This window comes from Xiphophorus couchianus, chromosome 6 (genome assembly GCF_001444195.1).
Source record: "Xiphophorus couchianus chromosome 6, X_couchianus-1.0, whole genome shotgun sequence".
Taxonomy (NCBI): Eukaryota; Metazoa; Chordata; class Actinopteri; order Cyprinodontiformes; family Poeciliidae; genus Xiphophorus; species Xiphophorus couchianus.
In genome coordinates this window covers 985,468-1,046,415 of record NC_040233.1, presented here as the reverse complement: position 1 = coordinate 1,046,415, position 60,948 = coordinate 985,468, and the positions used below count along the sequence as shown (strand labels likewise).

At 39.2% G+C, this 60,948-nt stretch overlaps 3 protein-coding genes across 5 annotated transcripts; 1 reads left to right on the top strand and 2 right to left on the bottom strand.

Annotated features, from left to right (window-relative positions):
• Positions 1–502: 502 nt before the first annotated feature.
• LOC114146109 (uncharacterized) lies at positions 503–41,698 on the bottom strand. 3 transcript variants are annotated; one of them, XM_028019889.1, is made up of 10 exons: positions 41,441–41,698; positions 37,347–37,508; positions 36,406–36,603; positions 25,903–26,061; positions 19,917–19,994; positions 19,498–19,654; positions 13,597–13,641; positions 12,953–13,393; positions 3,162–4,681; positions 503–2,334 (listed from the first exon to the last, which is right to left on the bottom strand). In XM_028019889.1, exons 1-10 carry the CDS (start codon positions 41,663–41,665, stop codon positions 2,293–2,295), a joined length of 3,027 nt encoding a protein of 1,008 aa, XP_027875690.1. In that variant the 5' UTR covers positions 41,666–41,698; the 3' UTR covers positions 503–2,292. The 3 variants fall into 3 exon arrangements, with proteins under 3 accessions (XP_027875690.1, XP_027875691.1, XP_027875692.1); XM_028019890.1 differs by having other exon boundaries at positions 41,465–41,698; XM_028019891.1 differs by lacking the exon at positions 503–2,334 and having other exon boundaries at positions 2,341–4,681.
• LOC114146110 (piggyBac transposable element-derived protein 4-like) lies at positions 6,163–8,094 on the top strand. Its single transcript, XM_028019892.1, has 2 exons — positions 6,163–6,415; positions 6,508–8,094. Exons 1-2 carry the CDS (start codon positions 6,253–6,255, stop codon positions 8,028–8,030), a joined length of 1,686 nt encoding a protein of 561 aa, XP_027875693.1. The 5' UTR covers positions 6,163–6,252; the 3' UTR covers positions 8,031–8,094.
• Positions 41,699–42,275: 577 nt separating the features above from the next.
• Positions 42,276–45,333, bottom strand: LOC114146226 (zinc finger BED domain-containing protein 1-like). Its single transcript, XM_028020108.1, has 4 exons — positions 44,720–45,333; positions 44,455–44,605; positions 43,784–44,233; positions 42,276–42,290 (listed from the first exon to the last, which is right to left on the bottom strand). Exons 1-4 carry the CDS (start codon positions 45,022–45,024, stop codon positions 42,276–42,278), a joined length of 921 nt encoding a protein of 306 aa, XP_027875909.1. The 5' UTR covers positions 45,025–45,333.
• Positions 45,334–60,948: the final 15,615 nt, after the last annotated feature.

The following is a 60,948-nucleotide window of genomic DNA, read 5'->3' as shown; positions in this document are numbered from 1 at the left end:
TTTCACAGCTCAGTTTCACAATGTAGGTATTTAACTATGCTATAAAGATTCTGTGAGTCAGAACCCAACATGCTGAAAATATCTTTTTTCTGAATTTGAAGGAATCAGATATGTACTTTCTATTACACTTTTGGATAATTTCTCTTTTATTATTGGCTTTAGCCTGTGTACCAGGACGCCTGAGAAATCATTGGACGTCTCCCAGTTTGACCAGCAGACTGAACTCCTGCCTGTGGGCAGTGTTCCCAGTATAATATGAATAAATAAATGTGTGTTTTATTGCACACTTTTATTCTTTCACTTTGAATATTTTTAATAGAAATATCTCAATCTGAAGTCTTAGTGTATTAAACAGCTTATGTAATGAAATAAAAAATTTTTTTTATTAGATTTTTTTTCCACTCTTTGTTTATGCTGTCCATAGCAGAGGTGACATATCATACTTTAATAAATATATTTTTTCTGAAAAAAAGTAAGAAAAATATGTAGCTAATGTTTGATAATGACTGCTTTATCAAGGTTTATTGTCTTTACAATAAAATATCAAAAAGATAAAAGGAAATTACATGTCTTTCTTCATATCTTGAAACGTTAAATGTACATTAAATTATGGAATCATTTAAATATGTTCTTGAATAAAACACTGTAAACGTATGTGTCTGTTCATCAATGTCAATATAAAAACTATCAAATAATTCCTATCAAATAAAAGCATTGTGCTCTTTATTAAGAAATCCCCCAAAACAATTAAATAACCACATCAAAAGCTAGAAACGCTGTCTTTAGTGGTTCATTTGATTACCAAATAAATTAGTGTGTGTGAGAGAATGTGAAAATGACAGGTATTAACTTAATATACTTTGTAGAACAGCACTTTGTGAAATTCAGTCCATTTACTTGTATTAGCTTACCAGCAGATAGGCCACATTCAATATGGCGGAAGCTGTGACGTATTGCAGCAACGGGCCAACCAGCTCGATGAGGTGTCTGTGTATTCATGTCCATGTATAGATATATATGTATCTATAGATTATATATAGAGAGATAGATATATCTAGATGTAGATATATCTATGTATCTAGATTTATCTATCTACATAGATAGATATCACTATATATGATTATATCTATTTATCTATACAGACAGACAGACAGATATCATGTCATGACTGTGCTGTCTTTGGCTGGGTGAACAAAGTCCTGGCTAAAATCAGTAGATGTTAGCGATCAGTAGCACACTGCTAGCAGATGTTTAGTGTACTACGGAGCAGAAAGCTGACGCCATTGTTTCTTCCTACATCCAGTGGGTGGCGCAGGTTGGTACAATCCATAGTAGTCACACAGGCACACCCACTAGAAGGAAACAAACACACCCAGTATAACACTTTTGTTCTATTGGGTGAGAGGTTGCCAGGTGACTGTGCCAAAAGGCAGTTACAGGTTCTTAAGTGAGCAGAGAGTCCGAGCAGAGACTAAGTGTGGAGGAGAAATTTTGAGTACAATCATTACAAGTTTTGAGAAGAATGACTTTAAGTCCCACTTTCAAAATAAAAATGTATTTTGTTTTGAGACCAAAAAACATGAAATCCTACTTTCAGACTGAAAATGTCTGCTCTTGGATTATGGCAGAAAAATTTCCCCATAAAAAAAAACACTTAAACTTAAGCTCTGGAGCAACATGTATAGGGATATTGAGGTGTGTTTTAACAGCTGTGCGGTCCAGGATTTAATAGAGTAAATTTTCATGCAAAGCAATGACTGAGGCTGAATCAGGGTGAGGATCACATTTAAAACTACACAATATGGAGTGACTGGTCAATGGAGGCTCCTCCATGCTCTGACCACATTCTATGACTCTTTTAGCCTAATCTACAATTATTCTCCAAGTCACAATTTCAGAGTTAATTAATTCATCTAGTAATGTGTATATATATATATATATATATATATATATATATATATATATATATATATATATATATATATATATATATACATCTCTGGTGTCTCTCTGGAATGGTATACATTTCCCACAAATAATGTATTCACAGTCAACTGGTCCAGTACTTTTACGTATTTTCCACCTGAATAACTCCGATTTCTGGATGACAAGTGGCATGGAGACATGTAACTCCACAATAATGTATTTTTACTTTCTATATAATGCTACATTTTTTTCATTAATATTTTCTGTTTGGCAACCTATTTTTAATTTAATCTCCATTCTGTTTTCTTTTACAGGAAAACAGAAATTTATTGCCTTTGTCAGAAGACAGTGCAGACATAGCAGAGCTCACTTCAAGTCAATACCCTGGGATGTGGCCTTCTCCTTGTTCTGAAAAAACAACAACAAAAAAAAACATTTGTCATTAGAATAAGCATTTTTCAAGCTCAATTTAACCCAACTTCCCCACACCAAGGTTAGGCTGAAAACACCTGCATGGTCATTTAGCTAGATCATAAAACATAAATTAATCTCTAAATATTACTTTTTCATGATTGCTGAGTGAGGATAAAATTTTTGAATAAATGTGGGATGAGTGGAGAACAGAAAAGCATGATTAAAATCCCCAGAGATAAGAAAACGGGCCTTGTGATGATGTGTTGGGAGTTTGCTGGTAGCAAATAGTTCAATGAGAACTATTGAAATGTGGAGGAGGAGTTAGTTGTGAACGATTACGTTTGAGAATAATTGTCTGGCAGTAGTTGTAGTTTGGAAATGGCAGCGAAGGAAGTGAACTAAGTTATTCAGTCCCTGTTGACCACAAATATTGAGCAATTAAAATCGGAGCAAGAGTTTTAAACAATAAAATGCTTAGGGCATTTTATTGCTGGCAAAGATGTTCTTACGCTCTGCACTTCTCTCTTTGCAGTGATGAATGCTTATTTACTGCACAGGCAATCTACAGAAAGCTTCATAGTGTGGCTTCCTTCATGATGGAGCTGGTGCATTACATACGTAATGGCCAAATGTTAGTGACAGGGTAAAATCAGATCCAGACATTTCAATCTTCACCAGTCCACTCCTCCAGCACGCAGTCATTTCTCAATAGCATGAGCTCCCGATTTCAAGATAACAACTGAATATTATGAATCTCAGGGAACAGTTTCTGTTAAAAAAAAGGTTAGTCGCCTTAAATGTCTTCAAGATTTCAAACTTACCTTGAGAGATGGTCTTGGAGGCCTTACAGGTCTTTGAGAGCGTACTGGATCTGGAGCTGATTTTGGTTTGTCTTGGCTTCTTTTCAGTGGTTCCAAATCATCAGCTACATCAGGACAACCAATATATCCTCCAGCACCAAATACTGATCCCAGATCAGCTCCAAAAAAATTTTGACTGTTTGGGGAATCGGAAATAGTTGAGTCATGTTTGGCTGAAATTCTGCTGATGGTCTTGTTAAGTGTGTCAGTTGTAGCAATATTGGCGGTGTTGGTAGAAGAGACATCTGTGCGGCCAAGTTCCAATCTTTGAATGTTGTTTGATTCTAGATCACTGTCTGAGCTGTTACTGGAAAAACTGAGATTGAGTTCTGGTTCAACAATGCCTTGATCTCCTTTTACGTTGGCTACTTTTTCATGACTGTACATGTCGGGTATCTCTTGGTTGTCATGGCTATGTAAATCTAGTAATTCCCGATTTTCAGTAATTGTGAGATTCTGGGGTTCCTTGTTATGATGGCAATCTGAGACAAGTACTGCCTGATTTTCTGGGTCATAAAAAGTCAGAAGCTCTTGATTTTCGTGACTATCTAAATCCAAAACTTCCTGGTTTTCAGGATATGAAAATTCTTGTAGTTCCTGATTGCCACTGATGTCTCTTTCCAGCACCTCTTGATTATTGTAATTAAAAGGCTCAGGTAAATTGTCCTTGTTGATATTTGGACAGGTCTCCACCACCTCCTGATTTTCATGAGAACTGGTATCCACAAGTTCCCTTTTTTCATGGGTAACCAGCTGCTTGTTGAATGAACTAGGTGGCTCTAACACTTCCTGGTTTCCAGTGCTTCTATAATTTATGACTTTCTGAAAATTGTAGTCACACTCTTCAAGGACCTCTCGATTTTCATATGTCTGAGCATTCAGTACTTCCTGGTTGGCATAGTTGAAGTTCTCCAATTCTTCATTGTTTTCATAAGTTACTTCCAGGTCATCATTGCCACAGAGGTCTAAAACCACCTGGTTCTCTTCATCAGGACTGAGTTTAAAGCCATAAGGGTCAGAGTCACACACAACTTGACAGGCAGAGATGTCAAACCCATAGGGATCAAAATTTTGCCCATAAGGTGAAGACGACGAGGGATCACCATCAAAGATAATATTTGCTGCATGTTCTGGGCTAAGCTCAGCTTCATCAGGATCTACTAGAGTGCGACTAGAGTTCTCTGGACTGAGTTTAAACCCATAAGGGTCGAAACAAGATGGACTGGCTGAATTATAGCTTAAATCTAAATCGGTTTGATGAGAGTCAGATTTAATAACATCTTGTTTCTGAGAGTCCATTGGATTGTGGGGGTATTCTGCCTTTCTGGGTTTCTCTGTAGTGTTTTCTACCCCTTCTGTTACCTCACTGGAAGGTAAATCTTGAGGATCAGTTTGCTTTATGTCACTTATCCATTTGGATTCGAACATCAATTTGCCACTGTGACGATGACAGACAGCCTGAGTTGAAACACAACTGGGACCTAGCAGAAAAAAAAGGCAAGATTACAATGAAGTGTAGAATCTTTGTTGGTAAATCAGATTGAAATGTGTATACAACCTAGAAGAAAAGCGTGCTCCTTGTGTTATAGAAAGGCAGAAAATTATAAAGTTTTTGATTTAAGTTAAATGCAAGTCACGGACTATAAAAAAGCTTATTTTTGCTCTCCATCATTGCCCCTTCATGGTAGTTTTGTCTCACCATAAATTTAAACCGTTTTAGAAGTCTCAGCAATAGTTTCTGCATATATTGCAGTTTGTATGCAAGTAGTGTACTTGAGACACAATGGCTACAGCTTGTAACTCGTGCATCACCCCCCTGAACCAATTCTGCTAAACCACAAGAACAATTCCTGAATTACACTGAAATTGCAGCTCTGATCATATACTCAAATTTGGTTGAGTGTATATACTCAACCAAATTTGAGCAGGTATGTTGTACCATCCATCATCTGGACTTTCCAAAGTGAGAATGGGTAAGACATCTACTCTCTAGAAAACTGCAGTACCGCATATCAAAGCTGTACTCAACTAGTATAGTGCAGCATTGCCTGTGGACTGTTCTGTATGAAACATTACTAACATGTAAGCTGGAATGTCTTCAGTCTCCTTAACAGGAAAATGAAATCATGAATATGATCCTAGAAAATAATGTCACAACATTATGGCAAATGCAAAGGAAAATAATAGAAATTTCAAAATATTGATACACTCTAAAACATTTGAATGTGATTTAACTTGGAAATACAATTTAAGTCAACAAGAACATTGTATTGGTTTTACCTCAGAAAATAAAGTTGGTAAAGTTGATTTAACAAGAGACAAGTTGTCTATTTTTTTTTTAGCTCTGGTACTTCATTAATCTTGAATTGTGAGTTTTAACTTAATGCTTCAATTTAAACCAATTAAATTTCCCTCACCGAGTTAAAAAGCACACATTTCTCTATTAGTTTTACTCACAAAAATTAAAGTAAAATGAAATTAAAAATTAAGTAGTTAAAATTACTACTTCTTTTTCTTTAGAATAATTTATATTCTTGCTTCAAGTTACATGAACAAAATTTCTGATCTGATAAATAAATTTTATTAAACATCACAATGAATTCTGTTCCAAAACATTTAGTGTGAATTCTCAAGCTTTACCACTAGGACTACCAGGATTTTGAGAAATTCCTATCTCTACCAAGAGGGGCCAAATTGGGTATCTTCCTAGAAATACCGAGAGAGGGCCAAACTGGGTTATTAGCATCCAAATGTGGCCAAACTGACGACTCTGAATGGTCTGATTAGCATCCCTGTAGATGTGACCATAGCCTGAGGGACCAGCAGGGGGGAGGAGAGCCAAACTCACTACATCAACTTTCACACTGATTGTCCTTGGAACAGGATAGAAATTTTGAAAATAACTACTTCTGGTGGTTCCTGAGTGTGGGGAGGGGTGAGAGGCGGGCCAGATCTGGGAAACTTTGCACATGCAAATTTGCATGCTGCCTTTTGTGCTGTGGAGTATAAATATCTGGACATTCACTCAGCTTTTTAGTTTGCAAGAATCAAGATGGCGAAGAGGACACAGAAGCTGATGAATGCTGAAGAGGCTTTGGAATTACTTATGCAGAATTCCAAGCCTTGGGATTCAGAAGGAGAAGATATAGATGAAGAAGTCATAGACAAAGAAGACCTAGACGCTCAACCGGATTCGGACTCTGAGCTCTCTTCAGGTTAGTTTTCTCAACCTGCCTATTTTATTTTCCTGACTATTTTGTTATTTAGAAAGAAACAAAAAGTTGATTTGAAATTGTTTTTCTTGCAGATGAGGAGACTCTCCCGCTACCAAAAAAGAGAGCTCGTTCGGGGAGTGAGCCGACAGAGACCACGAAGGATGGTACAGTGTGGCGGCAGGAACAAGTGGGGACACATCTCCATTTCACTCCAATAGAGCCATACGCCAAAGATGGAGAGCCAAGCGCTAAGGCCAGTCGAAGCATCCGGAGTCGCCTTCAGAGCTTCCTCTGTTTTATTACTCTGGAGATGCTTCGTACCATTCAACAGTGGACCACCCAACATGCAAGTCAGGAGCAGCAGGATTGGTTCATGGATCTCCCGGAACTAATGGCATTTATTTCAGTCATTATCTTGCGGGGGGTGACCAAGGTTCCATCACTATGTGACAGCTGGTCAGCAAACCTGGGAAACCCAAGGATCATTTCAACTATGGCCCGAAACCGCTTCCAAAACATCATGCGACACCTACGCTTTGATGACATGTTTACACGCCGTGAGCGAGCGGAGACCAACAGATTCGCTGCAATCTCTGATCTTTGGGAATCGTTTGCCGCTAACTGCATCTCATCCTACAGCCCTGGTCGACACATCACTGTTGATGAACAGCTTTTCCCCACAAAAACCCGCTGCTGTTTCCTTCAATACATGGCAACAAAACCGGACAAGTTTGGCATCAAGTTTTGGGTGGCTTGCGACTTGAAATCACAGTACATCTGTAATGTCTTCCCATATCTTGGCAAGGACCCCAGTCGTCCCAGCGGGGAGAGACTATCCGAGACTGTAGTGATGAGGCTGATGGAACCGTTCATGGACAAGGGCAGAACTGTAACCACGGACAATTTCTTCACATCACTGTCACTTGCGCAACAACTGCGTAGCCGGAAAACCACCATCCTCGGCACAGTCAACAAGAGAAGCCGGGAAATTCCTCAATCCGCTAGACAGATGGATCGCACTGAATTCACCACTCAGGTGTTTTCAACCTCTGGTGCCACTCTGACTGTGTATGTGCCCAAAAGGAAGAAGGTCGTTTACATTCTCAGCAGCATGCACAGCGTGGTTGAGACTGAGGATACCACCAGAAGAAAGCCAAACACCATCAAACAATATAACAAAGCAAAGTGCGGTGTGGATGTGATGGACCAAATGGTGCGGGAGTACAGCGTGCGTGCAGGAACACGGAGGTGGCCAGTTGCCGTGTTCTACAACATGATTGACATGGCAGCACTGACTGCGCATGTGCTGTATCAGGCATGCACTGGGGTGCAGGAGAGACGGGTGGACTTCCTGGTGGAGCTCGCAAAAGAGTTGGCTAACTCTCATGTGAGTGAGAAGAAGGCGTGCAAGGAGCAACTGCTTTGCCAACAACCTGCCACACCCAGCCCAGGCAAAAGGGCGAAGTGCCAAATCAACCGTCGATGCATTAAAAATAGTACAAATAGGAGATGCGTTGACTGCTTCAAATACGCATGTGGCAAATGCAGCAAGCCCATGAACTGGCAGTGCCAGATGTGTGCCGACAGTGCAGACAGTGCACAGAATGAGGGCTGAAATGCCACTCACACACACACACACGCAGCCCCCTGCTGTCCCACTGTGCCTATTGCAAATAATTGCGGAATTGTTTTATTTCTTGTATTTTTTTATTGTTATTAATGACAAAAATAAAAAGCATTCAAACAAATAACAGTTGTTCTTTTGTATATTTTTTTTGTATATCTTCTGTATCCTCTTCTCCATCCTGCTTCTTGCAAACTAAAAAGCCTCTTGACCTCTTGACTTAGACACAAATACATCTGGTACCTGTCTGTAAAATTTCTAATTCTCCATTTAAAATATTAAAAATAATTCATTGTGCTTTTTTGCTAAAATAAAACTAAGCTAAATATAACATATATATAATCTTTATATTATATAAGCAGGGAAATTACTTCGCTTTTGCAGCATAGAGAATAGAGACTATCTACAACTTGAAGTTGTAGATAAAATAAAATAAAGAAATAACATGAAATTTAAATTGATTAGCACTAGGAGAGGGCCAGGTTTTCGATTTCTCCCCAGACTGGCTGAAACAGGGCCACAAGACCCTGTCCAAACTGACGACTCTGATGGCTCAAATTAGCCTCCATTCATCCATTCTTCTATTCTTCTATTGTTCTATTGTACATGTGGTCGTTGACCGTCAGGCCAGAAGGTAGGGATGTGAATAGTCCATGTTGGGGGTGGGTATCTATGATACCTACAACTCGTCAGTTTAGTTTTGAAGCATACATGAAGTGTTTTTGGAGAGATGTGACTTTTTGCAGCTGATCCATGATGTTGTGCTGCATTATCCAGGTCATTTTGCCAAATGTACATAGAGTTTGCAAAACATACAATCTGTTTCAAAAAGTATGCAAAGGTTTTTCTAAAAGAAATGAGTAATGTTTATCTTTGAAATAAAGCTAAGTGGGTTTAAAATGACAGTTTAGAAATAAACTAACCAAATTAATTGTGTTGATCCACCTAAAAAAATCATGCAAAAAGTGTAAGCAAAAGAGATCTGGGAGACTTAGCACATGCAAATTTGCATGCAGCCTTTTGTGCTGTGGAGGATAAATAGGTGACTGCTTCACCTATTTAGTTCACAAGAACTAAATGGCATTTATTTCAGTCATAATCTTGCGGGGGGTGACCAAGGTTCCATCACTATGTGACAGCTGGTCAGCAAACCTGGCAAACATGATTGACATGGCAGCACTGAATGCACATGTGCTTTATCAGGCATGCATTGGGGTGCAGGAGAGACGGGTGGACTTCTATTTTACTGTCAGTCCTGCACTTTATATTTTATATTTAGATTTATATTCATATTTTATACTGTATTTTATTTTACTCACAACATTGGAACCTCAAACATTGTCCTGAGCCTGAAGTGTTCAATGACCCTTCTTTTGGAATGCAGAGTTCAGCTTTGCCCCCCTCTTGTGGTGCGTCAGTAATGGCCTTATTTACATAACAAAGGCGCCTCTTCACACCCTCTCTCGGAGGGCCAAACTGGCCCCTCTCTGGTAGCTCTAGGGACAGGGCCAAACTGGCCCCTCTCTGGTACCTGGACGAAGATTCCCATTTTGGGAATCTTTGGTAGTTCTAGTGTTACAATCTCTTAGTAGCAATAAAACCAACATTTGCTTTAATGACACACAAGAGTTAGATCAATGTAACACACTTCCATCTCATTCACGGTGCCACACAGGAGACAAAAACACGCTGCTAAGCACACTGGGAAATATTTCCCATTTCTGTCTTTTTCTTCTTTCAGTTTTTTTAAGTACTAACCTAAAAACTCTAGTTTATCCAACTCTTGAAGGTTTAACAAAATTAATAAAAAGTTAACACAGACTTCCGGTTATGGCAGCCACGTGAGAAGACGTACCGAACTTCGCCCTGCTGCTTGTTGCTTTAATAAGGGGAAAATAACCGCTGTTCACAAAATATTTATGCAAAAAAAGGACAAACTGATGTATAATGCCTAGCTCGATTAAACAACACAAAGGGAAAAGCGAAGCATCCATGCAAACGAAGCTGTTCGACCATAACCTCCGTGGAGAAGCTCGCAAAGCTAACAAAAAGGGAAGGGACAAGCGAGTCTGAAAATAGTAAGTCAGATCAAATCCTAGCGGCATTGGAGTCATTAAGAAGCGAGTTTTCCACGAAACTTGATGGAGTGATGGTGACACTACAAGATGTAAAACAAGAAATGAAAGATTACAATGAACGTATGTCGCGAGTAGAGGACCGGATTTCCACCGCGGAAGACGAAGTGGCTAAGCTACAAGCTAACGTGAACACCTTGCAGGCTAAAACTAAATCGATGGAGGACAAACTCATGGACTTGGAAACAGTCTGTCTCTCTTTTTATACACTGGTTCTGTAATTTTTGTAGGTTTTGTTCATAGTTTTTTATATTAAACATTCATCCTCAACTCTCGGCTTCTGGCACTCTTGCATTTGGATGCTACTTTAAAACCACACCGCATGACAAGGAAGAATCAAAGAATCGTGGTAAAACTATGTGCAAGTAAGTCCTATATAATCCCACAATTGATTAGAATTCAAAAATACTTTATTAATGCCAAAGGAAAATTACATTTTCTTGTAATTCATATTAATTACTTATTTACTTATTTATCTTATTTACTTATATTCTTATATTCTATATTCTTATTCCTTGTTTCTTGCATAATTTAAGGTTTTTCTTGCATAATTTAAGGTTTTGGTTACTCACATTTGGTGTGTACCTTAGTATTTAATTTGTATTTTGTATTCTTTTGCACTTTTGCTTACTGTGTGTTATCTTTGTTTTTTGCCTGGGAGCTGCTGGTAACTTCAATTTCCTGAGGGAGTCTTCCCAAGGGATCAATAAAGTACAAGTCTAAGTCTAAGTCTAATTCAAATTCTTCAGTTATTGTAGATAGTGATGGCAGTTGACAGAAATAAAATCTCTTGTAGCGGATGCTGAGAAGTTGATACAGGTACAGTATTGTAACGACAGTTACAGTGTTCAGAGGAATCCTCTCAACAGTGTATATATTGTATGTATTTCAGAAATGCAATCATAATTCACAACAGTGACCATTCCATGTCTATTTCTGATAGTCCTGTGTTTCAGAGTGTCCTTGAGCTAGAGTTGGTGGAGCTCTGTGGAGCACCAGTTCATCTTCATTGATGAGATTGTATTCAACTTCACAAAAAAACGGAAGTTACCCACCACCACGCTGCCCCTGGCCCGGGGCCCCTACAACGCTACCCATCTGATTACATTCCTGAACACCCTACACAACACACTCATTTCACCAGATCAGTCAGATGGCCCTGAGCAGCTCAAGTACGTACAATGTCATTTGGGACAACGCAAGTTTCCACCGGGCTGCTCTGGCTCATAACTGGTTTACTGTCCACCCACACTTTTCAGTTGTTTATTTCCCTCCATATTCTCCATTCCTCAATCCAGTAGAATATTTTTCTTCTACCTAGAGTTGGCAAATGTATGATCTAAATTCACAAATGCCTATACCCCTGCTGTAAGCTATGAAAGATGAATGTGGAGATATTGAAGCTGATGACATTCTTGGCTGGACTGGCCATGTTGGATTCTTCTGCTGTCTGTGATGTGGATGAAGTGGTGTGGCCAGTCCGAACAGGGAATGCAGCACTTTTTTAAAAACTCTATACAGCAATTTCTTTGTATGAAATTGAAATTCAATGTCTGTAGAACTTTGTGTTGGTTGGGATGTACAGTGTGTACATGGCTTTTTTGTGGAAAAATTCTAACATATTTGTTAGTGTCTGTGTTCTGAGTACAAAAACAATATTCTAAAATGTATTGCAACACTGTATTTACTGTGTGTAGTAAGTGTAACACTGAACAAAAGGCCTAAGTCATTATGATGGAGAGGTGTTTTCCATTCATCAGTTTTACATTGAGCCCATCAGTGTTCAACTGGTTTTTATGTCTCATCATATGAAGGGTGTGTCTTCTGAATACAAAACACAATTTTAAGAGAATGTTGTTTTGAATGTGAAGTTCCACTTTGATGATTTGTGTGTAGATTTCTGAAAGTTTGAGGCATGCTTTCAGAAACTGCGTAAACAATAAAATTGTTATTGTAACATCAGTTCAGTTTTCACTAAGAGTTTTGAGGTGAAATCCATGCCAATTTCTGTACCAGAACAGTTCAGTGTTCCAATGTAAAATCTGGAATTAATCAACAGATTTTCTAAACCTATTTCATCTTGTGACATGAATTTTAAAACAAGAGATTTTGTTGTTTTTTTCAAACTATAATCAAAAATAAGTTTCAGTTTCTGCACCATACTGTTAGGTAAATTGTATATATTATTATCAAATATTTGTTGTTTCATGTGCCTTTCTAATGTTCTTGTCTTATATGCCTTTATTTGTTTCATCTTAGCATAAAGAAAGTTTCTGTGTTGTTCAATTACTTTGATTCCTTTCTCAGAAGGCCTCTCTGAGGAAGAGCAGAGACAACTGTTTTCAACAGGTTATCGCTCAGCAGAAACCTCTGCATCCTTGACCTGCTAGATAGCTATAAAACCATCGCTGTGAAGATGTACAACTTGCTCTGTGTTATCCTGTGTCTGGAACAGAATAATCTAGTGTGTAGATACCATGTGTTTTGTTAGTGACTAGCATTTGCATTGCAATTATGTGATTGAAGTGTTTTCCCCGCCCCTTTGAGACGCTCTCTGTAACAGGGATCCTAACAGCAATAAAAAGGGAGAACGGACACATATGTTTTCAGAACAGAAGATGTGTGACTGAAAACATATCTCTGGCTGTTCTCCTCGCGAGTACAAAAGAATCTAACTCTCTTGTCTTTCTTGTGTTTGTTAAATCTGTCTCAATAAGTGTTTAAACCTGACACATACAAAGACCAAAAATTTACTTTACCAGATTAAAGTTTTCTTACCTTGTGGTCCTTCCGTGTCCTCAGTGGTAGCCTCCTCAGCTAGAAATTCATTGTGGTACTCTATTTTAGAGGGTGAAGAGACAGGACAGAGATCCAGCTCATACCCACTCGGGTCTGATTCTATGGAATGCTGACCTGGACACTTCCTCTCCAGGGTTGGTTCTGGCATGAACTCTTCTGATGAGCTCTGAATGGGTTTAAATCCACTGGAATCATCTACAACAGCAATGACATCCAAGTCTTCTCTGCTGTAGCTGATTTCTATGTCACTATCTTCATCTGGGAATTCAGATTCAAAGCACTGAGTTCCTGTTGAAGCTTTGTTTTCCGCACATGACAAACTGGTGTCTGCCTCATTTTCCAACTCGTCATTAGCACTGGGAAAGAAAATATCTTTTGCAAAAGGATCACTGCCTTTGAAAGGGTCGGAGGCAAAACCATCTGAAAAATAAGTAGAAAATATGAATAAATAACTGGTTTATTTAACAAATAATCATTTAAACTCATGACAGGTTAAAAACATCAGAAAAAAAGTCTTATATATGTAAAAGTATTTTCTGCAAACTGATTCAGATCAAAAATGCTGTTTAATTTAGTCCCAATGAGAAAGGTTATTTCGATTTTTAAGAAGGATGGTTCCTTACCAGATGAGTCTGTTTTAGAAAACAGGTCCTCATTGAAGAGATCATCTACAAGGCAAGAAAGAAATAGGAAAACATTTTTTTGCAAATGCAGTGCTTGTTATAAGCATTTGACTCCCTATTGAGTACGGTCTTTATGCATCTAGCATCTGAACCAAGGCAACTACGTTGCAAAGCAGCCTCAATATTTGATGCTACTACCGTAGAGCTCTACAGTAGGGAAACTGTGCTGATTGCTTTACTTTGGTCAAATGACACTTGTTTGTCCAGCTTCCCGAGCCGTTTGAATACCTCAGCTGCTCTTAAGCATCTTTTTCAATTTTCTTCTATGCCAGTTTGTCGACATGCTGGCAGGACACAGGAACACCTTCAGCTTGAGACTCATTTTGCCAAAGTGTACCACAGAGCCCCAAAGAAAATCATTTCTGCCTCTAGAATTAGGCTTTACAATGCCCACGTCTAAGCTAATGAATTATCATTTTCTTTGCACTCATTTATAGATTATTTATTGATCAATATATTTGCACGTGCATGCGTGTCATTTATTTATTTATATTTAGTCATATTGAACTATCTCATCACTCTTAGTTATATATATGTATATATCAGTGACGTGCGATCAGGGGAGGCATGTGAGACACCTGTCATCATGGAAAAATAATATGTAATGATAAAATCCTTTATATTGTTATTTTCACCCTGTGGTTTGAACTAAAAAGAACCTATTTTTCATTTAGCCAATTCTGATCATTTTTTCTTCAAAATTGCTGGATTTTCGCATTTTCCCATTCAAATGCTCAGAAGCGTTTGAATGGGAAAATTCAAACGCCTCAGTGTTTGAATTTCACTGCCTCACTGCTGACTCAGTGAGCTGAGCTTCCCCTGGGATTGATCAACCTCTGGCTAACTTCTCTGGCTGCCATTCTGTGAGAGCATGTTCCTCCTGTCTGTACGTTGACAATAAAAAGGCTAAAAAACATTTAATGTATGAATTGATTTTCCATAATTTAGCTTATATAATACAATGTACAGTGTTTTTTGTTACCAACTGTGTGTGTAACGTGATTCATGTGCTGAGGAGCGATCAGAAACGGCAGAGAACAGATTCGAGGTGAGGCAGGCAGTTCTCTTGCCTCATTGTGGCTCCACAACTGCAGAGTAAGAGACAGCAACAGCGAGTTAGCCATACAGTACAGTCAAGTGCAGCGATATATTTATAGTTTTCTCCTCTTACCACAACAATCACTTATTAATAATCGCATTATTATACCGAAGCAGCGCAGCTATGGATGGCATGTAAAATAATAGTCTTTTTGCCCTCCAGCTTTGTCCGCATGCGCGAAATTTCTTTATGTAAACAATAACATGCAGGGGGTCTATATTTGTAAATCTGATTATGATGAAGTCAGTGCCTCACCAGCTATGAACCGCACCGCACGTCACTGATATATACTGTATGTATATTTTATGAAGTTTGTCTCACATGGTTATATTTGTATAATTGATATTTAATACCTCAGATGAAGTAGCTTGTCAAAGAATAAGCAATTTCCCCTTGGGGATCAATAAAGTATATTCTATTCTATTCTCTTTGAGGACCTTGGTAGTTAAGTTACTGACACTTTCCCATGTACTGGAGGGTGAAGGAAGTGCTGTCAATGAAATCTCTTTTAAGGATCTCATTCATACACATTCATGTTCATACACTGTGTGCATAATTATTAGGCAAGTTTTTGTTTTGACCATATCATCCTTTTTAGATATGTTTTCCAACTCCAACCTGTATAAATTTGGATGCTTATTGAAAATAAACATATCAGCTCATTTGTATTTGCTTAATGGGGGAGGGTGGGTCCTAAGGAGATCAACACTCTATATTAAGGTGTGCATAATTATTAGGCACCTTCTTTTCCTCAGGCAAAATTGGTCAAAAAAGAGATTTAGGTGACTCTGAAAAGTACAAAATTGTAAAAAGTCTTTCAGAGGGAGGCAGCATTCTTGAAATTGCTAAGATAATGGGGCGTGATCACAGAACCATCAAATCATTTTGCTACTAATAGTCAGCAGGGTCGCAAGAAACATGATCGTGCAGCCTTAAAATTTTGAACCAAAGACAATGATTTTGAGACAAAACAGCTGGTGCCCTAGGTTTCAAAAATGTCATTTTAGCATAACCTCTGACTTCTATTGTGGCTTTTGTTGTTCTGTGGTGGCTTTTGAATTTTTGTTGACCCTTCTGGGCCACACCCAAATAGCAAGAGATGTTAATTCAACATCGAATTATGGTCAAGAAGGTTGAATTTTGGTTATGGTCAACAATTGATTGTGGATCAATCATCAAACAATTTACTAATGTTGAAAAAATGTCATTGAATCAATGTTGTTTTACGGTCGATTTCTAATGATTGAAATGCCAACATCTAATCCAGTATTTTTCAACACTAGTCCTCAACGCACACTTCCTTTCTAGTTTTAGGTATTTCCCTGCTTCAGCACACATGATTTTAATTGATGGCTGATTAACAGGACTTTGCTGAATTGCAATCATCTGAATGGGATATGTTGTAGCAGGGGAACAGCTAAAACATTCGGGGTAGTTTGCCTAGAGGACCAGGCTTAGGAAAAATGTTAATGTTGAATCAATGTATGCTGTTTGTTGCACTAAGCCCTTGTCCTCCTCCTCTTTGAGCTCTTGGTGGGAGAATTCTATTACTGGGTGGGGGTTTATCATGTTTTAAATTAAGCACTATATGCTGAGGACAGCATATAGTCCTCATTCCTTTCTGTACATTTTCTTACTTGTCTGTAAATATTATTACTGACTGTGCATAATGTGTTGACACAAAATAATCTAGAAAGTCATTTCAAGCAGTGGAGCGGTCCGCCTCCCCCTTTTTACACTGGTGGCAAGTTCCAACCACACAGCCACTTTGCTGCTGGCTTGTTTGCAACCGACTTCTGAATTGAATTCTACTCTGAGCCCTTTTGCAGTAAGTTTGGCGATATTACTTTTATCTTAACTGTGTTTATTGAAAAATAACTGCAAGGTTTTGTGCTTATGATGCAGCTTATCCCCCACACCATTGCACCACCACCACCAGACTGAACCGTTGATACAAGGCAGGATGGATCCATGGCTTCATGATGTTGACACCAAATTCTGACCCTACCATCCGAATGTCGCAGCAGAAATTGAGACTCATCAGACCAAACAACGTTGTAGCTGCCGTCAAGGCAACTGCAACTGGTATATTGTTTTTTGTTGTTGTTTGGTTTAAGGTGGCAGTAGTTACATTTTATTTAATATAAAACATTAGGTTATAAATGTGTAACAGTTTTTAGTAGATTTGTGTTGATGCTCATTGGTTTTAGTTAAGGGTGCATTCGAATGTGGGGGTGGGGAGACTTTTGTTTCGTTCCATGGACCATGTGTTGCCCCGAGAAAAGATTGGCTGGCACACTTAGAGCCACATGAGGCATTCTATCTGAAAATGCTGTTAGAAAAATGATCTAAGTTCATTTACTTATGAGTTTATTTGAAAGGCTATGTTTTCATATTATTATTCTGTTGTTTACTTGGCTCCTTTCTTTTGTGATACACTATTAACTGTTTTTAGGATGTTTGCCTGGAGGCTAGAAACATTTACACATTCCTGTGTCATCAGCTGCTTTTGTCATTAGCTGCTTGTGTTATCAGCTGCCTGTGAAACTGATTTGTAACGGTCAGTTTTGTGCCCTTGTAAGGGGCTCTGGGCTACAGCAGAGGTGTTTTTTAAAAACACTTGAGGCAGTGTGTTTTCAATAAACACACTGCCTCAAGGTTCAAACTCAACAAGGTTCGACGTGTTGTGTGTTCAGAGATGCTTTGGTTGTAACAAGTGGTTATTTGAGTTACTGTTGCCGTTCTATCAGCTCAAACCAGTTTGGTCATTCTCCTCTGACCTCTGGCATCAACAAGGCATTTACGCCCACAGTACTGCTGCTCACTGGATATTTTCTCTTTTTTTAACCAGTCTCTGTAAACCCTAGAGATAGTTGTGCGTGAAAATCCCAGTAGATCAGCGGTTTCTGAAATACTCAGACCAACCCATCTGGCATCAACAACCATGCCACATTCAAAGTCACTTAAATCAAATTTCTTCCACATTCTGCATGAGCTGCTGCCATATGATTGGCTAATGCAACATTTGTGTTAATGAGCAATTGGAGAGGTATATCTAATAAAGTGGCTGGTGAGTGTAATTGTATATGTATATCTGCACAGTGTTTAGACTTTTGTATCAACTAAGTTGTCAGACGGCACTAAATTGTCAAGTGACAGTGGTGAACCAACAAAGACCCAGGCTATCTACTTTGTATTACAAGAAAGATAAAACTGCTTTAGAAATACTGAGTCTTCCCATTTCTATCACCTAAGGCCAAGTTGTGAAACTACAATCTTTGTTGGCCAGTGGCCTGCAGCTTCGAGATGTGTCCCTCATCCAACAGACCTGAATGAAATGGCTGAATTAGCTTTACAGTGAGTCCTGCTAATGACCTATTTGATTCAAGTGTGCTGAAGCAGAGATGCATCTAAAAGTTGCAGGACAACAACCCTTTGGGATTGGAGTTTGACACATGTGCCCTAAAGAATTTCGACCTGGCTACAACTGAGAGGGAAGGGATTTATCTGACTTGGATCGCAAATGTTTCTCTAGCTAAAAATGAAACATGCCTTTACAAATGTTGCAGGTCATTCTTGCCTTTTTGATCCAAGTCACAGATACAACTACTTTCTAGCCTAAAACCTGTCTGTCTTAATTTTTATATATTCAGAACGTAATCCACTCAGGATTTCTTAACACTCCTGCAGTCTTAGGAGTCAGGGTCATTTAGACCTCATTTACTAGGTCACACTGACCTAGTAAAAATCCTTGTGCGTATTTACAAGTATTTTCGTCTGGTTTTGGAAACTGATGGTACGACAGGACAACACCCTTGCTTTCCTGCTGTCCAACTGTGACATCTGCCACACTCCTCCTGAGCGTTGCGCAAAGATAACAGGAGGATTAAATGATGTACCTGCATATACAATGGCTGACTCGCTTCTCTAGGCTTGAAGCCTCTTATCTTCATTAACTACTGTCTCTTCAGTCACCACACCTTAAACTATGTTTTTCAAGATTACTAAAATGCCTCAAATAAAAATTTTTCACCTTTAACTTCCCAAAGGCTGCACCTGCCAAATTTTCAAGGGTCTGGAGTTAAATCAAGAATATCAGTCTAGTTTAAAAAAGAGAAACACATTGACATAGAAACATTTAGCCAGTTTCAGTTCCATAGTTGACCATTTACAGGTCATGTTATGTTTGTTTGTTGGGTAGCCTTTCATTTTAGAAATGCCAATTGTAATACCAAAAGTCATCTCTCTGGAGGCTGTTGTGCAATAAAACCTGCATCCAAGCCAATTTAGGAGTTACTCTCCAGACCATAACATCTTGAAGAGATTCAGGACTGCTAGCCAGCTAGGCAACATCATGAGGGTTAGACTTGTCTCTCTGTCAGCATTCCTGTATTTTTTAGTTGCCTATTTTCACCTGTGCTACACCAGTTTGAGTTGTGTGTAAGATTGTTTCATACCAGAACATGTGAAAAATGTCTGTCAGCTTAGATTTCATGGTAACCCTGTCAAATTATTAATTCCCCTTTATCTTACCTTTATTAAATGCATTTAATTTCCTTTTGTGATAAATAAAGTATTTAGAATTTAATTTGTATTTGAAATGAAACTGAGGCATTTTAGTAAATTCCATTAATGACCTTGCGCTTGTTGCTTTTGTGTCATATTCTTGTAGACTCAAGAAAAATAGCATCCAGGAGAAGAAATCCTGGAAGCTTTCTTTGAGCTATGTGTTGGATACGTACTGTCTGTCTGACAGTAAGTAAACAGGTTGACTTGGTAGAAGTCCAGCTGATTTAGCGGGGTTGGGTTAAGAGTAGGAGCTTCTTCCATCTCATTATTCCTTTCATTGTGGCTCTTGTCATTGTCTGGATCTTCTTCCATGTCTGATCTATCCATTTCCTGTTGACATGTCACAACACTTCATCAAAATTTTAAACCAAACAAGACATTGAGTAAGAATGGTCATCATAGATGATACTGTGTGGCTGCTTTACATTAATGTAACACTGTGACATTACTGAAATTACAGTATATGCTACAGTATGGATTACTAGAATATGTTTATGATTTGAAATGTAAAAACTTATTTAAGTGTATAGCAAGTAATAATTGTTTTGCTAAACTTTGTGCAATTAGCACTCCAAGGTAATAAGCATCCCACCTTTGTAGAGCTGCTCCCACTTTCATCATCCTCTCTGGTACCTGCTAGATTATTACAGAAAGATAAATCGCCAGCCCCCTGGTAGAGTCAATCAGATACAGAAAACAGAAAGCAATTAGGAAATGTAAGACACAAGCAAGCAAATGTACATAAAATGGAAAAGTTACATTTATAGTTTTTTGTTTCAGAGGTTTGTTTTTTATGACTACTACATTGTTGTTCATGTCAGCCTGTAAAACTAACATGAACTACCTGTAGAATCCTATGGCTTACTCTGAAGTTTTTTCTGCACTGTGTAGTATACTGCAAAACTTTAATATTGCCTAAAAACTAAATTAAATGTATTAAATATGTAACATATACCAAAAACAACTATTTACAGTGTATTGATAGAGTGGTTTCTTTCTTCAGATGTTAGAAGATCAAGCAGCACCTATCGCATCTCTCTTTGGGTTTCACCTCTGAAATTGACCACAGCTTTAGAAAGAAAGCTTTATAGCAGACTCAGGGCCTCTGGATGAAAGCACAGCTAGTATGTGACTGCCTAATGGACTAAATAAAGGGTTGCAACAAATTAGCTTGTGTATTGCGCTTTTGCAGTCAAATCAGCCAGAGCACAGTAGCTCATCCTACTGTATTGAGTTGCTGCTCAGTTAACCAGTATTTGGTGTAGCTCCAGCATTTAGTGATTCTCTTGTCAGTGCATGTTCTCGTAGCTCACCAGGACGAATCTGATTTCAGACCTCAATGGTCTGAGTCCTTATTGATGACAGAACATAGTTGACGCAGATGTCTCATCTCCCAACTCATTCCAAAAACTCATGTCATTTTGAAGAAACCAGTTTGACAAGATTTGAGATGCGACATGGCACATCATCCAGATGGAAATAGCCATCAGAAAATCAGTACAGTGTGGTCATAAAACGTTGGACATGGTGACCAAAAATGTTCAGGTTGGCGGTGATGTCACAGTCATGAGGACACTGGTGTTTCATGCAATGTCACACAGGATGAGCCCATGTGACATTGTAACCAATATAAGGAACCAGGCTCTGTGCCAACTCTGTGGCCAAGATCCTATTGAAAAAGATGATTATATTTTCCCACAGATTCATAATATTGCCACCCCATCCAATTAAAAGTCAATGATATTACTTTTTGAAAATAGTCATGTTGTTTTCTTAATGCAAAATAGAAGTGTTAAATATCCTGTTCAGGTGTCTTGGGTTTAGTTGCTAGCAGTGGCGATTCTAGTGATTCTAGACGTGAAGAGGAAGACTCACAGTCCAGGCTGAAAAATGTCAGGGAGGATGGATACTGTGTCGATGGACAAAAATATATTGGTCGTGGCGCCGTGTGCTGCTGTATGACAGACAGAATGGATCAGGAGAGGAACTGCAGACCCATTAGAACCTAAAGAACCAGATATCAGCATCTCTTCATTCCCCCAATCATCTCCTAAGGCTGATATGGTACAGAACATTTGGCTACGATTGATTCAGTTTCTTATTGTAATTTTAGTAGACTATTTTGGTTTGATTATTTGCTTAGAACATTGAGTTTGGATGATACTTTATTTAATATGTAATAGTATGAGCCAAAATGAGTGGCCATTTAAAGAACAAATTATGCTAATAAATTAACAGTACATAAATATTTCCTAGATTAAAAACATTTGTTAGGACTTTCTGTGTGTTTTATTCAGAAATGTTGATATATTTTAAGAATTCGGGGTTCATTGGTCATTTAATGTATTATTTCACTATTATTTTATTAATGTGGTTTACCAGTTTGGATAATCTGACTTCCTATCAATGAAGAAAAAAAACATACTAATCAAAAATGAACCAGATACAGACCTGCAGCCTAGGGGCGGTTCTAGACGGAGGCTACTGAGGAAATTATACTAAATAAATGTCTTTTTTAAATATTCAGTGGTGAATTTTTTTAACCTTCACAATTTTACTTTAACAATGAATTAAAAATTATAGTGCTGCATTTTTAGCTGCCGTATTGAGATAGGATCATACTTTCTATCTGCTAGATGAGGATCTGCAACCTAAATCTCTGGAGACACAAGTGACTCTTTGGCTCACTTAATATATCAAATGATGAAATATATTGCTCTGCTTTTTGTTTCATTTTGTTTTCATTCTTTTTTTGTTTCATTGTTTTTTAAGTGTCCCCATAAAAAACACTCTCTGCACTGGCCCAGTGGTAAATTTGGTCTAGAACCAGCCTCCAAAGAAAACAGTAAAGATCATAGATAGATAGATAGATAGATAGATAGATAGATAGATAGATAGATAGATAGACATACTGTATATATAGCTATATAGATTTTTTTTTACCAACTATAAGGGGCAAGACTTGCATCATCTTTATTCAGAAAATAATTTGCAATGCAAAATATGTTTAGTGATTTTATGCAATGAGCAATTTTAAATGATAATGCAGTAATTAGTAAATGTATAATTAGTTTTTGTGATATTTATTAATGGAAATTGTGTACAGTATTGGCTTTATTTATTTGAAGAGTATTTTGTAGTTGTTCAGTACAAAATGTTGTATGTGTGCAAAATATTTGGATAAATAATGGGTTAGCCTGATCCTGGTTCTTAGCCTTGTTAATTACTCTTGTTGGTCTTTTTTGAAGTTTGATTAGTGACTGTTTTGTTGTTTTGTAATTAATTTCTCAAATCTTTCTGGAGTCACTTAAATAAGGTCAAACTAAAGAACAGTACAGAATCTTAGGCTGTTTCTGTGTCTGTGAACAGAAAGATGTTTGATACTGAAACTATGATAGACCCACTTCATGATCTGTGAACTGAAATAGTAAAACCCTGATTCACAATGTTTACTTTTCCAAAGATGGACAATCATTGTTGTTTAAAGAAAAAAGGCCAACAGCCGCATAACGTTCAGATAAAAATAAGGGTAATACAATTTCTAAGTATGATTTTCAAATAAAGTTCAGGTTAATGACTCCTTTTCTCTAGTCATTATCCTCACCTTCTACCTGGATAATAAACTGGTTTTAGGTTTATTAATCCTATGAATTTAGTAAAATGCTCTTCAAATGACTGAAAATGCATAGTTTTGAGTAGATTTTATTTTGATTTCTGGGGGAACAGACCCCACTAGGACTGTGTCACTCTACAGCTGCTTGTGTCTCATTAATATTAGTAGATGTTGGCAGGTATGATGTAGTCTTGAGATTCTGTTTCACATACAGGTCCTTCTCAAAATATTAGCATATTGTGATAAAGTTCATTATTTTTCATAATGTAATGATAAAAATTGAACATTCATATATTTTAGATTCATTGCACACTAACTGAAATATTTCAGGTCTTTTATTGTCTTAATACGGATGATTTTGGCATACAGCTCATGAAAACCCAAAATTCCTATCTCACAAAATTAGCATATCATGAAAAGGGTCTCTAAACAAGCTTGAACCTAATCATCTGAAGCAACGAATGAACTCTAAACACCTGCAAAAGATTCCTGAGGCCTTTAAAACTCCCAGCCTGGTTCATCGCTCAAACCCCAATCATGGGTAAGACTGCCAACCTGACTGCTGTCCAGAAGGCCATCATTGACACCCTCAAGCAAGAGGGTATGACAAAGAAAGATATTTCTGAACGAATAGGCTGTTCCCAGAGTGCTGTATCAAGGCACCTCAGTGGGAAGTCTGTGGGAAGGAAAAAGTGTGGCAGAAAACTCTGCACAACGAGAAGAGGTGACCGGACCCTGAGGAAGATTGTGGAGAAGGACCGATTCCAGACCTTGGGGGACCTGCGGAAGCAGTGGACTGAGTCTGGAGTAGAAACATCCAGAGCCACCGTGCACAGGCGTGTGCAGGAAATGGGCTACTGGTGCCGCATTCCCCAGGTCAAGCCACTTTTAAACCAGAAACAGCGGCAGAGGCGCCTGACCTGGGCTACAGAGAAGCAGCACTGGAATGTTGCTCAGTGGTCCAAAGTACTTTTTTCGGATGAAAGCAAATTTTGCATGTCATTCGGAAATCAAGGTGCCAGAGTCTGGAGGAAGACTGGGGAGAAGGAAATGCTAGAAGTCCAGTGTCAAGTACCCACAGTCAGTGATGGTCTGGGCTGCCATGTCAGCTGCTGGTGTTGGTCCACTGTGTTTTATTAAGGGCAGGGTCAATGCAGCTGGCTATCTGGAGATTTAGCAGCATTTCATGCTTCCATCTGCTGAAAAGCTTTATGGAGATGATTTCATTTTTCAGCATGACCTGGCACCTGCTCACAGTGCTAAAACCACTGGTAAATGGCTTACTGACCATGGTATCACTGTGCTCAATTGGCCTGCCAACTCTCCTGATCTGAACCCCATAGAGAATCTGTGGGATATTGTGAAGAGAAAGTTGAGAGACCCAAGACCCAACACTCTGGATGAGCTAAAGGCCGCTATCGAAGCATCCTGGACCTCCATAACACCTCAGCAGTGCCACAGGCTGATTGCCTCCATGCCACGCCCCATTGAAGCAGTCATTTCTGCAAAAGGATTCCCGACCAAGTATTGAGTGCATAACTGTACATAATTATTTGAAGGTTAACTTTTTTTGTATTAAAAACACTTTTCTTTTATTGGTCGGATGAAATATGCTAATTTTGTGAGATAGGAATTTTGGGTTTTCATGAGCTGTATGCCAAAATCATCCGTATTAAGACAATAATATCCTGATAATGTGAATGTTCAATTTTTATCATTACATTATGGAAAATAATGAACTTTATCACAATATGCTAATATTTTGAGAAGGACCTGTATTTACAGCTCTGGAAAAAATGATCAGTCCTCTGATTGTACTCTTTATAGGCATATGTTTGAGTAAAATGAACATTGTTGAACTACTGACAACATGTCTCTGAAATTCCGAGCAAAAACTTAGTAGTTCAGAAAATGAGAATTGGTCAAAATAACAAAACTGATGCAGTGCTTTCAGACCTCAAACAATGCAAAGAAAACAAGTTTATATTCATTTAGAAACCATAAAACTAATGTTTTAACTCAGGAAGAGTTCAGAAATCAATATTTGGTGGAATAACCAGGAGGTTTCCAATAGGGTTCAGTGCAGTGGTCTCTTAATTTTTTCCAGAGCTATATGTAGTTGTTAACAGTTTTAGTTAGACAAAACTATTTAATTTCGTATGTGAATGTATGTAGATAAGCAGTGACGTTTAGAAAAATGCACCAACAAATATCTTCTCTTGGACCTTAGCCCTGCTGGGGGCTAAGCACCCCTAAAGGTCAGATCCTAGAATCGCCCCTGATTCCTACCCTTTGTTTTCCCCTCGTCTCACTCTGCCCATTTCTTGTCTGAAACTCTGGAAATGTTTGACAACTAAATGTCCAATAATCCAATAATCAAATGGATTGATTATTTTGTCAAATTAACATAATCAACTTGATTATTGGTAGATTAGCCGACTTCTGGCTAAAGTTAAACCCATTCTTGTTCATTTCCTAAATGATATATTTATTTGTTGTATTGCTCAGAAAGCAAACCTCGTCATACACAGTCTATACTAGCCTTTAAATTTGGAGTTCCAGCTTCTCTCCTCTGGGCAGAGGACCCTCTGACCACCACCAGCAGCCAAGGAGAGTGAAGTGTCTTACCCAAGGAGACAGAATCCACAATGACAGAGGTGGGCAGAGAGGGGATCAAACTGGCAATCCACCTTGACCCCCATCCCCATTTCAGTTCAGAGTTAGATTAAAATCGTATACTTGCTTTTAGCACACAGTGGTACTTTGACACTTCTATGTTTCTGTCAATGTTGTTAAAATCCTTTGTCTTTATAATCTGCATTTTTATTCTTATACTCATGAATAGCACATTGGCTTAGTAGTGGCTGTTTGATTTGATCAATTGTTTGCACTGTCTCACTCTACAGAATATTTCTAACCACCTTTTTTAAATTACAGTTGAACCTGTGAAGTTATTGTGCTTTACCATTATTAGGTCAGCATAAGCAGGCAGTGATTGGCTTCTTCCCCACGGCTTCATAGGAAGAGGATCATCTTCAGTTGTGTCTGCAGGGGATGCAGATTCCTCAAGCTGGCTGTCAGGTGTCACTCCACCTCCTGACAAAGAACACAGAGTGTGCTCTTCCTACAACAAGACAAAAGTGAACAAGCTCCAGTAAATGACCACAGTTTGGGTATATCTGTACATTCATCAAACACATAGGGGGACTGTGGCTGTATGGTAGAGATCTTGCGATCGGAAAGTTGTAGGTTCGATTCCAGCTTCCTCCTGCCATATGTTGATGTGCCTCTGGGCAAAGCACTTAACCCCAAATTGCCTACCGATCTGGGTATCGGTGTATAAATGTGTGTGTGTTTGTGAGTGCGAATGGGTGAATGTGACTCTAGTGTAAAGTGCTTTGAGTGGTCAAAATAACTGGAAAAGCGCTATATAAGTTCAGTCCATTTACCATTTTACCATAAACAAATATGTATGATGAAATAAAGTTCAATAGGTTTGAGATGAGCAATAAATATCTTAACCAAACAATCAGGTTTATTTGTATTGCACAGTTCAGCAAAAAGGCAGTTGCTGATGAAATGTGCAGTAATTGCCAAAAAGTTTTTGTGATTTTCTGCCTTACATCAGAAAAACACAAAAATCAACAACTGAAACATTATATTCTGCCAAGTGCCATCATTACACATGAAAATGTTGGTTAGTGTTTCATTTATTATAAGATAGATAAGATAAGATAAGATAAGATAAGATAAGATCATTCCCAGGCCAGACATTATGGTAGAAAGCAACTCTAAAGAGGTGGGTCTTATGGGAGATCACTTTCTTTGAGGTTGTTATTTTCAAAAGAAAACTTTCAATTGTCCAATCAGCCTCATAGGAAGAATATTCTAATTTATTGACATGACTGTATGTGTATAGGTATTAATTTTAGAGCTACATGTTGCTTTTGCTTGGATGAAAAGCAGGTGGTGATACAGCACCACCTGCTCCTAATGACCAGTCGGCTCCTTCTCCAATCCTTGTTAAGTTCTAGACCTGCTCGAGTGGACAAGCAGGTCCATTAGATTTGCAAAATTACATTAAATAACAAACATTACTTTTGGAAGGATTTTGGAATGTCATTTGGAGCCTAAAGATAAAGGTTTGGTTATAATGCATGACATCATATTTGGAGAAACTAAAACACAGCAAACCAGCACAAAGTGATGGAGCGTTCATGATGTGGAATGTTGTTGCCATGTTTGCAGGTAGTTTATTGTTCATTTTGGAACATAGTTGCAGCTTATGTAAGTGTAATTTATAAACCTGACTGCAAAACTACTGCTGCTCCTCCTTCTTCACCATTGCGTTGTCAGAAGAATGTAAACACAGAGGAAGTTTACTCAACAATACTAAGTATATCTTCTAATGTCTGTCATTTTTTCAGTGTTGACATATGCAAAAGGATCACAGTGGCTTGTGGCTTGGCTTTGTACTTGTGTAGCGCTTCACACTACAGTCATTCATTCATTCACACACACACACACACACACACACACACACACACACACTGATTGTGGCAAGCTACTGCAAGGTGTTTCTGTGTAAAGTTTGTATTATGTCTTTACATGCATAGATTTTCTCCAGGAATTCCAGGTTTTCACCACAGCTCAAAAACATTCATGTTTGTTTATATTACCATTCTAAATTAACTTGACCTTTTTTTTTAGTTTTACTCCGCCTATTATTGAATGTTTTTTGGGGGTTTTTCTAACAAACATATCAACACCCTGTCAGAGCCAAGGTCCATCAGTACTGGAGTTCGCTAAGGCTGTGTTACTTCTTCTGTCTTCTTCACTATTTACACAAACAATTGCATCAGCAGCAACAACTACTATTCTTGACTTGTTGTATGAAGACATGAACTCGTCAACATACACCATATTGCCAAAAGTATTCACTCACCTGCCTTGACTCACATATGAGCTTGAGTGACATCCCATTCTTAATCCATAGGGTTTAATATTATGTTAGTCCACCTTTGCAGCTAGAACAGTTTCAACTCTTCTGGGGAGGCTGTCCACAAGCTTTAGGAATGTGTTTATGGAGATTTTTGACCATTCTTAAATGCAACCACTTTGTCACTCCAAACACCACTGCATTCATGGCTTAGCATTGCACTTGGTGATGAATGGCTTGGTTCCAGCTGCTATCACAGTTCCACGATGGAATTCACTGAGATCCTGAGAGCGAGCCATTCTTTCACAATCCATCCATCAATCCATTTTCTTCCGCTTATCAGGGGTCGGGTCGCGGGGGTAGCAGCTTCAGAAGGGAGGTCCAGACTTCCCTCTCCCCAGTCACTTGTTCCAGCTCCTCCGGGGGAATCTCAAGGCATTCCCAGGCCAGCCGAGAAACATAGTCCCTCCAGCGTGTCCTGGGTCTTCCCCTCCTCCTAGTGGGACGTGCCCGGAACACCTCACCTGAGAGGCGTCCAGGAAGCATCCTGACCAGATGCCCAAGCCACCTCAACTGGCTCCTCTCGATGTGAAGGAGCAGCAGCTCTACTCTGAGTCCCTCCCAGATGACAGAGCTTCTCACCCTATCTCTAAGGGAGAGCCCAGACACCCTACGAAGAAAACCCATTTTGGCCGCTTGTATCCGCGATCTCGTTCTTGCGGTCATGACCCAAAGCTCATGACCATAGATGAGGGTGGGAAAGTAGACTGACCGGTAAATCAAGAGCTTCGCTTTTTGAGTCAGGTCTCTCTTCACCACGACAGACCGGTACCCAATGTTCATGCAATGTTGCAGAGTCGCGTCAGCCAACACAACCCTATAACATCCAGAGCTTTAAGGAACTCCGGGCGAATCTCATCCACCCCCTGGGGCCCTGGCACCAAGGAGCTTTTAATCACCTCGGCGACCTCGTCCCCAGAGATTGGAGAGCCCAACCCAGAGTCCCCAGGCTCAGCTTCCTCAATAAAAGGCATGTTGGTGGGATTGAGGAGGTCTTCGAAGTATTCTTCCCACCAGCCCACAACATCCCGAGTTGAGGTCAGTAGCACACCACCCCTGTTGTGACTTTTTTACACTTATGTTGTTCGGTATATTTGCATGATAAGTGACTGATTTACAATTATATGTTAAGCATAATTTACATGATGATTATTATTAATTGTATTGAACATGATTGTATATAATTACAAAGGTGAAGTGAAGTGAAATATATTTATTGCAAGACATGATTTATTTGAATAGAGGAAGTCTTTTATTTTGAAGAATGCTTAAGGATCTGTTACTGTTTGTCACTATCTTGCTTTGTTGACTTTGATTGCCTTGGTAACGAACAGCTGTTGCTCGTTATCAGCCGGACGCCGTTCTTTTTCTCGTCAATAAATACTGAACAGAAAGGTTCAGTAAAAGAAATACGAGCCTCCGTCTTGTTTGAGAAGAAGCTTTACTCCGTAACATTTTGGTGCCGAAACCCGGGAATAAGGATTTTTTTTTATTTTTCTGAACGAAGTGAAGCTAAGGCTCAGTTTAGCAGCCAACATGACGGAAGGACTGGAGCGGTTAAAGAGGAAACGGTCGACTATCCGAACAGCAACGACAAAGCTGTTAACTCGACTAGAGGATGAGGTGGGCAAAGAGAGTCCAGATATGGATAAACTGCGTGAGTTCCTGGCAGTTTTATCTTCTAAGGAGGAAATTTTATTGGAGTTGGACAAGAGCATAGAAGATGAAACGTCAATTGAAGTCTTGGACACTGAGATAACGAACTCACAGGATTACACGGACCGGATTCTCGTTTGGAAGGTTCGTACTACCAACGTTATTGGATTGCAGGAGACCGCTACAGACACCCTGAGAGCGCGTGTGAGTGACGTAAACAACGGCTCATTTTCATCACAATCCAAACAGACGGTTAAACTGCCCAAACTAACGATAATCAAGTATGATGGAGAAATAAGCCAATGGCAGGAATTCTGGTCACAGTATGAATCAGCCATTCACAGAAATGATGGACTATGTAAGACGGACAAGTTCACTTACCTGAGATCTTACCTAACTGGAGCAGCTGCTCGGACTATTGCAGGACTGACAATGACAGATGTCAACTAGGATATTGTGATAAGTGCTCATATGTCTAAATTGCTGAACTTGACACCTGTGAGAAGATCATCTGATGTTGCAGCTTTGAGGCACATTTATGATGAATGCGAGATCCAGATACGCAGCTTGGAGTCTCTTGGAGTGCAAAGTGATACTTACGGCTGTCTCCTATGTCCAGTGTTGCTACAGCTTATTCCAGAAGACATAGCACTTGCTTATACACGGCAACAAAACTCAACTAACGAATGGAAAGTCCCAGAATTGATTCAGTTTCTGCAAAATGAAGTGCAAAGCAGAGAACGGGCGCTTCTGCTGACCAGACCAGGCCACACATTGAAGAGCCCGAGCACACAACACAAGCATGTGGGTAAGCCATCCTATGCCTGTGATCAACCCAGAAAGTGGAGCATCCCATCAGCGACTGCTTTGCACACAGCCAGCGTCGTGCCACAAACTTGTGTGTTTTGTGACGGTAATGACCATAAACCAGAGAACTGTCCTGGTTTTACAGTAAGTGCACGCAGGGAGAAACTGAAAAGGCTTGGACAGTGTTTTGTCTGCCTGGGCCCGAAACATATTGCGAAATACTGCAGAGTGAAGAATTTGTGCAGACAGTGTAATCGAAAACACCACTTGTCAGTTTGTGAACAACCTGAAGCTAAACCAGAAGTCGACAGTACCAGCAATAGTGGAAATGCAGAGGCTGTGTTGTCTTCGTTGACCAGCTCAGTCAAAGTGAAGACAAATACTCAGAACACAGTATTGCCCCAAACGGTTAAGGCATGGGCTGTAGGACCAAAGGAGAGAAAAATATCTCGCTGTCTGTTAGATGGAGGTAGCCAGCGTAGTTTTGTTCACAGAGACATTGTCCGAGCCCTAGGACTGCCAGTTGTGAGGCAAGAGACACTAAACCTCCATGTTTTTGGTTCCACTAGTCCTGTAGTAGAGAAACGCAACATAGTGAGAGTTCAACTTGAAAATGTGTGGAACACTGAACGGAAAATTGAAATAGATGCTGTAGAGACCCCCGAGGTGTGCACTGCTGTAATAAAGGTACCAACTGAGCCCATTCAAGCAGAGATTAAGAAAAGAGGACTGCAGCTTGGAGACTTTCCACTAGAGGGTGCTAATGAACAAGAGTTGCAGATGTTAATTGGAGCAGATTACTACTGGCAGGCTGTTACTGGAAAGGTCCAAAGGGTTACAGATTCATTAGTGGCAGTTGAAACCCTTTTTGGATGGGCTTTACAGGGACCAGTGACTACCTCCAGTGTTACAGACACCACGTGTATGCACATTAGTTTGAACGAAGACACCCAGCTGTCTAAGCAGTTGTATGCATTCTGGGAGGTGGAGTCCCTGGGTATTGTAAACAAACAGTCAGAAAGCCCAGAGGACTTAGAAATTATGCAACGTTTTGAACAAACAACAACATTTGAAGACGGAAGGTACCAAGTTGAGTTACCCTGGCAATGTGACAAAGACCAGCTTCCAGACAACTTCAGGGTAGCGAAGAAACGCTTTGAGAATCTAACGAGAAGGCTGAAGACTGATGTAAATTTATTTGCCAGATACAACGATGTAATAGAAGACTATCTTCAAAATGGTATCTGTGAGGAGGTTGCAGATGGAAAACCAGAAATGGATCAACAGACTGTGAAATATTATATGCCTCATCATGCGGTAATAAGAGAAGAAAAGGCCACAACCAAACTTCGAGTGGTATTTGATGCATCCTCACATGAGGCAAACAGTCCATCCCTCAACGACTGTCTGTACACTGGACCTAACCTGAACCCAAACCTGCTAGATGTGCTCATAAAGTTCAGATTGCACAAGATAGCATTTACTGCTGATATAACTAAGGCTTTTCTTCAAATCTCACTAGCAGAAAAGGACAGAGATGCTGTCAGGTTCTTGTGGATGCACAGACCTTTAGCTGAGGACTGGAAAAATGAGGTGCGTGTCCTGAGGATGAAAAGAATTGTTTTTGGAGTAACTCCCAGCCCATTCTTGCTTGCTGCCACCATCAGAAAACATCTCAAACAATTTGAAAGAAAACAGCCAAGGGCAGTACAGGCTCTCAGAGACTCTATGTATGTAGATGACTTTATTTCAAGCTCACCTACTGTGCAGGATGCTCTTCACATGACAACTGCAGCAAAGTACATTCTCTCTCAGGCAAGCATGAACCTCTGCAAATGGGTTACCAACTCACCTGATCTGAAAGCCATGTGGAAAGAGAATGGAGTAGAGCTCACTGGTGATACAAAGTCCAGTGGAAATGTGCTTAAAGTACTTGGACTGGTTTGGAGACCGAAACACGATGATTTTGTGTTTGATCAAAAGGGGTTAATGGACATTTTGAAAGACAGAGAAAATACAAAAAGAAGTGTACTAAGAACATCAGCCCGTATATTCGACCCTATCGGGTTTCTTACTCCTTTTACAGTCCGAGTAAAGTGCCTTTTCCAAGAGATGTGGGAAAAGGGACTGAGTTGGGATGAACCATTACCTACTGACTTAGAAAAGAAGTGGGAGCAGTGGTGTGTGGAGTTACCACTGTTACACCTGGTGTCTATTCCCAGGTGGTACCACACTGAGATCAACAAAGAGTCACACACTGTAAAGTTGCATGTCTACTGTGATGCAAGTGAAAAGGCGCTGTGGCATATCTTCAAGGACAAAACAACCTAGGAGAGACTATTACCAGTTTTGTGGCCTCCAAGTCACGAGTAGCACCATTAAAGAAAATGACATCACCTTGCTTGGAGCTCATGGGTGCACTTATTGGAGCAAGATTAGGAAACAGCCTCCTTAAGCCACTGAACATGGAGAAAAACCAGCTCAACATGTGGACGGACTCTATGATTACGCTTCACTGGATCCGCAGCTCATCACGTCGATGGAAACCATTTGTGAGCAACAGAGTGGCAGAAATACAAGGGCTCACAAATCCAGAACTCTGGTCCCACTGTGCTGGCAAAATGAACCCTGCCGACCTTCTTACGCGGGGTTACCATGCTCGGAGCCTTATTGAGAGCCAGCTGTGGTGGAAGGGACCCACTTCACTGTCTACAGATGAGAAGGAGCTGAACATTTGTAATGACTATGTAGTGGATGAAGTGAATGCAGAGCTGAGGGCTGGGTATGTGACTGTCGTGCAGTTCACTGGCACTGAGCAAACTGAACCTCTGTTAAACTTAGAAAGGTACAGCAAGCTTAAGACCACGTTAAGAATCACTGCATGGGTAAAGCGGTTTGTTAGTAACACAAGATCTTGTCTGAAGGTTCAGGGAGAGTTAAGTACAGAAGAACTTGGTGCAGCTGAAATGTACTGGATTAAGTCAACACAAGAGAGTTGTTTCAGTTCTGAAATATCGCAGTTAAGGTCAAACCAAAATGTGAAGGTAGATTCTAAAATCAAAGATTTGAAACCATTCTTAGATGAAAATGGTCTAATAAGTGTTGGGGGAAGACTGCAAAATTCAGATCTTAGTTTCAGAGAACAACACCCTTGGATACTACCGACAAATCACAAGTATTCTGAACTATTAGTTCAGTCATGTCACGAAAGAGTGATGCATTCTGGTGTAAGAGACACATTAACTCAAGTTAGAGAACAATATTGGATTTTGAGAGGCAGACAGCTTGTAAGAAACATTGTTTCAAAATGTTACATTTGCAAAAAACTAAAGGTTAAGGCAGCACAACAGATTACTGCTCCCTTACCTCGAGACAGAGTAATAGAATCACCTCCCTTTGAAGTTACTGGTGTAGATTTTGCTGGACCCTTATATGTTAAAACTAAGGACGGGTCTGTAAAATCATATATAGCACTGTTTACATGTGCAGTGACAAGAGCAGTACACTTAGAGTTGGTCTCAGATCAGACTACAGAGAATTTCTTATTGGCCTTAAAGAGATTCATTGCAAGACGAGGTCTATGTAGGGTCATTTACTCTGACAATGCTAGAACATTCAAAAGAGCTGACAAAGATTTAAAAGAGTTATGGCAAAATATCTTAGGATCGACACTCACAGAGTTTTTCACTGACAAGGGAATCACATGGAAGTTTATCGCTGAGCGAGCAGCTTGGTGGGGGGGATTCTGGGAAAGGCTTGTGAGATCTGTAAAAACATGCTTAAGAAAGGTACTGGGGAAAGCATCTTTGAGTTTTGAGGAGCTCACAACTGTTCCTACTGAAGTTGAGGCAGTTTTGAACTCTAGGCCTCTGTCCTATGTAACTAGTGATGCATTAGAGCCTCAGCCACTTACCCCATCTCATTTCCTAGTTGGTAAACGCTTAACTTCCTTGCCACCAAAGATTAGTCCTTCACCTCACCTAAATCAGGTTCTCACTGCAAACCGCGAACAGCTAGGTAGGAGGTGGAAATACCAACAGAAACTTTTGATAGGCCTTTGCAAACGCTGGCGCAGAGATTATTTGATGGACTTGAAATCAGCCCACAGGGTGAACAGTCGTACTCCAACACTACTTAAAGTAGGAGATGTAGTTCTTTTGGGGGAGGACAATACACCCAGACAGACATGGAAAATGGGTAGAATTGTAGAGGTCTTTCCAGGCAGGGATGGTCTCATACGTTCATGCAATGTTCGTACTTCGACTGGTGGCTTGTTACGCAGGCCCATTCAGTTATTGTACCCTTTAGAGGTATCTTAAATGAAAGGTAAATCCTACACAGATGAACAGTTGTTCATCGGGCGGGAGGATGTTGTGACTTTTTTACACTTATGTTGTTCGGTATATTTGCATGATAAGTGACTGATTTACAATTATATGTTAAGCATAATTTACATGATGATTATTATTAATTGTATTGAACATGATTGTATATAATTACAAAGGTGAAGTGAAGTGAAATATATTTATTGCAAGACATGATTTATTTGAATAGAGGAAGTCTTTTATTTTGAAGAATGCTTAAGGATCTGTTACTGTTTGTCACTATCTTGCTTTGTTGACTTTGATTGCCTTGGTAACGAACAGCTGTTGCTCGTTATCAGCTGACACCGTTCTTTTTCTCTTCAATAAATACTGAACAGAAAGGTTCAGTAAAAGAAATACGAGCCTCCGTCTTGTTTGAGAAGAAGCTTTACTCCGTAACAACCCCCACTATAAACACTGTTGGTGCTGTACTGCTTCCCCCTCCTGAGACGCCGGATGGTGGACCAGAATCGCCTCGAAGCTGTGCAGAAATCTTTCTCCATGGCCTTTCCAAACTCCTCCCACGCCCGAGTTTTTGCCTCAGCAACCACCCGAGCCACATGCTGCTTCGCCCGCCGGTACCCATCAGCTGCTTCCGGAGTCCCACTGGCCAAAAAGGCCCGATAGGACTCCTTCTTCAGCCTGACTGCATCCCTCACCGAAGGTGTCCACCAACGGGTTTGAGGGTTGCCGCCGCGACAGGCACTGACAACCTTGCGGCCACAGCTCCAATAAGCTGCCTCGACAGTAGAGGCACGGAACATGGTCCACTCAGACTCAATGTCCTCCGCTTCCCCCGGAACGTGTTCAAAGTTCTGCTAGAAATGGGAGTTAAAGCTCCGTCTCACAGGGGATTCTGCCAGACTTTCTCAGCAGACCCTCACAACACGTATGGGCCTGCCAGGTCTGACCGGCATCCTCTCCCACCATCGGGTAGTGGTCAGTGGACAGCTCCGCACCTCTCTTCACCTGAGTGTCCAAGACATACAGCCGCAGATCCGATGAAACGACGACAAAGTCGATCATCGAACTGGGGCCTTCTTTCACAAATGTTTGTAAAACAGTCTGCATGTCGAGGTGCTTCATTTTATACACCTGTGGGCATGGAAGTGATTGGAACACCATATTCTAATCATTTGGATGGGTGAGCAAATACTTTTGGCAATATAGTATATATTAACAAGGTCCAGTCATTTGTTCAGTGGTGTGATGACCACCACCTTGTTATCAGTGCCAGGAAATCCTGACTGAGTCCAGGTCTCTAGGTGACAATTTTTTATAGTCATGAAAAAAAACTAAACCAGGTCTGTTCTTCCAAATATCTGAGTGTTCAAAAAAATAATCTGTTAGAGGAAAAATCCTTTTATTATGTTGTGCTCCTGCCTACAATGGGAGATTGTATTTTTTAAAGAGACTCAGAGACTTAGAAGTTAACCTGACACCTGGCATGTTTTTTATTCTATCTATTGGAAAGCATCACCAGGTTTGGAATGTCAGCGTGGTATGGCAATCTATCCAACAGCTGTTAAATTTCCACCACCTATATTCAAATTCATTTCAATTCTATTCAAAAAATACTTTTATTGATCCCAAAAGGAAATTAAATAACAGAAGAAGCCATTAACATGCTGTTCCTTCTTACCTGTAGGATCTCTTCATAAGACTGTCTGATGGAGTCTTGGAGGGGAGTGTCTCTCTCTCGAGCCTCCTCCACCTTCCTTTTTGCTCTCTTCACCTCCTCTCTGAGCTTTTTCAGCCTCCACCGAGCTCGGGCAAGTTCTCTTTCATACTCCTCCACCTGGCTCTCATTTTGTGCTTCTTCTGCTTGCAAGGATAGTATCTATGAACAAACAAGCTTATTCAGTTTTAAAACATGTTTTTGCTTAGAATTAGGTTATAAGAAAATTAATATTCACTTCAAATTTATCTGCAAATCAACATAAGCACCATTATTAATAAAGAGCAATATAATCATGCCTTTGTGTTTACAATGGCTTCAAAACTATTCATACCCCTTGAACATTTCCATATTTTGCCACCTTGCAACCACAAACATTAATATATATAAATGGAATTGTATGTCTGCGATGGACTGGCGACCTGTCGAGGGTTTACCCCGCCTCTCGCCCAAAACGTTTGCTGGAGATAGGCACCAACACCCCTCCCGACCCCACTAGGGACAAGGGTGTACAGAAAAATATACAGAAGATGGATGGATGGATAGAATTTTATGTGAGAGACCAACAAAAGATGGTTTACAATTTACAATTTCCAAGGTTGAACAAAGAGAACTCTGATCAGAAATGCAGCCATGGTGACTCTGGACCAAAGGCAGAGATCCACAGCTCAGAGGAGGAATCTGTCTACAGGACAACTATTAGTCATCACTGCACAAATGTGTAAGAAGAAAGCAGTTAAGAGAAAAATATAAGAAGTCATTTTTGCAGTTTTCCAGAAGCCATGTTGGACAAGGCAAACGTGGAAGAGGGAGTTTTGGTCAGACCAGAACAAAATTCATCTCATTGTATCCCTTTCCATATTAATTGGCAAATAATTCACCGTACACAAGTAAGTCTTTGTTACCTTTTGACTTTCTTCATAGCAGAGCTGTCTGGTTGCCTTTATCTGCTGGATCAATTTCTCTTTGTGTTTCTCAAATTTCACCATGGTCTCTTCTAAGTCCCTACAGTCTGATTGCTGCTCCTGAAGTTCCATGTTCTCCACTGCTAATGCATTTTCCAGCTCCTGTAAAAACACAAAACCAGACACAGACATCAATAATTTAGTTTAGCTGAAATAATTTTCAATATCAGGAACATGCTTTTTGATGTTTGAGATAAGAAGCATACATTTTAGGTGTTTATACATTGAAAAGATACCAACGTATAAGATGTGTTGGTATATATATACTTTTTTTTTGGCCTATATATAGTGCCACCAAAAAATGGTCACACTCTAATATTTTGTTGGACCGCCTTTAGCTTTGATTACAGCCCGCATTCGCTGTGGCATTGTTTCAATAAGCTTCTGCAGTGTCACAAGATTTATTTCCATCCAGTGTTGCATTAATCTTTCACCAAGATCTTGTATTGATGATGGGAGAGTCTGACCACTGCGCAAAGCCTTCTCCAGCACATCCCAAAGATTCTCAATGGGGTTAAGGTCTGGACTCTGTGGTGGCCAATCCATGTGTGAACAAGATGTCTCATGCTCCCTGAACCACTCTTTCACAATGTGAGCCCCATGAATCCTGGCATTGTCATCTTGGAATATGCCCGTTCCATTTGGGAAGACAAAATCCATTGATGGAATAACCTGGTCATTCAGTATATTCAGGTAGTCAGCTGACCTCATTCTTTGGGCACACAATGTTGCTGAACCTAGACCTGACCAACTGAAGCAACCCCAGATCATAGCACTGCCCCCACAGGCTTGTACAGTAGGCACTAGGCATGATGGGTGCATCACTTCACCTGCCTCTCTTCTTACCCTGATGCGCCCATCACTCTGGAACAGGGTAAATCTGGACTCATCAGACCACATGACCCTCTTCCATTCCTCCAGAGTCCAATCTTAATGCTCCCTAGCAAACTGAAGCCTTTTTTTCTGGTTAGCCTTACTGATTAGAGGTTTTCTTACGGCTACACAGCTGTTCAATCCCAACCCCTTGAGTTCCCTTCTCATTGTGCGTGTGGAAATGCTTTTGCGTTCACAATTAAACATACTCCTGAGTTCTGCTGTTGTTTTTCTTCGATTTGATTTGACCAAACGTTTAAGTAATCGCCGATCACGATCATTCAGGATTTTTTTCCGACCACATGTCTTCCTGGAAGACGATGGTTTCCCACCATCCTTCCAGTTTTTAATGATGCGTTGGACAGTTCTTAACTCAATTCTAGTAGTTTCTGCAATCTCCTTAGATGTTTTCTCTGCTTGATGCATGCCAATGATTTGACCCTTCTTAAACAGACTAACGTCTTTTCCACGACCACAGGATGTGTCTTTTGCCATGGTTGTTTAAGAAATGAGGAGTTACTCATTGCATCAGCTGGGGTTAAATAACTTGTTGCCAGCTGAAAGATAATCGCCTATGCAGTACTTATCCAATAGGAGGCTTGTACCTATTTGCTTAGTTAAATCCAGGTGGCGACTTTTTTTTTGGCCAGGCAGTGTATATATATATAAAGAGAGAGAGAGAGTCTGCCACATATTCAGTCATGTCATATATGTCCTCACTTTGTGGCTGGTATAGTGGATCTCAGTCTGTTGAACCAAAACAACTACTGTAGTCAAGACCACAACAAAAAGTACACAAGCACAAGGTCTGGTTAGCTGGTCTTGACCACAATACCAGGTAGTACCATATAATGAAATACTTTCTTGGAATGTGTGAAAGACATACACATCATTGATGGATCCATGTAGGCAGTGCTTGCTAACCTGCTGTATAGATGTTGGTATCTGATATATATATATATATATATATATATATATAAATCTGTGTGGTTAACACCACCCCAATAAGAAAAGTGAGATGCCAGTGACCTTAAGGAATTGCTAAACAAGAAAAAAAAACCTTCCAAGGAGGGACACGGGGGATTATTGAGAAGTATTCAACAACAAAAAAAGCTTAAGATTATACTAAGTTGGGGTCATACAAGAAGAAGCTGAAGAGCAAATTGCAGTAGAACAATATCACAAATGTGTTGTCGGAGATTAAGAAGATCACAAGCTTCAAGCAGAAACCGGATCAGATCACAATATATTCTAAAATATTTTCATTTCAGGAACAAGCTCGTTATCATCCTCTCCTGTCCCCAGCCAAACAGACATCCCAACCTCCTTTCATTCTAGAATTGCAACTCTTTTGCAATGTGGCAGCACATTGGAATAGCTCTGTACTTTCAATGATATTTTTTTCTCTTTTTCAAATTTTCATTCCTGTGTTTTTAGAGGAAAATCAAATTTCTTTGGACAACTCTTCCTTCTTGTTTGGATACTATGTAGTTGGGCTGATTTTGGGCAATATTTTTCACATCTTTGCTATTTTGTTATATTGTGTAAGTATAGGAACAGGGTAGTTTACAACAGGGAGCAGCTGATGAACATTGGAAAAACTGAAATAGTACCACAGCTGAAACCAGAAATCCCAGAGAAATTGAAAAGAAGGCCTCATGGATGCAGAGCAGGAGCAAAAGAGAGAGAGAAGGAGGAAGTTTAAACCATCGCTACCGTCCATCGTAATGAGCAGCAAACTCTGACAAACCCCTTATTAAAAGGCTACCTGTTAGTGTGGAGAATTATCCATTCTCCATGCTGAGTTCTTGTGGTATGAGGTTGAAAAAGAGTCAGTGAGTTGAATTCACCATTCAACTCCATTCCATTTAATAACAAAATACAGCTGATCCATTTCACATGCTACATTCAGGAGCTAGCAAGACAAAATGGCAACTAAGAACAGTTTGTGATCTGCTTTGTTAGCCTCTATCTAAGCTACGCACTAAAGAAGGCGTTCCCTAGTGTGTAATTTCCTTTAAGCCTAGCTCTCATTTGCATTTCCTAACATGTAATTTCCTTTAGGTTTAGTTTAGCAACTAGCTAAAAGAGATAGAACGAAAACACATAATTATTTATTCTCAACAATAGGAAGATGACTGTTGGGAAATGGTCACAGGACGCAGAAGAGGTCCTCCAGGCTTGTCTTGAAGCAACTGATTGAACTACTCTCTGCCAGCCAAATGGAAATGACATCAGTGCCATGAATGCATGTGTGACTGACTATATAAACTTCTGTGTGGACAGAACCATCCCCACCAGAATAGTGAGATGCTTCCCGAATAGCTGTTTCTTATTGCCCTGAAGTTGGGGTTAAAGACACCTGCTTCAAAACCCCTGGTCACCTGGATAGAACAGGGAGCATTGTGAGGATCATGCCCTTTAATCTCTGCCTGCACTGCATTTTACACAATTGAGCTTGACTTGCTTTGTCAGAAACTCCAGAACCACAGGTGGAGGCCTCAACAATCGCCTGGATCAATGACTGTCTGACAGTTTGAGAGTCCGGAGGGTCATGTGTTTAACCAGGTGGTCAGCACCACCTCTTCTTTTAACTAATGCCAGACTTTTGAGTCCTGTCAGAAACAAAGGAGATGATGTAGATTTCAGGATAAACAGTTTTTAGATCACAGCCTATATCCATCATGGGAGAAGAAGTGGACATGGAGGATGAAAATAAATACCTTGGTGTTCACCTGGATAACAAACAGATCAAACGGTGAAGCTGTCTACAAGAAAGGGTTGAACCGCCTGCACTTCTTAAGAAAGCATAGGTTCTCAATTGCCTTCAGCAAAACGCTGAATATCTTCTATTGGTCTGTTGTGAAGAGTGCAATCTACTCCTGTATCATCTATTAGGGTAGGGTGAATAATTTATTAAGATAAGTCCTGTAGTTAAATCCTACTGCTCAGAGCTGAATGTATGACATCACATGGGAGCACTGTGGGAAATGCAGTGATGGAATGGCCTCAAACTGCAAACACTGTAAGTGCATGCTGTTATGCATCTGAACCATGTCATTTTAGCACTATTAAAACAAAGTCATGCAAAAACAAATGCTCACATAAGGTGCACAAAAAGCCAACAGATAGAGAAAAAAAACACAGACAGGCGCACACACCAGAGGCAGGTGCTGCGGTCTTACTCTGATCTCGGCTGCCTTGGCCAGGACTCGGTCATCCATTTCTATGACATCTGTGTCTCCAGGAGATGACCAACATATAAAGCAAGAATGCTTAAGCAAATTCGAGAAAGAGCATTCATTTTTCCAATCTGCCTTTCTTCTATCCTCCCCCTGTTCCTGTGATTTCTCTATTTTTTCTTGCTGCACTGCTGGCTCCTCCATTGCTGCCCTCCCTGGCTGTCGCTTCACTGCAGAGGAGGCGGAGCTGCCTCTGCATGTGGGTGTGTGTATGTGTATATATGACATTGCGGATCAGTGTATTAAGGCAAATTGCACCACTTCAAAAACAGAAAAAACAAAATGAACGTGAGTCAGTAAGGCTTGATAAGAGCAGAGCAGAAAGCTTTTCCCATTTATGGATTGCATTTGATTTGTATGCCTTCACATGATTAATTTTCACCCCCTCTTCCCTCCGACCGTTGGGCTGCTCTGCACTCTGTCTCACCTCAATCCAGTTCTCCCTCCCCCACCATTCATCACTCTCACTGGCCTCTGCAGTATGCGTCAGTCTACACACAAAATGTGAGTCATTCATAAAAATCTAAATAATTATCTAGAATATCATGGATTTCAATGGTCAAAATAAAACTGCTCGTTTTATATTGTGCTCTCTACCACATACAATTGTGTTTTTTACTAATTGTATAAAATTCTTCCAATTTTTCTGTGAATAACTGAACAGAATAATGTGTAGGCAATAAGATAATAGCCAAACATGTGGGTATAAGCTAATTAGCTTATATTACTTGTCATTGGGCAACCAATGACACAGTTACTCACAGTTTTGCTTCAGAAAGACATAACACAGTTAATGGAATCTCTGTGATTGACTTGTTTTTTATCATATCTTTACTCAGTTCTTGTGAGCATTCATAAATGCTATGAAATTAACTTCTACACTATTGCTCAGAAAAAAGTCTGAGGAAGTTAACATATTCATATTTCTGTTCATGAAATACAGGCACATTCAAATCTAAGTAATTTTCCTCACAACTGATTGTGATTAGAGCCTGCTAGTTGGCAGAATTTTTTTGAGAAACTTTGAATTTAAAATGACTCCCTGTAATCCTGAAGAAACTGCCAGGCTTGATATACTATTTCCTCTGAATCCACATTTCAGGTGAATTTCTAACCAAAATCTGAAGCACCCCTCGTAATAGACAGGGATGTTAGTACCATGTTTATTACTAAGTAACTACTAATCTGATAATCTTTATCAATAATGAGTAATCTTACTATTACTATTTCCAAACCAGTAATCAGATTAAAGTCACTGATCCAAGTCACTGTGAATTACTATACAAAGAAAACTCCTATTATTTAGGGGTGATTTTGCCAGATGATGGTGGGTAAATGCGCACACACCAAGCAACCAGAAGCACAAAAGGGTCATTCTCTGAATTTGGTGCATTTTATCTCACAGACTTTCATATAATGCAAACACATTTTTTTGAGAAAATCAGTAAATGGAAATGTCAATTTATTGCTGGATATTTCCATCTTGGTAATGTAACATGCAAATATATTTTAAAAATTATGTTTTGAAAAATTTTAGGGGTTGTTGAAGCATAGAGGTCAGCCAAATGAGCATGTCCCTACTGACCAATGTTAGTTTTTCAATGAATATATAACAGATAAAAATACCCAGTAACTGCAAGTTATTTCTACTAATATAAACATTTTTAGGTATACTTCAACCTAAATAGAAGAAATATGATAAAAATACATGAATTATTTATAAAACAGCACTTTTTAATCATGTCCCTCCTAGGGCTGGGTATTGTTAGGAACCTCACGATTTGATTCGATTTCGATTATTGCTGTTGCGATTCGATTCGATATTGATTTAAAGTTGTGAAGACACAAATGATTTAAGATAATGTTGACATTTTTAAAATATTTATTTTCATACAAACTTCTGTAACATCACATTTCTGAGCAAAGAAACAAACTTCTTTCTGCAATGTGCTTAAAGTAGAAAACTGTTCTTAATAAACAATAAAAAATAAAGTGCATGTAAAATAAAATTAGGCATAGCTTATCTCTTGAAAGTCTAATATAAATAAAAATGCATTTCAATAACATCTGTGCATATTAGTGCAGATTTAAACACAAATCATAGGGTTGTATTCAACTGAATTGCACTGAAAAAGTTTAGTGCTTGTAAACATTCTTAGCTTTTGAACATGTAGTGATTAACCTCTAATTTTTGAACATATCTTGAACTGAACTATAGTACTGAAGAACTATAATAAATGAAGAACTGTACTGTAACAGTACAGTTCTTCTGTAAGTGGGCACGTGGAGATTCTTGTTCAGAAAAAGCAGCTGATCCACATGCTCAGGCTTCAATGCACTTCTCTGGGCTGTGACTGTGTCACCTGCTGTGAAAAAGATCCTTTCAGCAGGTACACTACTGCCTGGGATGCAAAGGTACCTTTTAGCTTGGCATGACAACAAAGGGTATTCCCCCTCATGCTCTCTCCGCCAGTTGAGTGGATTTGTGGAGAGTGGCAGTGGTTGTACCTCTTTGTAATGCACCACCTCATCCAATGCCTTGGTATCTGTGGTTCTGGACACTGCTACTGGAGTTGTATATGTGCTTCCAAAAAGATCAGCCAGAGCACAAGAGTCCCTTGCTTTCTTTGGTGATGGTCCAGAAGGGTCATCAACCGGCTCTCCCTGCTGTTCAATTGCCTCACGGTCTTCATCCATCAGCCCACTCTGTTGCTGCAAAAAATAAGAAAATAATCGCATTGGTAAGAAGAGCTTTATCATTTCAAATAGCTCATTTAACATGCATTGTAGGGCTAAATCATTAAAATAAAAAGTATATTAATTTGCCAGTGTTCAAATAATTGCAGACCGATAGCATTCCATAAGACAACAAAACAAAACTATTCAGTGTGTATGTGACAGAATGCATTTTTTATTTATACTTTAGTACTTACTGAGCTTTTAACAGTGGCCAATTCTTTAGTGAGAGCTATAAGATGTGTGAACACTTCTTCTCGCTCATCATCATCTGACAGAAAAGGTAGGGCCTTAAACCTTGGGTCCAGGGCAGCAGCAATGGAGAGCTCATCCTTCAGACCCAGGTACCTTAAAAAAAAATTTTAAGTGACTTTGTGTACACCATAATCATTGTTTTTATAAATATTAATGACAAATTATTTCATTGTGTTGCAAAAAAGTTATATATATATATATTAATACCTTTTTTGGAGATCCCTGCACATAGCAATCTTCATTTCCTTCACCACTGCAGAGTCACTGGATGATGGTTGCATCTCCTCTAGAAGTCTTTCTTTTAGAGGTGCAATGACAGACAGAGTTGGGGTGCTTTCCTGAGACATCACCAAGGTGGCTTTCTTTAATGGCTTCAGAGCCTGTGCAATATCCTCTGCTGCTGTAATGTCTGTCTCTGTAAGGGAGCATAGATCTTTTTCCTGCTTTCGCACTTCAGGTGCAAGTAATGCAGCAGAGACAGCTGGTTGTTGTTCCAAAAATCTCTCCAGCATATCTAAAGCGCTATTCCATCTCGTAGAGACATCAGTCACTAACTTGTGTTGTGGGAGGTCCAACAACTTTCGATTCTTCTTGAGTGCATGACAGGCCAAAGTGCTTCGATGAAAAAAAGAAGATGCGCCTCACTCTGCCCAGAAGCCGTGTGACTGCAGGGGTTTTAAGAGAAGCCTGCGAAGCCAAGTTGAGCACATGGGGAAAGCAGCCAACATGCAATAGATCAGTGAGACCGACAGCAGTTAGCATGTTAGCCGCGTTGTCTGTAACAACAGCAGGCACTTTTCCGGTTATGCCCCATTCATTTATTGCCTCTGTTTGCTATATTGCTACCTGTATGACTTCCATGAAGGGGCCTGGTCTGAAGCACATTTGACACCAATTCCCACTCGTTCGATATGAAATGAGAAGTGATGGTTACGTAGGGGTCGGTCGCTCTCGAGGTCCAGCCATCACACGTCAGAGCAACTCTTTCGGCCGACTTTAACGACTCCAAAACGGCTGTCTTCACCTCTGTATACAGTGACGGCACAGCGACTTCTGTCATGCATTTACGTGTTGGTATTGCGTAGCGTGGTTCGAGTATCTTTAGCATATTCTTAAAACCCTTGTTTTCAACAACACTATACGGTCGTAGGTTCTTGCAAATAAACACAGCTACAGACTTTGTGATTTTTTGTGCGCGGGCAGAGCTTGGCGGAAGTTTAGAGATGAATGATTTGTCGATTTGTGTCTGTTTGGAGTCAACCGGTTGTGCTTCGGGTTTTTGTAGCGCATCTGCGTGGTATCTGGTTAAGTGGTTGCGCAGGTTTGTCGTGTTACTGCAGTACTTTAATTCTCTCTGGCACAGCTTACATACCACCTTGCTTTTGTCGACTTCTTGAGTTCCAGATTTAGACGGGAAAGCAAAATGAGCCCAAACATCTGACTTAAAAGTTGACGGAGTTAGCTTTCTACAGCTGCTCGCCATGATTGTTGTTATGCGCTCAGGTGCTCAGCACAGTAACCAAACTCGCAGCGCCCCCAACGTGTCAGGAGGTGAATTGATTCTGAGGAGCCACCTAATCGATTATGAATTTTGCGTGAAATTATTGCGATGCATCGATTCTTCAATTATTTTACCCACCCCTAGTCCCTCCAGTTTTGTTTAACCCCGTAACAGCATACCAATCCCTCCTTTTTATAAATAATGCCTCAGTCTAATTTCATTAACACCCTGGAAGTGACATCACTTAATTAGCATCAGTCTAATTATTATGATTCACAATCATAAAATATATTTACAGCTAGTTATTTTAATCAAGGGACAGGTGATCTCAAAGGAACTGGAAGAATTAGTTTAATTATGTTATCGAGTTATACTCAAAGAGGAATGAAATTGTCCCGTTACAGGGTTGAATTTAAAGCAACCTAAGAGACAAAGAAATACATATTAATGTTTGGGATTTCATGCATAAGGTAGGGAGACATATTTCCTTGGAGGTTCAAAGAGTCTTTCAATAGATGCAGTGTTCAAAAACATAATTTTTTGAGGTATATTCTTTAGTAGACCCCAAAATGTACCGAATTCAGAGAGTCACCCAAAAATAAACAGCAATGGAGAGTGGAGAGAGGCTTTCTAACTGGAAATACCTTAACTATTTTGAGTTTGTATCAGATACATATGTAGATAGGATAGGATAGTAAAAGCAGAAAGCTTTCGGACATCTAAGGTAAGCCCCACCACACTGTGTGTTCCGTCAGGTGCCCAGTTTTGTTTTCTTTACTTCGTTCCTTTTTGTGTAAATTATTACACACTTTGTTGTGGCCCCTTCTCTCCCGTAATCAGCATTAAAAAAAATAATAATAAGAACGAGCCAGGGTGAGGGTGGCATGACGTAACAGTTCTAAAAGAGCCACTTTCCTCACAAGACCAGTAAATAGAGTGGCGCGTGAGTTGGTGTGTGTAAGTCACCAACACATTCTCACTCCCTACTCGTCATATATGGATGCTTGGTCAGGTTCCCTCTGAGTAACATGTTGACGCATCAGGTACCCTTTTCTCGTCAGTAATTGATGCTCACGGTTCTCTCATTTAATGCTATAGCGCTCCCTAACAATTCGAAACTGATGACCAAGGAACGAAGAAGAGTTTATTCTAATTTTTTGAGAAGCTTAAAAAGTGCTACAATCCGTTGATGTATCCGTTTTAAGCAAGGTTTTAAATAATGTTTTAAAATTTGTTTGTTAATTTGACTTCACCTTAATAAGATCCTCCGGTTCTCTGAATACATGCTATGATTTTATCTTCATCCCTGCTTATTTTTTTAAACAGACACATGGCTATTTTAATATGGTAGAAGTAAATCCTTCTCACCGATGCAATCGTAACATTGCATTATTCTTATTTTAACTTGGGGTTTGTGATTTTACTTAGATGTTCTAACCTAATTGTGGCCCAGTATTAACAACAGGCAAGCTGTTCAGCAGGTTGCTCTGGCTGTCAGACATTTACTGCACCAGGTACCTTTGCATAATCTGGATCCCTGGCTAGTCCTTTTGCATTCCTACTGTAAGTGAACTGTACCAGGGGTGACATGCAAGGTAACTAAAACCAAGTGATTATTTGATCGACACCAGAGTTGCTCTATACCAAGTGTTTTCAACTCCAGACCTTAAAGGGCTGCTGTCCTACACAGTAGAATCAAATGGCTGAATATGTGGTACGTAGTCTAATTCTCCAAGAGTCCTGCTAATCACCTCATTATTTGACTCAGGTGGGTTGAAGCACCGGAGTCTAAAAGTGGCAGGACACCTGCCCTTGAAAACTGGATTTGAAAATCCCTGGTTTAGATGGTAATTACTTTACCAGACCAGATTGATTTAGATAGGTTATTTCTCTTATTTAATAAACTCATCATTTGTACATAACCAGTTTGTTTTGGCATAATATGAACATTTGTTTAATGATCTGAAACACTTAAGTGTGAAACAAAATTCAAAAACAGAAGAACTTTGTTGGAGGGCAAATAGATTTTCACAGTGTTGTATGATCTTTGTCTCTTGAGTGTTTGTTTGCCATGTGTGAATATTTGTGCATGTTTTCTATGTTGAATTTATTCTTTTCATCACAGGGTAATGTCCTGAGCAGGATAGGGGCATGTCTTTGTAGATCACTGTAAGCCATGATAGCAGTGGCATTGTTTCTGATCACAGATGGTCTTTTGTTCTCACCAAGTGAGGCCTGAAAGTATTTTTTGACAACATGGCCCTACAATATATATATATATATATATATATATATATGTGTGTGTGTGAATGCCTTTATGTATGCATAGCATACATAAAGGCATTTAATGTATTTATGTCTCCAGTTTGCTGGAGAGCACAGTCTGCTTGAAAGGGGATTTTCCGCAAACATGCCAGCAGAGGGCGTTCAGATGACACAAAATACCGAGTGTGTTAAGAATGATCAAAGTACTAAACACTCGATGTAGCAGTAATTCAAGAGACTTTAAAGCAAGGGCGCTCATGTGCAGTCCTCCAGAGCAAACATCCTGCAACTTTTAGATGCATCTTTAGTCCAACAGACCAGGATCAGCTCTGAAAAGGCCTGCTAACGAGCCATTCATTTGATTAAGGTGTGTTGGAGCAGGGAAGCATCTGAAAGCTGCAGGACGGTAGCTCTTGAGCACTGGACTTGAGCACTCCTGCTTTAAAGAGTTGGTGTAAAGAGAATTTCAAAGTCTCTCAATTTTCTCTCTTGACTAGAGTAAAGTTTTCAGCTCTTTCAACACGTAACAGTTGGTGACTTAGGAAAACCTCATCATCTTGATATTTTACTTAAAGGCTAAATGTTGGTTAGTTGCAAAAAGCAAATTCTAAATGTTTTTTTTTTCTTTTAAATCTGTTACAACCCATCCCTTTTCCCCCACAGATCAGGCCAGTCTGTTTACTTGCCATTGATCCTCCATTCATTCTCAACCAGCCCAGCTGTCAGTCACTTCCATGTCACTGCATCTCTAACGGCTGAATTTTCAGAGCCAACTTCCACTCTGTCTGAGCTTAATGCTGCAATTCAGTTGATCACCACTACAACAAAGACTAAGAATAAAAACCCTGAGTTCTTGTCAGTTCATGATGGTTTGTTCCCTTGCTTGAAGAGAGAGGAAAAATTGAGTAAGTAGAGAATATTTTCGAGCTGGTCCATCGAATAACCGATGGAAGCAAAAATAAAAATAAAAAAGCAGTTAATATATGAAAGAACATATCAGAAAAAATATCAAGAGAAAATGAAGTAATGTTGTAATTTCTCCTTTCAGACAGACAATGCAGCTCTGCTGTCACTGACAGATTTATGCTTTGAATAAGTAAAAATACAGACATATTGTTTAGCCCCCAGGGCAGACTCATACAGTAGAGAAGCTACGCCAGAAGGGGGTGGGGCTCACACATCCAGCCGCCAACAGAGATCCAATAAAGGTGGAGGGGCTAGGATTATGCAGCTCAGTCAGACTATGGAAGATTATGTCTGACCACAACAGACTCCACTGGAGAAGCAGATTAACAACTATTTTCAAACAGTTTTGTTGGGTGAAAACAATCAGCTTTGTGATTAAGGGCTGGGCATTAAAAGACCCACAGATGCAAAAGCAATGGGACCAAAAGATAAGTCTTTTCTTCAAATCCCCTCAAATAAAATTGGTTTAAATTGATAGTCGTGAGAAGTTCTGCTTTAATTGGCTTAAATTTTAGTTATTAAGAAAGGATTTCATTGAATAATCGGAAGAATTAAACAAAATTCCCGGGACATGGAAAATGTTTTTACGAGTATCCTAACCACTGACCCAACACTGAAAGACAATTTAATATTTTACTCAAAATATACTTTATTCTAATGGGTCTAATATTGTTAGCAGGTATTTTTATAGCTGTTATGTTGAAACATAGGATGAGAAACCATCAATCAGTTGTAAATTAATATCACCTAACACTTAAAGCGTGGGCTGTCAAAGGCATAGACCAAAGGAAACAGAAATGTCAAGAAATTTGTGGTAATATATAGCACAAATATGCTTGTGCAAAGCCATGTTTTGGACTAATATTGTAACTGTAAGTTTCTTATGGATGGAGATATGTGACCAGGTGTTTGTTTTCAGCAGTAATTAGTTGTAACTTTTCAGTATTTATGTTAACATGTTTAGTCATTTTTAAATGTCCACACATTGCAACAGCAGGTAAAAAGTTTGTGTGTATATTTACACAAACTTTCACGCCACCTTCATTTTTATACATGCAAGCTTGTGTGTAAAATATGGCCCTGCACATTTCTTGTGCATACCCACACTTTATACATGAGGCCTCTGGGTTTATGAGCTAACAGGTTGTGGGAAAAGAGCAGAAGGCAGACCAGAGAGGCAGAGAGAAACAGAGTGGCACAGGGGGCAAAGGAGATTACACAAGGAACTAGAAAATAAATGTAACACTAAAGAATGGCCTTGTGAAAAATAAATATGCTAAGCATAATCTTGCTTGAGCCTGCTTCAAGCCAGACTAATCGTCAGTATTAGTTGAAGTATTATTTAATTTGAAGCATGTTATTTTGGAACAACTAATTTTGTGCTTGATGTATTACTCTTGGGACCTAGCGCCCCCCGCAGCAAATTTGCGAAATCTTGACCGGTCCGCGGTACTAAAAAGGTTGGGGACCACTCTGAATTAAAGGGTTTTCTTTGGAGTATTGCTTTGTTTGTTTTTCTTTAAAGTAACTTTTTGAGTTATCTTGTATTACATGGTTTATTTGGCAGAGGATTTCATTATGTAGATGAGTTTGTAAATTAGATTAATAATTTTAGTTTTGTTTCTCTGTTTAGATTTTTTTTTTACCTGTTTAATTGTGGCTTGGCCCACTCAAGTGCTGGTGTGTTGCCAATTGGCTATAAAAACAGTGAGTTCTTGGAAGCTGTGGATGGTTGTCAGAGTCAAAAGTAACAAATAAAAGTCATCAGAAGAATTTGTTCACCTTGCTGATCCTTGACCACACTACTTTACAATGTACAGTAGGTGACTGTTGTTTGCAATCTTGAAGTTGTTTGCAATCTGTCATTACAGAAAAGAAGAAAAAGATTGTAGGATCTTTAGATTGTACTATCTAAGGATATTTTGAGTCGGGACATACTACGAAGTACAGCCCAACTTCCTTCTTTTTCACAGTTTGGGCTAAACATAGCACTGTGATTGCCTGACTACCTATCTAAACAAAGAGAAAAGAATGCCAGAAAAATGCAAAATATAACACACTACTTGTTTTTTCCTACCAGTTTAAATCAGTGTTCCTGTCATGTGGCCTACATTGAATTCTTGACATGCTGACAAAAGTGGAAACTTTGTTTGTTTATAATACTAATCTTAGTCTTTTAGGTTGAGCTCCACAGAACCTTCTTAGCTCTCTGTGTAAAAGAATGGAGACCACAGTGCAGAGGGAACCACTAGCCTGCCAATCAATTTGTTTAACTCCATGGGCAAGTGAATGATTGGTGAACTCTGCACACACACTCTTTTCTTTCCAACAAAGCATCCCATATGCCCTCCCAGCAGGGACTAGCCCAGAGATGGGGCCCATGTATTTAGAGATCCAGTTAAAGGAATTCAGAGCTAATAGAATGAAAGGCCTAACGTTAGTGAACTGGATCTTAGTGTAATTCTTATTCATTGTGCGATTCTTATACTGAAAGATGCCTACATCACAAAACTCTGCTAAATGAGAAAACGCTATAACCCAACAGCAAAATGTTTGTTTTATTATAGAAACTCCATCAAAAGAAGGTCAAATAATAAATATCTTCAATAATAATAATAAGAAAAATTAATAATAATCTGTAAAACATTTCCTGAATATGTTTAGGTAACAGATTATAATGGATTTTATATAGAAATAGTACAGTTTAATATTTCACTGTCCCGCAATTTTAAGTTAAACTTAACAAATGAACAGGGCCGCGCAGAGACCTTTGGATGGGCAGAGGCTCAAAGTTGAAAAGGGGCACATTAAACAAAATCTTCAAAAGCGTGCAAAAACAGAACAACCACCCATGTTAATGAAGGCAATAAAATTTAATTGGCTCATACTCTATCATTGTCATCATGTGAGGCAATGCAAAGCAAATGTTCCCCAAAAGGTATAAAGTTGCTGTTTATGGTGACAGAGGTTAAGGGCTGTGTAAATCTGAGACTGTAGCTGTTAAACAGACCATAGGAGAAAAGTTTGCTGGTTATGAAGCATGTTATCTCCAGTCCAGTGCTTAACTGGTTTGAATCCTACATAAAGAACAGGGATTTCTTTGTTTCAATTGGAAACTTCTCATCAAAGAGGTTAGAGGTCACATGTGGGGTACCTCAAGGTTCAAAGGTGGGGTACCCCTCTTATTCAATATTTATATGCTCCCACTAGCTCAGGTTATAACAGGAAATAATATTAGCTACCATAACTATGCAGATGACACACAGCTCTACATTACGATGTCACCAGGTGACCTTTGACCCCATCCAATCACTGAACAGATGCATAGAACAGATAAATGTGCGGATGTGCCAAAACTTTCTCCAGCTGAACAGAAACAAAAGTGAAGTTATTATTTTTGGACCTAAAGAGGAACAATCTAGAGTTATAGATCTAGAGTTATAGCTCTAGAGTCAATGCACAGCTTCAGTTATTACAACTAAAAACCAGCAATCAGGCCAAAACCTGGGAGTAGTGATGGACTCTGTCCTGAACCTCCAGAGCCACATAAAGACAGTTACAAAGTCGACCATTTCCAGGATTAAAGGACTAATGACTCAGCCAGATCTAGAGAAACTCATCCATGCGTTTATCTTCAGTCGTATTGATTATTGCAACAGCGTCTTCACAGGTCTGTCCAACAAATCAATTAAACAGCTGCAGCTGATCCAGAACGCTGCTGCTGGTGTTCTCACTAAAACCAGGAAGATAGAGCACATAACACCAGTTTTAAAGTCCCTCCACTGGCTCCCTGTAGCTCAAAGAATAGACTTTAAAATACTGTTGTTAGTTTATAAATCACTGAACGGCTTAGCACCACAATACATTAAAGATCTGCTGCTGTTGTATCAACCTTCCAGACCTCTCAGGTTCTGGTTCTGGTCTGCATCCCCATAACCAGAACCAAACGAGGAGAAGCAGCTTTCAGCATCTATGCGCCATAAATTTGGAACAAACGTCCAGAAAACTGTAAAACAGCTGAAACACTGACTTCTTTTAAATCTCAACTAAAAACCCACCTGTTTAGAATTGGATTTGAAATGTAATCAATTACAAATTTATTGATGGAACTTGACTTAATGCTGTGTTTTGATTATTGATTCTATGTTGCATTGTGTTTCTGTGTTTGATATGATGTAAAGCACTTTGAAATGCCTTGGTGCTGAAATGTGCTATACAAATAAAATTTGATTGATTGGTTATGAAATAAGCAAATTTGCTGATATTCTTACTAAATAAACCGTAATATCTTACTGTTTAACCTCCATAGCAATTTGGCTGCAGACTGCTTTAAAGATCAAAAAAGCTCATAGGGATTAACTCTACATCATTTCTGATGTTAGCACAGATCTAGAATTATAAGACTGAGGTATCAAGGAAAAGAAAACTCAGTAGCTGCTGGAAGGGCCCCTCCAGGCATTCAGGGCCCCTATAAATGGTTGAAATGTAACACAGACAGATCTAAAACTTTAGCATGCATTTAGTGAGAATGACAATGCTATTAAATTTTATTTAATGCTTTCAGCAGACACAAAATAAAAACAAAAATTGTACATTTAGGATTTAATTAGGAAGTTTACTTGGTAAAAGTGCAAAGAATCATCTTGATAATTTTATTGTTGTGTTACCATGGCTACAATATGGTGTAACCTCTGTGTTTGAGCTGGGTTTGTTCACAAATACATCACAACAAATAATGTCCAATAATCAAGGATTGATCTTAAGCTTGGCCAATTAACCTTGGCCCACTCTCACAGACTTTACTAAATGCATTTATCAGAGACTGCTAGTCATACTGATGTTCTTAGAAGGGAGGTGAGGGAGAGCTAAATCAGATTCTGCCTAAAGCTCCATATTACCTTTGGCCGGCCCTGCATGAAGAGCTAGAGCCTCTCCAGCTCACTGAGGATCTCTGCTGGATGCTCACCTCCAGCCCTTAATTTATTAATAAATTTTTATAAATTGTTATTGTTAGCTAAATACTGTAGTTGAGGGGCACAAGCAGACCTGCTGATACACACACACACACACACACACACACACACACACACAAATAAATAAATAAATAAAAGGCCCTTGGGGCATCAACGATAAAAGGGGCAGGGGCTCAAGTGACCTTTGCTCAAACATCTAAAACATACCCCCAGGCTTTCATTTGCTGTAAACTATCAAACAAGAACTGTTTTGCTAAAGGATATATTATATTTGCCCAAAAGCTTTTCATCAGCTACACTGCAGAGGGATCTGTTAGGTTCAGACTTTGGATGACCAGCTGCTAATGTTGGCATTCTGCAAAGCTCTGACCTGAGTGACAGCAAGCACCAGCATGAGGCACATTATCCTGCTCAACAAACAGACGCTCTGAATTATACTCTTTGTTTATTATGTATTGCACTCATTTCAGTGTGTCACACACAGACAGAGGAGGGGAGGATGTTTAATTCATTAGAAAAAGTTAAAGGCACAGAGTGGTTCAGCTGCTGTTCTGTAGTTCTCCTTTCTTTCTAGAATTCTGCCAATTTCTTAGACTTGTAAAACACTGACAACCCAGGTGTGCAACCCAGTAGCAAAGTTGTGGTTTCACACAGTCAAAGTGATTGAAACTTTAAAAGAAAATAAAACAATTCAGCTAAATTTATTGAACATACGATTTGCTAACAAAGTCTTGAAATACTTTAATAACTTGTGATATTTTGTCTTAGAAACCAAACTACAGGACTAGGATTATGCTGGTATAAATGAGTTAACTTCATTTAATTATTCAATTTTTCACATTCCTCCAAATACAGGGTAACAAAGAGGAGTAACACCCATGTTTCAGTCAGATTTATTGATTATTTCCATGCCAATTAAAAGTTACAGGTCTTTTGTGCTTCTAACTTTTAGCTTTCCTAATCCAAAATTGCTCTAAAACCACTTCTGTTTGTTAAACCAGTTGTTGTGACTTCTTTACACTTATTTGTTAAGTACAAATGGCATGATAAGTGGCTGATTTACAATCATATGTTAAGCATAATTTACATGATGATTATTATTAATTGAATTTAACATGACTGTATATAACTACAAAAGGGGGAAGTGAAACATATTTAAGTGAGAGGCATGATATAGGGTTACAGACAGAGGAAGTCTTTTATTTTGAAGAATGCTTAACAGGATGTGGTTCAATCTTTTGTCATTATTATCTTGCCTTCTGTTGATTTTGGTTGCTAGGTAACAAACAGCTCTTGCCTTCATCAGCTGTGCCCGTTTTCTCCTCAATAAAAACTGAATAGAAATGTTCAGTAAAAGACATCCGAGCCTCCCTCTTGATTGAAGAAGCTTTCACTCCGTAACACCAATATTTCGTCCTAACCATTTTCTGTCTGACATTTTTTTAATAACCTTTGAGTTTATTCTAAATGAGTACTTTGCCTTTGAGAGAAAATGTAATTATTATAAACCTTTATCAGGCAATCATGCAATACCTTCTAAAGAATCTGTCCTATATTTAATTTCCTCAAACTCTCAGACAAACACAAACAGAGGCAGAAAACTCCCCAGTCTTTCTCAATTTAATGTTCTTATTCAGTGTTACTTCCTAATTGAATATGTAGCATTAGACAATACATCTCAGTGCTGCTTCTGACACAGTTTACCACAATATTGTGTAATAAAGAACCTTGGTGTTATTTTTGATCAGAATATGTCATCCAAATATTAAACAGGTTCCTAGGATTATCCACATCAGGAGGGATGCTGAAAAGCTAATCAATGGCACTGTAACTTTAAGGCTGTACAACTGTGATTCCTTACAATCAACAAGTCCAAAATCAGTTCTGGTGAAAATTAAAAAGAGAGATCACATTTCTCCTGTTTTAGCTTCTGTTCAATGGCCCGTTAGATCCCATCTAAAATTTTAAATTCTCCTTAGTCCTTAATAATCAAGTTCTGTGCTACATCAGATAGCAGTTTGCCCCCCGAACTGGCGGGTTGCTGGTTCGATTCCCGCTCTACCTGCCTCTGTCATGTCTGTTATGGACAAATCATTTCACCCAAATTGCCTGCTGGTGGGGTTCAGAGGGCCTGCTGGCCCCAGTGCATGGCAGCCTTGCTTCTGTCAGATCTCTGTCAGGTCTCCCTTGAAAAAGTGATTCTTAATCTCAATGATGATAATAAATAAATAAAAAATATACATTATCATAGACCCTTATACCATTGGGGTTGTGAGGGTTGCTGGTGCATATCTCCAGCTGTCAACGGGTAAGAGGTTATCCTGCACAGGTCACCAGTACATCACAGGGCAAAACAGGACAAACAGTCAAGCATACACACCCACACCCCCATGCATGCACACCCCCACACGCAATCACACACACACACACACACACACACACACGTTTGCGTGGGGACTTTCCATTGACTTCCATTCATTTCTACTGCCTAAACCTTACCCTTATCCTGACCCTAACCATTACATACCTAACCCTAACCCTACTCAAAACTCAATTCACACATTAGTCCTAAATCTGACCCTTAACCCAAAAACAGCATTGCCCCTTGTGGGGACCAGGCTTCGGTCCCCACAAAGCAATTGGTCCCCATGTGTCAAGAAAATGATCCCCACGAGGTATTAGAAACAAATGCATGCACACAAATGCATACACACACCCACACCCACACACCTAGGGAGAATTGGAGACCAATTAACCTCCAAAGAGACATTAACTATGATATTGACGGCCTGGAACAGTGATTTCTGAGGCTCTAAGAATATTTATATTTAAAGTTAAATAAAGCCACTAGCAAAATTAAACAATTCCTAAGTATTAGTTAACCTTGGACAGCTACATTGTGATTAACTCCTGCACTAAAAACAGTCCTGCTGTGTATCTAGCAAACAGTGTTTAACAACACTTCTTTATTTGGCTACTGTCACACAAAGTGTGGGAGCTCACTGGTGGAAGACAAACAGCATACAGGTGGATTTACAACTTCAAGGGATTCTTTATCTAGCACAAATGATTTTTTATCTAGCACAAATGTTTGACTGCCCTTCAGCATGCTGATGTAACTTGGCCATCTATTGCAGAGGTTCTACATTAATGCATCATATTTGTCCAGTGTCATATGAGTTGTTTACTATTTTAATGGTCTTACTTTTAGACACTCCAGAGCAAAACAATTGAGTCTAGAACTTATTATTCACATACTGTATAAAGTGTGTAGAGTGCTGTAACAATCCCTCAAATGATTACCACTATTAAAATTCCTCGAGGCAAATTATCTGCCTCAAAGCTTTGTTAAATTAATATTTAGCGGCATGTGTTTTAGCTTGGTGATTATTATTGCTGCGTAACACTCTCACTTCTGCCTATGAGTTGTTGAAGATTCATAAGTACTAGTAGCTTAACGTCCAATTTTCAAGTTTGGTCCAGGGGGATTTTATTGAGACATAATGACGTCATTATCATTTCTCAATGATGATGACATCATCATTGAGAAATGATGTTTCATCATTATCTCAATATGAAACATTGAGATAATGTTTCATATCTCAATGTGAGAGCTGCTGTAGCTGATGCTCAGTGCAGCTTTACAGACAAATCGGACAATAATTTTACTACCATCCCAGTCACAATAAATGGGTGGTGAAGCGCACCATGGCAGTACATAGCTGGTCGATGTGTTTTTGTGTGTGACGAAGCTGCCACAGATCTCATCACTAATATGAATGCAAAGCTATAATAGTTGTGCAAAGTGAGAGTTAATCTATGAAATTGACTGTTGATGAATACATAGACTAAAAACTGGAGCATAGACATTTTTTGGAAGTGTCTAATAAATTTAATATAATTTCAGAATTTTGTGTAATTTTTTTCCAGGTTAACTTAAAGAGTGAGCTATTATGTTATGTCATATTTATGACGGTGTCATGACAGTCTTATTCACACCCCGTCAAATAAAGTGTTACCCATGTTAATTTTCCAAGCTACAGAAAAGTAATACTTTTCTGTAGCTTGAACATTTGTTTGAACCCAAATGTTCAAACAAGAACATTTGGGTCAAAATTTATATCCACTAATGTTATGGCAGAATTTACCAATATTTTATTTCATTACTCTATTAATCGTCAGAATAATCTGCACATTACTAGATTGCTAAAATATTTGCTTACAACAGCCGTATCAGAATGACAGCTTAATGTAGATGTTTTTTTTTTATGGCAAAGTTTCAGTGTGGACCTGGGCATCCCTGTGCTACGGTAGCAGTGGATAAGTACGCTGAGTGCAGGTGTGTTAATCAGGGGATTGGTAACAGCTGTGGAAGAGAGTAGGCAAAAGTCTATAATAAAAACACAAAGGAAGCCGAACTGCACAAAGAGAAACTAACCTAGGGGGAAATTGATATAAGAGAAATACATCTAAAAGTTGATGGTATTAGAGGCAAGAGCCTTCTTACAGTGCTGCACAGACAGACAGAGAGAGAGAGAGCTCTTGTTTTATTGAATTTACTCAGCTTGAGTGAATTCAGACCAAGAGTAGTTAATAATTGACACCTTTGCTCATGAAAAGGACTGAAACACATGGTGAATGGATTAATGTGAAGCTACAAATTTTTATGGGATACCTTAGTTGGTTCCCGGTAAGCCTACAGCAAATATTGATGTTGAGTTAAAAGTGTACGGGCTTTCTGCCAGGAGCCGGCCTGTTGTGTCATTTTGCGTTCTTGCTGATGGCTTCGTTCTTTCGTCTTGGATTCCAGATAACATTTTTTGACAGAAAATTGTTGTTGAGATTATTGAGGAACTATTGACATAAAAATAACAGTAATGTTTGGAATGGGAAAATGAAGACCACAAATACTGTACATATATTTTGATCGGCAAAGTAGAACTGGTCTACAAACAAGCTTAAGCATCTCTAGATGCTTAAGGTCAGAAGCCCAGAAAAGCACAACAGCAGGCGCAAATTACATTTTTAGTTATAACAGAAACAGCTCTGTCTCTGTCCCCAGAGCTTTCGTTGCTTCATCGTAACTGAAACAAATCTGTCATCTATTCAGAAGATAGAAGTAACAATGTTACCATGTTTAACCTTCGTTTTATAATCCCAAAGCCAGCACAGCTGAAATTCTATTATTCTAACATGCACATCTTGAATTCTGTTCAAGTTCTACCACATAAAACGTGAACATTATTGTTATTTCTTTTCGTTAGTCAACACCCAGCAGTGTGGCACTTCAAATTGCTGTGGGCAATTTACCCCCTATTAGAAAAATAAGAGCATGTGTTTTTATTCATTATTTATCCTAATGAATTTGTGTTGTTTTTATTTTGTGGACCCTTTTTGCTGGGCTCATTTTCTTGGCTCAATATTGAACCCAAGACAAAGTGTGGTTGTTTTTCGAAACTGCATAGACATTAAAGCAGAGATGGTAAAAGGAGAGAAGTGGAAGATGATCTGTGACCCTGCTGGCCTCTGTCCAGCTCCTGACTGTAAGTGAGGGGATCAGACTGTTTACCCACAGAAATCTGCCCAGTTAACCACAACTCCAAGGGACACATTACTGTATTCATACTTTATATTACTTCATATAATTGACATTAATAATTTCACATGATATGTCTCATTGTCCAAATAAGCGACACAGAGATAGCTTAACAATGACTTCTTCATGACAAAACCTTCATGATAGGTTTTATATTCATTGTAAATGACTACAACAACTTGTTTTAATCTACTAGAGTAAATTGTCATGGAAAGAAATGCTTTAACAAGAGCCTGGATGAGAATAGGCCTGTCATGATAACAAATTTTGCTGAACGATAAACGATAATATTGTTTGAAGACCTTTTTACACTGATTTAATGGAAATGATGTAATAATGCATGTGATTTCCTGCCAAAGATAGATACACTTTATTTTCAAAAGAACACTTAAAACTGGAACTGATAAACAAAATAAACAAAACAACCAAAAACAAAAATAAAATGGATTCTCAGTCTCCATTAACAAAAAATGCACTTGAATAAAAACTAAACAACATAAAGCCAAAGTGGAAATAAATACTGCATTTAACCAAAAGAGTGCAGATTATGAAGTGTGTATATTATGTTGCCCTTCAGTAATAATTAAATTTAAATAGAAAAAAATGGGCACCTCCGACTACATGATGCAATAGTTCACACTACATGATTTTTTTTCCCAGATTTTCCCCTTACGACAATCTTAGAACGTCCAAGGTTCTACGATTGTCGCTTGCGATTTCGTAACCGATCATCCTGTAGTGTGTGGTGTGTTACAGTAGATCGTTGTTGCCGCTCCGATCTAAATCAGGGGTTTTCCCCGACTGGGAGTGTTAACGCAGCCTGTTGAATGTGACAGGTAGCCAATCAGAAAAGGTGGATTCCTCTCCATGCTTTCCCAAACAGCTGACACGGCACAACCCAAAGTCTAGCAAACATTGGAGATGATATGTGGAAACAACATTAATGTTTATTCAACATTTCGTGCAAAGAATATAGAAATGACAAGAGGAGGAGTTGGAGCGAAATTGCTACCCCGGTAACTGTTCAGCTGTTCTTCGTTAACGTGACGTAAATAGGTTCTAATGATTTTCATTCAGTCAGGACTGACACTAGCCACATGCATTGCAGGTAGATTGAATAAAGCATTGAATAATG

Excerpts from the sequence above, each read along its gene's own strand:
- LOC114146109 (XM_028019889.1), bottom strand. The coding sequence starts at position 41,665 with ATGGAGGAGCCAGCAGTGCAGCAAGAAAAAATAGAGAAATCACAGGAA. Across the intron at positions 19,655-19,916 it reads GTGGGAGCAGCTCTACAAAG|GAAATGGATAGATCAGACAT; the intron begins GTGGGATGCTTA and ends ACATGTCAACAG. Across the intron at positions 2,335-3,161 it reads CTCCAAGACCATCTCTCAAG|AACAAGGAGAAGGCCACATC; the intron begins GTAAGTTTGAAA and ends TTGTTTTTTCAG.
- LOC114146110 (XM_028019892.1), top strand. The coding sequence starts at position 6,253 with ATGGCGAAGAGGACACAGAAGCTGATGAATGCTGAAGAGGCTTTGGAA. Across the intron at positions 6,416-6,507 it reads GGACTCTGAGCTCTCTTCAG|ATGAGGAGACTCTCCCGCTA; the intron begins GTTAGTTTTCTC and ends TTTTTCTTGCAG.
- LOC114146226 (XM_028020108.1), bottom strand. The coding sequence starts at position 45,024 with ATGCTGGAGAGATTTTTGGAACAACAACCAGCTGTCTCTGCTGCATTA. Across the intron at positions 44,606-44,719 it reads TGCAGGGATCTCCAAAAAAG|GTACCTGGGTCTGAAGGATG; the intron begins GTATTAATATAT and ends TTTTTTTTTAAG. Across the intron at positions 44,234-44,454 it reads TGGCCACTGTTAAAAGCTCA|CAACAGAGTGGGCTGATGGA; the intron begins GTAAGTACTAAA and ends TATTTTTTGCAG.